Source organism: Dreissena polymorpha, chromosome 8 (genome assembly GCF_020536995.1).
Source record: "Dreissena polymorpha isolate Duluth1 chromosome 8, UMN_Dpol_1.0, whole genome shotgun sequence".
Lineage (NCBI taxonomy): Eukaryota > Metazoa > Mollusca > Bivalvia > Myida > Dreissenidae > Dreissena > Dreissena polymorpha.
Genome location: NC_068362.1, coordinates 63,441,765 through 63,513,853, shown reverse-complemented (window position 1 = coordinate 63,513,853; position 72,089 = coordinate 63,441,765). Strand labels below are relative to the sequence as shown.

Genomic DNA, 72,089 nt, shown 5'->3' with positions numbered 1-72,089 from the left:
TTTTTTATCCGCCAATATGTCTATCCGTCCACAACAAAAAGTGAAATAATTCGAAATGTCAATATAAGAATAATGTAACCTGTAATGTCTTTAAACGTACGGAAGGTACTTTGATGTATCTTAGTATACCTATGTGAGAATATTGCAAAACGTTTCTTTTTTCAACAGTGGCCAAAGATAATGTAATTGATACTTTAAGAATGTTATAATGTACTTTAAGAATGTTATTATGTCAAAACACAAAAACTACCTACTCTATGATCGGGAAAATGAAGTATGCCTTTTTGCATATGTGTAAAGCCATTCATTTGAGCAACAGTGAGTCCCGTTGTGTAATCAAAACTGGAAAAAACTTTAATACAGCATTCGAGGTAATGACCTAAATGTATACATAAACATAACAAATAAACATAATACATGTACAATGTAATAACCATTTCTTAGTACAAGATTTTTTTTTACGAATAAACATATTGACACTTAATTTATACATTACATTCCCCTATATAATATGATGATAGGACATCAATAACACATAGGAAATAATTATATATATATATACGTTCTATACATGAAATTGAAACATGGCGTTTCTCGCTGAGTAATTATTTTATTTCTAATAAAAGTTTTTATCATGTTATAATAACCAAACATTTAGTGAAACTGTTTTTCTTTGATAAAGTCGACTAAAAAGCATTTACATTCAAATTTGCAAAATATTTAATGTTCCTTTCAAATTGGTGAGGCCAGCATTTTTCTGTGTGTATGTGTATTCCGTTATTATAATAACCACCCACGTTCGAATTTTGGGATGCGTGATTGCAGTATGATTTTTCTTAGTGGTTATCTCCCCTAAAAGGTCACACTTCAAAACAATCACAGCTTTTTATGTGTAGAACAAATCAACTTAAAATAATAGTCGATTTATTTTGGTGCAAAAAACTAGTTCATAAATCTGTTCATTTTATGAGAATAATAATAACAATATATAATCGAAATTATCGAAGCAGCACAATTAGAAACGGGTCGGTATATATCCAATAAATAGTACACGGGTGACGTTTGCTATAAATAGTGTTTAAAAGTAATTGGTTTAAATAAAGCAGTCATATATACAAGTAGATTTACATTGATAGTACCACAGGTATTTGTAATTCTATGAGAAGGATTGGTTTGAGTACATCTACTAGAGCTTACCTTGGATTTAAACAATATCTTAACAGAATAAACCAGACCTCAAAATTGAATAAAATCATTCAGACGAAAATCAATTTAAATGGACCAATGTGTATGTCATGATTTTATATCGAAATCCGACGTTTTAAACTTTCTCCAAGTGTATAATAAGTTAAGGTATGCTCTAAACAATTTAAAGCGACTGTCTCAACGTCTTTTTAAAAATCAATTAGCGTTATAAGACGTGGTAGTTTATTATTTCAGTAAAGTTTTGATATCATAAGGTAATCGTATGCTTTCTAGAATGTATTTTCCAGACACAAAGTAGGTTTAAACTTTTGAAAGCAGACTTGGAATGTGAGTTTTACTTCTATCGGCTATCTTCTCTGACAACATTTCGTATACAGTATTTAGTAAAGAAAAGGGATGGCAAACACGTATGGTACCTTGACATACGAAAATCAAAGCGCTGAAGGCACTGGATTTGTTCGCTATTGCATAATTTTAGAAGCAACTCAGTTTTCAAACTTATTTTATAGCTTTTTATATCGCAAGTTTGAAATGAACACAACCCATTCAAATTCTAAAAAGTGTGTCTTAAAGCACAAGTCGAGATGTGTGTGACTGTTTATCCTCATATTTATGTTATAGAGATAACTTTGACAAAATAACAACCATATGTCTGTTTTCACAATTGGTCGCTGCACTGGCAACCATCTTCAGAATTGTGGTTGCCATGCTAAATAATAACAAGCCTATAATCATGTACATGTTGTGATATGTGTATCTAATACTTTATCTATTTTCTTTAAATTATTGAGAAACAATTTGCCCACATGACAGACTTTTAATGCAGCATTAAGCCCCGTTTTCCCTGAAAGCAGCCAATATGTACAAATTTCAATGATAAACTTACCAATATCATCGCACAAGCTGTTTTAAACACAAGACTGGACAATATGTCCCACAAGTTACCATACAATCTACGGTGATATATATATATACTTTTATACTCAGATCACTATTTCAATTATTGTGTGCATTTCCAGTGAACGGAAGTGCGCTTATGTAGATCTCTATTGGAGACAAATCGTTTATTGTTGTTTTCTTCTCATTTTTGTGATTATTTCTGTTTGCTTCTTTTTTTATGGACTATTCAGCTGTTTGTATCCATATTTTTTGTTTTCTTTTTTCGTTTGTATGTTATGATATCTTATGTCTTATACTAGAAACCAACTGGGCATTTTTTTAAATAGGGACCAACTGGACAAGCATACACAAATTATCATTTACTTCACCCTCCACTTCTTTAAATGATTAAGATATGTACTTTAAATGTAAAAGGGCTAAATAATAAAGACAAACGCATAAAAATCTTCAAATGGTTAGACGAAAAAAAAAAAGTATAATCCTATTACAAGAAAGTCACTTGACACATACTTTAAGACAAACCTTAAAAGATGAATGGGACGGAGACATCTATCTTAGTGGTCAACATTCTAATAAACAAGGCGTGGCCTTTCTGATAAAAAATAATATTGGGATCACAGTCGATAATTTTAACGAAATAATAATTGGCAGACAAGCGAGTATAGATATAAAAATACACGAAACACAATTAACATTAATCAACGTTTACGGCCCTAACATAGATGATTCCACTTTTTACGAAACGCTACAATCCTTTATAAATAATAATCAAGATAAAAACATCATAGTCGGTGGTGATTTCAATACTGTTCTTAACCTATTAATAGATAAAAAGAAGGGCAACCTTTATACTCATCCTAAAAATAGAAACATTTTAAATAACATAATTGAAAACTACAATATGATAGACATCTGGCGTACAATATATCCAAACGAAAGAAAATTCACCTGGCACTCAAACACAAAACCAACAATATTTTGTAGATTAGACTATTTTTTAATATCTGAGTCTCTTTGCAACATTATTGACACATGTAACATAAAACCAGGATTTATGACTGACCACTCTCTAGTTGATCTTAAACTGCACAATATACAACCTGAAAGAGGCCCAGGATACTTTAAAATTAACAACAGCATCTTATTAGATACACAATATCAAACACAAATAAAACAGGAAATATTAAATACAGTTCAAAATAATAAAGATGCAAACCCAAATACCTTATGGGAAGTAATTAAAGGAAATATACGCAACACAATAATTAGATACGAATCATTTAAACAAAAAGAAACACACAAACTTGAAACTGAAACCATCAAAACCATTGAAATCCTTGAAAAACAATTGCATCAAACGAACACAAATGATACCACCGACATTGAAAATGAAATAACGGTAAAACAACAAATATTAGATGAAATTTATCATACACATCTCAATGGAATAATACTAAGAGCGCGTGCACAGCATGTTGAACACAATGAAAAAAATACAAAATACTTCGCAAACATTGAAAAACGTAGAAGTGAACAAAAAACTGTACACAAATTAGTAGTCAATGGCAAAGATATAACAAACAGAACTCAAATACTAGAAGAACAACGTTTATTTTTCGAAACCCTCTATAAACGAAAAAATGTTGAAAATAACACCCTTTTTAAAAATACACATCACCCTTTAAATCAAGAAGAAAAACTATTGTGTGACGGATTACTAAATGAATATGAATGTGGATTAGCACTAAAAGAAATGCAAAATAACACAAGTCCAGGATCTGATGGCAACACCATTGAGTTTTATAAAATATTTTGGAATGATATCAAAACACATTTAATTAAATCACTAAACTATTCATATAATAATGAAAACCTAACTACGCTTCAAAAACAAGGTATAATATCACTCATTCCAAAACCTGGAAAAAACTTAGAATCCTTATCGAACTGGCGCCCAATAAGTTTACTAAACAATGATTATAAAATTGAAACTAAAAGTATAGCAAACAGAATAAAAAAAATATTACCATCAATCATTTCAAAATCTCAATCTGGTTTCATAAAAGTACGTTACATTGGTGGAAACGTTCGTCTTATCCAAGAATGCATCAACTATTTCAACATTCAAATGATCCTGGTCTAATATTCTTTGCAGACTTCGAAAAGGCATTCGATTCGCTTGATCATTCATTTATGTTCTCTTGCTTAGAAAATATGAACTTTGGTGAAAGTCTCATTCAATGGGTCAAACTATTCTATACTGATATTAACAGTTTAATCATAAACAATGGCTTCTTTTCAAACAGTTTCAACATCGAACGAGGGGTTCGACAAGGATGTCCACTCTCCTCATCGCTATTTATTATTTGCATCGAGTATCTATCACATCACATCCAATCAAATAAACACATAAAAGGCATATCACTAGAACCTGACGAAGAAATCAAACAGTCCCTATTTGCTGACGATGCAACTTATTTTTAAACGACAATTACGATTCTTTCCATAACCTAATAGAATCGCTAACCCTTTACGAAATGACATCGGGTCTTAAACTAAACAAAAGTAAATGTACTGTGCTACGAGTAGGTAAATTAAAACAAAGTAATGTTCAATATAAAAAAGAAATGAAATTTCATTGGACATCCGATGAAGCCACAACGTTAGGAATTACTTTCACAAATAATGAAAAGGATACAGTTCTTAAAAACATACTACCTAAATTACAGAATTTTAAAAACTGCTTAAAATCATGGCATCACCGTAAACTTACACTAATCGGAAAAAACACAGTATTGAAAACGTTTGCACTTTCTAAACTAATTTATGTATTAACAGTCCTCCCAAATCCACCAAATGATGTTATTAACGATATAAAATCAGCAATATTTAATTTCATATGGGACGGTAAGCCTGACAAAATAAAACGAACTCAGTTAATTCAATCTGTAGAAAATGGAGGTATCCAATTAACGAATATAGACTCATTCTTGAATGCAATCAAATGCAGCTGGGTTAAAAGATACCTAGATAATACCAATACGAGTACATGGAAACTATTCTACCAGAAAATCCTAAAAAAAATATGGTGACTCTTTACTCTTTGAATGTAACATCAACAATACTATCCTACATGAAATTGCAAACGAAAACATATTTCTGTCTGATGTTCTATCAGCATGGAGTGATGTCACTCATAATCTAGAAACCCAAAACAGCAGTAAAACTATTTTATGGAACAATAAAGACATAACTTCAAACAATAAGACGTTTTTCTATAAAGATTGGTTTGAACGAAGCATAAAATATGTCGACCAATTATATGACTACAGAATTAAGGATTTCTACTCTTTTGATAATATATGCTACATATACGGAATACCTTCAAATAATTTTCTGAAATACTACACACTAATCAAAAGCATACCCATACATATTAAATCTGAAATCAATACAAATAATACACCATGTACTCAAACAACATTTGTAGAAAACATACTTGGAAGAAAAAACAAAACAAATAAAATATTTTCCACACTACAAATTAAAAACCCTACAGAAAACTCCAAAATCCAAAATAAATGGCAAGTCCTTTTTGGAGAAAATGAACTTAATTGGAAACACATATTTACCATGCCATATAAAGCAACTATTGAAAGCACACTGAGAAATTTTCAATATAAATACATCCATAGAATTATAGCAACAAATAAATATCTCTTTAAATGCAAATTATCTAACTCAAATCTGTGTGACTTCTGCAGTGAAAACATTGAAACTATAGAACATCTTTTCTGGGAGTGCAAACACATCCAGCCTATTTGGAATCAATTAATATCTTTTCTTGAACAACATCAACTAAACGTTAAACTATCTTTCTTAAATGTAAGTTTCGGAATTAACTCATTGAAATCAATAGACTGTAATAATATTGTGAATTTTATGGTTATATTGATGAAATATTTTATCTTAAACATGAAGTACAAAAAACAAGTACCAAATTTTAATTGTTTTGTCCATAGTCTTAAACTAAAAATCCAGATTGAGAAAGAAATAGCCCTAAGGCATACTGATTTTCAAAATTGCGTCTGCATTATTTGTAAGCGAAGCAGTGCTTATATATGCGACTGTCAAATTTCCCAACACGATAATTTCAACTTTAATTGTTATTGGTGTAAGGCCATCTGACCAAGGGTATTCGTCGTTCTTCATTTGTCTCTGAGAATTTCATCCTTTGTTAAGTACTTCTTCCATTACATGTGATTGTTTATTTAAAGGGTCATTTTCACGTTTTGGTAAATTAACAAAATTAAAAAAAAGAGTAACAGATTCGCTCATTATTTTGTAGTTATACTATTTGTGACGAAACAGTATACTAAATATTTGGCATGCTCTAAAATATCAATTATATGCGTTTTGGACGAATTAAAAACCTCACAATTATAAAGCGTTTCAACGCGAAACGAGTGAATTATTTGAAGAGTTTCGTTGATGTCTTTATAATTTGTGACACTACGATGATTGCTTATATAAAGTATAAAATACATCTTTCTTTGTATACGCCGAGTGGTCTAGGCGATAGATTTTTACTCCGGGGGTCAGTCGTTCGAGCTCAGTTGAGGGTTACTTTTTTTTCTTTCTTTTATTCAAGTCTTTTTTTAACTGGAGCTTTTTAGATCCGATGTTTACATGTATCAATATAAAGCATTTCATAACAAATTTCAATACATGCAAAAATCTGTGAAAAAGTCTCTTTAATGATTGATGTTTATTATTATTTTGTGAATAAGAATAACAATAAAATCAGGAGTGTACTCCACTTTTTTTATAAAATTGTTGCAAAAATGCTGTGTACCCTTTTTTCAAGCAAACACAAATAATTTGTCGTTTTCTATCGTTGTTGTTCATTCCAACTTCTAGATCTTAAAACGTGGCCTTTTAATGTTTCATCGCTATTCTTTTTAATTCAACGTTTAATTTTTTCATTTTTTCTGTGTAACTATTCGTTACTCCCATTGAAATTTTGTTTCTTTTTCTTTGGTTTTCAATATAAGTTTACGTTCATTCGGCGATACTTATTTATTTTTGTAGCTTGAGTTATTATTGGTCTCCATAATTTCGTAATTTCTACCAATAAGATTGCCAGTTTAAATTCACAGTTTATAGTAAAATTATATTCTTGTTGTTTTTTGTATGTATTTAGGTCTGTAATCTTTTGAATACGATACAAGGCATTCCTATGAGAACATACCTATATTCAATTAACAATGTTTATACCGATCTAAAGTACATGTTATGAACAATGGATTTCTTCGATGTGATTCGAAATACTCAGTTCAAAGGTTATCATGTTTTCGACCACAGTATTGCCATTTCAGGCAAAATAGACGTTCGAAACAATACGGGCGCCGCACCAATTGCACGTAGGCGAGAGAAGGACGGTTTTCATTAGTCTTTCTTTAGATTATAAACGTGACTTGTTATCTTAAATGTAATATTTTTATATATAAATACAACACAGAATGCATAGTTTAACCTTAGGTAACATACAGACAGCAATGCAGTTTGTTTTCGAATACATTTAAATTGCCAAGACTGGGTTAATCGAGTCGTGTCAATCTAAAAATAGGATGTTTTCGCAGGAAACGCTTTGCAGTGTTCAGTATATTTCAGTATTTATCCCATCATTAGACCTGCATTGTCGAAATAAACCACTGTGGAATATAATATTATTTTCCTTTATTTCGGCAATGCTGAAATATAGCTTTTACGCGCGGCAGAGGATGGTCATATAACTCGGAATCAACTTTTAAGTAATCATTTTTAGTAAAATCGAAACAGATTCAACAAAGCATACAATTTGATACCAAGATGTAATATATTTTAAACACAAAATGCAACACAAACAGCAAAACAACATTATTTACAAATATTAAGTGCGAATACTCATGGCGTCATTATTAACACGTCTTGAACGACAAAAATCATTTTTCCCCCAAAAAATGCAGTTTTTTAGTGTTTTTTTTCATTATTTCTTTAAAATCGGAGACGTAGAGGTATGATAACAGACAAACAGGTTAGTTCCTGATCTTTTTGAAATAAATTATGCTCGGCACAAATAAAATAATGAAACAAATGTTTGCTTAAAATAACTTTAGGATTTTCCGTGTTATTATATTTTCCTATTCTATTTTTAACGAAATAATTTACGACTAAGAAAATTGATGGGATAAATCGAATACTTGGTCGGTGCCGAATAAAGCGAACTTGTTTTTGCTCGGCCCGAAAATCTGAACTACTCTCCAAGGCTCGTGGTTCAGATTTTCTAAGCCTCGCAAAATAAACTTCGCTTTATTCGGCACCGACCTAAGATTCTCTATATATACATACATATAATCTGACTCGCTTCTTGGTGTATTTCGGTATTAAATACAAAACTAATTCCTGTGTTTTACTTCGAATTGTCTTTTTTCGTATTCAACTGCTGGACAGTCCGGGCAAATCAATGAATTCATTTGTGTACAATTCATTATTGCGGCATGTTTACCTTTGCGTCGTTCTACAAAGAAACTGTGTTAATGTTCTAACTAACTGCATGAAACGACGCATTGTTTACGTTTATGCCGTAATTTGATGGTTGTGGGTTTCATGCGCATTGCATAGCAATCGCTGATTGTTTTAAGTGTCATTTAAACTCGCATTTGAGATCGTGAAGTACAATAAAAATCGTGCGATATAGTTAAACGAAACGCCATCGTCATGTTTCTTTCCTTATGTGTCTGTACGTGTCGAGGATGCCATTTTGAACTCAAATCTTCTGCCTGCAGGAAAATTGCCTCGCCTCAACAATAGAACTGACTGTTCCACAAATGCACATGAAGTAATGTTATTCTGCTTCTAAATGCTTCACTTGTCAAACATTGGTTTCTTTTGTTCACATGCTTCCGATAAAATTGGCCGAGGTCCGGTACTATTTCCGAATCTGTCGGCTCTGGTGTCCAACAAAAAAAATATGTAAACATGTTTTAGTTGTAAATAAAATCGACACTGGGAATATGTAAAACACTTTTTTATGTTAATTTTACTTAGATAAAAAATAAAACAGATTTTACCTACCAGTCGAACTTGCTATCTTTTCTGGTGACGTATCAATATTCAACTGCTATTTTGGAACCTGTCAAGTTTTGCACTATTTTACTAGCGTAACGTGTCGTGTTGGTTTTTTCATTGTCACTTCATAATTTTATCTTGTGAAAACAGAATAAAGACATATAGTGATTGCACTGTCCGCCTGTCTGTCCGTCTCACTTTTATTGAAAAATGCTCATTACTTCTATGTCGCTTCAGATGTAACCTTCATATTTGATATGCATGTGTATATGGACAAGGCCATTCCATACGCACACAAATTTTTATCCCTTTGACCTTGAACTTAATGTCCGCGTTAAGGTTTCTAAATCTGCGTTTAGGTTTCGAAAAATGCTTAACTTCTATGTCGCTTCAGGTGTAACCTTTATATTTGGTATGCATGTGTATATGGACAAGGCCTTTCCATACGCACACAAAGTTTTACCCCTTTCAAATTGACTCTGAACTTAGGGTCCGCGTTTAGGTTTCGAAATCTGCGTTTAGGTTTCGATAAAAATGCCAAGATATCTCTATATCTCTTGAATTATAACTTTCACATTTGGCATGCAAGTGTATATGGAAAAGACCTTTCCAGACACACACAAAGCTTGACACCTGTGGCCATGACCATGAAGTTTGGGTCGGCATTTAGGTTTCGAAAATTTGTTCTATTATTTAGCTGTCTTACATAACTATCAAAACGTTTTTTCGGGGGCATATGTCATCCTATGGAGACAGCTCTTGTTTCATTGACAATTGATATGTGTGCCTTGGGTTAACAGAAAGAAGACTAGTATAACTTGTTGTGATGTGGGGGTTTTATTTTTCATTGTCAATTCATATTTTTATTTTGTGTGAACAGTAAGAGTACTTGTGTTTTCGCTTTTTAAAATTACTCGCAATATATATTTATGTATTTATATAATTAAACTGCAGTGTATTTTCCAGAATATTTAAGTAAGATAGTAATTAATAAACACAAATAAATTAAATCATTCCAAATTATAAGCCTTTTATTAAATCTAGTATAAACCGCGAAAAATTACTATTATCGAATCATATAGCGAACAGTTCAAGTCCATTTTATTTTGTCTAAGGTCGGATAGTATTTGAGTTAGTATCATACTATTCAACAATTTGTCGATTCTGAGATTGCAAATAACGTTTTGGCCTAATTTATATTCACCTTATTATCTACGACGTAGCATCTTAAAACGTATACTTTCTAAATAAACAAACACATCAATTAATTATTTCACTGCGTTATTTCTTAAATGATTTGTATTTGTTCTTCTGTTTTTCAACACATTTTATAAACAAACAACAGGAAGTATACATTGATTGTTGAAATCATAATTTTATAAATGCAAATCACTACAAACAAACAGAAGTTATTAATCAATTAGGCCACACAATTCAAATATTAAGAGAGTAATTCTTAATAATAACCTGAATGGAATAATGGACAAGCAAACGAAAAAGGTCAATACTTTCAGACTCTGATTCGTAATTAGTCATTAAACATATTACTTGCCACCATAAAATTATAACTAGATCTAAATAATAACACAATAATCTGACTAACAGTAAACAAATGAAATTTAGGAAGTATTTTGGAGAACATCTCTTAAGTATAGAGTTTTCAGTATTCTTCGCAACGTTTTAACGTCGACATCGAAATCTGTTCTTACATATAATTCAATTTAAAAGCTTCGTCAGCTTTGAATGAAGCTTCGCAGCTTCAGCCCGCTTCTCGTCGGCATTATTTCTGGCGACTTTCGCTGCTCGCATACATTTAACAGCGCTGCTCAGATTCGTCCCAGCATATGTCCAACCAGCAAGTGTTAATACAAAACTGGCGCCATCTGTTACATAAATTAGTATACTTTATAAACCTTCAGAACATGTGCTGTTAATAGTTTGTTACGATTTCAATAGATATACATGGGTTGTAATGTGTAATACTTTGTAATGATATGTATTCAAATGCACAGATTTGCATTTCTTATTTAGTACTTGTTACTATAGGTATAAAAATAAGATCTTACATGAAACTTGGCTCAGAACAGTGCCTACAACGATTCCTATGCATTCAGCGAAGATTTTTGCAACATTCCAATTGGTTTCCTGTTCAATGGGCTGTGCAATGTCTTCAAAATCGCGTGCTTCTTTCTCCAGCAGAGATCTAGCCTCTCTTTCACAATGCTATAAATAAATTATTCACTTTGAAAACATATTACTTGAGCAAAAGCTTTTAAAAATGATTGTTGATTGTCTATTGCAACAACGAGTACATATATGTATTAATATCTTGAAAAGTTGTAGAAATATGTACGATACCTCAATCTTCCGTTTACAGTCAGCAATTTCTTTATCCTTTGGGTGCATGTTGCACTATTGCATGCCTTAACTTTTAACACAACACTTTCAAAACAAAACTTATTAATGGTAAGGTACAATATTTGTCTAGCTATGTCTATTAAGACCAACATAAATTCTTTAACACACTCCACAAAGATAAACTAAATAGAGGACCCTCGAGTAGTATCGACATGTTTTATTATCGACCATCTTATAAATAAAATGCTTTGCTGATGTAATCACTTAAATACGTCATCATATATATTTTAAATTGTATGATGTCATTGATGACGTAATCTACAACTTGTTTTACTGCCGCTAGGTTTTGTTTACAACAACGGACAGCTTCTCAGCATCAATATTTGTGGGCCCGATTTTTAAACAGCGGTTCAAGTGTACCAAAAGAAAGACGTTGCACCCGCTCGGCAATATTTTTATTATAGTAATCGAGAGCTATTTTGTTTGGAAATTTTACATTGTTGATCTATTATACTTAAAGCACTTAAAACGAGTTATTATTTGTATGCCGTCACGGAGTGGGAGGCATAACCGAATGCACTGATCCGTTAAGTCGTATGTCCCCACCCTTTTGTTTTGAACTGGAATAATAACTGGGTGGATATTACGCTAATTTTCACAGCTGAAAGATCTTTTTATGTAGACGATTGTTAAAAGACAACTTTATCTGTTATTTTGGAAGAATTATGAACCGCCGTCGTACTTTCACAGTTAAATTTGTAGATGCTCTTTATTGGAGAAGTTTTGCCTGCGACCAGTTTATGGCATATTGTCTTATTGTCCACCATAAAATATATTTTAGTGGATTTCTGTGTGTTCAAACATTGCGTTGTGGTTAATTAATAACGAACAAGCTTACGCCATTTGACCTTTCCAAGTTTTGATATTGAATTTACATATTTCCAGTTTTAATAGCTAGATTTTCTATTATAAACTTGTTTGTGGCATGTATATTGTTTTTCCTTAAATTAACCGAGAACAGAAATTATTCTATAAATTGTTACCTAATGATAGATACGCTATTCATTTCATGTGAATTTGGTAGAAACTCAAAGGAGAGGTAACAATGTTAGAAGTTTGGTAGACATAGTACTCAGTTACCTCCCCGTACAAGTTCATTTACAATCGCATCTGTTTAGACCGCGCTCGTTTCGTATTATTCTTTTAACAATTAACACGTTATACAATTAATGCATAATATCGTATTGTTTTAAAATTGTGTACATTTTTATTTCCTATTCAACCAAATGTTATAAAACGGTTTGTAACTCGCAAACGAAATATAATTATTTGCAATTAAAACATATCGCAGGTGTTCATGATCTCCATTAGATTTTCGGGACAAAATAATAAATGTCGTCGGTTTGGCCGCCAAAAGCTCCTAACATCTGTTCCTTTCGTATTCCATTCCAAAAGGTTTTCTCAGCAACTGCTTGCTTATTATTAACTATACTTCGCAAGAAGATGTTATTACCAAAAAAAAAGTTGTGCAATGAACTAGAGTAATCCGCTCAAATGCAGCGTTCACGCACCATGGTCACTGCTTCAAATATGCCATTAAACAGATTATGAAGACGTCAGCTATATCATTCATTGGTCTATTTGTAAAAAAGTTCGATTTTGTTTACAAAGGGTATTATACATTTTGTAAACAAAATCGAATTTTTTTTTACAAATTGACCAATGAATACTTTTTGGGAAATAAATATGCCCCAATGTCAAAAGTTAAAGTCAAGCTTTAACAAGGCTTTGACAATTTTGCTCGCAATACGCTTGCCCTATGGCCCCGTGAAAACTCTACGAATTAAAACCGATTGTGTGGTAAGATGTTTCGCCATGTGTTTGTTACCTCCCGCTTGGTGTGTGTAATTCCATTTTTAATAACAGTCAACTGTTAGTTGACGTGCAGAGATGAATGGTTATCAATAGTTCTCTTATCATTTTTCTGTTCAACCGGTTTTATGCAGACAAAAATGCAATATAAAACCAAATAAATCAACCAAGTTTGATTATCAAATCTAATGTAGTCATACAAGAATTACCATGTTTAGTTGTGTTCAACTTGAAGTTACAACGATCAGACCATCGACCTCTGGTTAAAAGCCTAACGTCTTTCTTAATTGCTTCATGGCCCTATAAGTATGCCATGTTTTGTTCAAAAATAGTCAGCACTCTCTGACAAATTGCAAAGCCCATTGATTACAGGCTCTTTTCTATTTAATTCGTGTTTTTTTAGACGAACAGACAGACATACTTATAACAGAGGTCGGAATAAACAGACATGCATACAGAAAATCTTTAGCTGAATGTGTGTAACTAGTTTCATGGTTTTTTATGCCCTTTTCAAGTTATTACAATTTTGTTTAGATTTGAAGGACAAACCGACGGAGGGAGGGATAAACAGAGGAAGAGATTGAAAGAGAAACAAAATACCTCTAGCCGACCCAAACCAATATTCTTTATTTTCAGTAATGTCAATATTCAAATATTTTCAAACTAATGACTGGGTGTTCGTTCCTCGCCCGATAATCGCAACTTATCCAAAACCTAAAACCGAGATGTTTTTTAACGTTGGTTCGATATTCGAAAAATCAATACCCATCTATTCGTCCTTCGCTCAAAATTCGCTTAAGTTTAAATGCTCTAAACATGATCGGGGCCCGTATTCACCAACCCATTCTCAGACTTAAAAATAAAGAATAGACTTGGAATAAAAAAAAATGCATTCAGTGTTTGAATATATAGATGCCTCCACTGTTTATTATCATTAACACAATGTTCTACATGAAGAATGCCATAGATAAAGATGTTTAATAACGCATTTTACTCAAAATTCAAGCAATGTTCGAATATATCAATTTAAAGAATATTCTTTATTCTTAGACTTAAGTCTAAGAATTGTTTGGTGAATACGGGCCCAGGTTATCGTGATTTGCTCAATACTCGCCTAAGTTCAAACAACCCATATCTAGCAAGGCATTCGACTTTATCTTCGTATTGAATTCCCAATATACATTACCTAGCCAACTTCATCACCTATCACCAAGTTTTCCCGATATCAAGAATATAAGCCCCCCCCCACACACACACACCCTCAGTGGAAAGTGTGGACAATGCTTGTGCGTTTGAAATCAGCAATCCAGTCCGTTTTTATCGTATTTTTTGTTCAAAAACCGACGAAAATCCAGTTTTGTCGGAAAGTATCGTGCCTGATTAGTCTGTGCGAATTGCACAGGCTTATATCTAGTACGGCACTGTCCGCACACTAATTTTAGCCCGTTTTCTCAGAGCGTGTTTCATTGAAATGATTCCACTGTGTCTTGTTCTGATAAAATTGGGCTTAATGCATGCAGTTCGCACAGGCTAATCAGGAACGACACTTTCCGCTTTTATGGTATTTTTCGTTTAAAGGAAGTCCCTTCTTACCGAAAATCTTGTTTAGGCGCAAAGTGTCGTCCCTGATTAGCCTGTGCGGACTGCACAGGCTAATCTGGGACGACACTTTACGCACATGCATTATGCCAAGTTTTATCAGAACGCGACTCCATTGTTCGAAGAAAAGCCAGAAGTAAGATCATTAGCTCTAAATAGTCTGTCAGATGAACCCATGTTTATCATCCAAAGTTACGATGTCTCCATCATCAAATATTTACGCAGGCTGCCATTGTTTTAAAATATCTAGAGAAACCTGATAGCCTCTTTCAAGTTCCGCCCATATGGGCATTTATAAGAAATATACATATCCTACTGGTTTGCAGTGGTCGCTTGATGACGTATGACGAAATAATTAGTGCGTTATTCTGTCATTTGGAGCAAGGACCGACTCGTAATTTGATGTTCACAATGTCAACAGCAAAAAAAAACGGTAGGCGACAATTTTATTTTCGGTCATAAAATAAAGAAGCGAAATGAATCCCAAAAGAAATAACTCTTTGACATGAACATCATTTTCGAAAAGAACCTAACTTGCCTAATTATATTTTATGACAACTCATAGACAATATCTTAGTCTGAATGACCTACGATCAGTTTTGGACACAAATGCAGGACATAAGTTACTGCTTAATCTACGGAAATCAATATATTGAGACTAGTATGGACGAATCAACGCGTCTATTGTCTCCATAATTGTCAACTTTTCACGTGCTACTTATGCTGGCCCGGACTACAAACGGTCTAAGAAGTTAACTTGTTTGTATTATTACGTCTTCTAATCTTTCATTGCACATGCTTGTAAAATAAAATAATCGAGTCTTGATAAACTTAAAACGCTTGTCTTATTTCAAATTTAAGTATTATCTTATACAATTTTTGAATAATATTTTATAATAAAAACACTTTGTAAAAGACCAATGTTGAATTAAACCAATTATTAACAGGTTTGTATTATAAGTATAATGTACACTCTATTGATGTGGCATATTAATACATAGTTTTATGTTCGAATTAAGATTCCTTGTTGAAAAGTTAAGTTTGCATTGTTAGGGCATTCAGAAAGATGGATTGTTAGCCTCGCTCTGGAAAAACAGGGCTTAATTCATGTGCGTAAAGTGTCGTCTAAGATTAGCCTGCACAATCCGCACATGCTTACTGGGCACTCGGAAAAATGACAGACTGTTTCTAAAATTGACATTGTACCAGAGAGTTTCATTGTTACAAACTTTGGTATGCATTCTTGAATACAATGACGTTGGAATAGATTGATAAATTATGCCGTTATTTGTATTGAATAGTTTTGAGGAAATAGTACACTGAACTAAAGACGATGGGCTCCGCTTAAAGTTGTTCTTTGTGTGGCCATGTTAAAATGGTTTTAGATGGTGCGCGTTGTCATAAGGTAGTGAGAACTTATAAGTATAATAAAAATTACTGCGTGTATATATACCCACATTTGAACTTCGGTTTATGTCACATACAAGCTCTACAAAAGCAAGCGAAATCACTCAATAACCCATAGGTTTAAGAGACTTCTAAGTGTTAACCTCACTTTATGACTAGATGCACATCGGCGCAAACACGTTTCAACGAGCGTTGACGCTTTCAATTAATTTTGGTCGAGGGCCACTTACAGTTACCGATACGGGATAATACGCGGGATAATACGGGATAATACGGTGTAAATTGTCGACACATATCGACCGACCTACTCATTCTTTCACTGATAACATGTTTCTTTGCTACTTTTTATAAACAACTGTTAATTATTAAATGCATAAGCAAATTGACTCTTTCTTGTAGCGATTATTAAATTGTCACTCACATTTCGTTTTGTAAATGGCGATGTATGTTTTGTATATTTTAATACAGTGGTTTGAGTAACGTTCCTATTACAATATATTTCTCTTTGGAACTATAAAAATCGTAACACGAGGGCAACCCATCCAGAACACTGAATGAGCAAGTGGTTCACCATTTTACATATTTTTGAAAATTATCGAATAGTCCATATGTTATTTGATGAACTGTAATTTTACCATACATTGAAACGCATAAAAAGTCATCATTGATTCATACATTCATACATATGCGAAATGTTCAATGTTTAGTTGTCATCAGCCGTCAAAATTACGTCTTAAACTTAAAAGGGCCCTGACCAGGAGATAGTATCGCCCCATTGGTGCAAAAAGCTACCACGTGCCTTCTCATTTCAATTTCACATGGTACGGTTTTGCAAAATAGGGCGATATGAGCCTCGTTATGGAAAACTGGCTTTGATGCATGTGCGTTAAGTGTGGTCCCAGATCAGCCTATGCAATCCGAACTTACCTATCAAGAACAAACGACACTTTCCGCTTTTATTGAATTTTTCGTTTAAAGGATTCTCTTCGAACGATATTCCAGTTTAGGCGGAAAGTGTTGTCCCTGATTAGCTAAGCGGACTGAGGCACTTTGCGCACGTGCATTACGCCAAAAACGCTCGTATCGATTATCGGATATTGGGCAAACACCAACATCATCACCAAATGAATGTGGCTGCAGACCTTGAGATCACGTCGCTGCCAATGCATTAGTATGTATTTTATTAAGAACCTGAATGTCACAAAATAATTCTTACATTTTGATATATTATTTCACAGGAAAGTATATTATTCCAGTGCGCGCAAAAGCAAACATGCGCGACCTTGTGTTTGATATGTAATTTGTTACTAACATAGATACGATAGATAAAACAACAAACACACGTTTAAAATGTTAAGAGTAATACCCGTTTATTTCATAGGTTCATCCCAAGCAGAGATCGTCAAACTGGACTGTCGTATATTGAAAATATGGTATATGGTACGTCTGCATCGGCTTCTGAATCGTATATGGATCGACACTTGCCTTTGGATTGGCAATATTAGACACTGTTGCTGTGCCTATGGTACTAATCACGCTGGCAGCTCTATATTTATGGCGTCAACGCCGTGACTCAGTTCAACAAAAAGGCATTTCAATAGAGCCTATTTTTGGCAAGCGATTTACATAAAATTAAACATTTGTAAGAAAGAACGATGAATTTACGGAAAACTTTTAAACAACTGTTTGACAAGAGTCGATAAAAGCCATTCAAATATAATTGTATTCATGCTGGTACGTTATCAGTTCCAATAGAGGAAATATTATATGTTAATAATCAAAGCTCTTGGAAATAATTTAAATGTAAACTTTACAGTATTCTTGGTAAAAAACGTAGTGCAATTTACATTAAATCCATAGATATCACATTCTAACAAAAGTTTATGAACCATGCAATTACTCCTCACCAAAGCTTATGTTAAAATCATTATATATGTTTGATGAACACTCAAGCCTCCGATAGGTGCTGCTGCTAGAAACAACAGTTAACGTGTGTAGACTAACTAATATCGCATTGCAAAGTATGTCAAGTGAAATATGATGATTTGTGGATTGTTTATTGTCTTTTGTAACAGCCGTTAAGTAGAGGAAGTCCGGGTGTTCTAGCAAGCTGTTGTGCTTCTAGAAGGGTGCAACAAAATGTAGCAATAATACAGACCCTATTTAAATTATTCTCCTGGTCATAGTGCTCTTGGTAAATATGTGTGCGAAGGAAAATGCAATAAACAATACATGTTCAAGTATCAAAGACTTGCCTAACTGTATTAATTATTGACATGTCGCGAACAGACAAAAGTTAGAGTAGAATAGGGAAAGCAGTACGTCCCCCGAGAATCATTATGGGACATGATTCAATTGGTCTTTTATTTTGGAAATGTGTTTCTTTAAAATCAAAATATAACATGTCAGATGATATTGCAACTTTTGACTTTTTCATTGAACGTATTGTGCCGACTGCAAACCTAACAATTAACTTGTAGGACACTGCTTACACACTTTGTTCAAAATAATAATGAATGCATTATACTGTTTTACGTCTATTTATGTCAAATGAATACTACTATTCAATAAAAAGAGCTCAATAAAAATAAACAATATCATCATCTCTTGACGAACGCTTGGTTTTCAGCAGTGTTATTTACGTGAATGCTGAAATTATTTTGTAATAAATTAAACACTTGAGCATATCAACTACATGTACTTTATTCCAACACCTCCTTATTGCGAATAATATACTTTGGCCGGATTAAAATAATTTAATGCTTAGATTTTTGAGTTTTATAGCATAACTAAGCGTAATGCTTTAAGCCCATGTTATTATCAAAGGTTTTAACGGTATAACTCGAACCTAAAAAGTATCCTGTCTGTTGGATATGGCGACAAATAGCGAGTGTGGTTGCCAGCCTGTTGGTGGAAACTTGAGTACTTAATTATTTATTACTATGAAAAATAAAAATCTGTACGTCAACATAAAACAATTACGTCGACCATGATATATTGTTAGTTTGAACCCTTTTACATTACTTTTTTGTCGGCTATATACAAATAAAGTAAATTACATGCATGCACAATATATTTAATTGTGCATGTTTGTTTGACGTTTTTTAATCGAATTAAAGTGTTACATGCAGAGAATGAATTGAGTATTTGTTTATCAGCATGTTTTGCTAAATATGTATGTATGTTATCTCACTGTGCGTGTCTTACATCTTTTAGTTGCCTGAACATACAAGGGAGGCAACTCTTGATGTCACAAATCGGCAGTAAACAAAAAGTCGTAATTTATTATCTCGCTTTACCTGGGTACAAAAACCGTTTAAATGATCTTTTCTGATTTGATTATACAGTCCGAAATCATTCAATCAAGAAAGTCGAGATATTAATCTTTCAGAACTTTCATTGCAAGCTATTTGGAAACTAAAAATCGTAACCCAGACAGTTCGTATTATTTTATTTCGCGGTTAAAGACAGTGTTCCGGGCTGAAATCAATGAAATATTACTGGTAAATCAATCATATATTATAATTCAAACAGACAGTGGTAGAACATTTGTGGAAACTTAAGAAATTTGATTCAAACTTATGTCTGCTACAATTTTACGATTGGTTACAGAAATTACCGATTGTACAAATGTATTGACGAACATTTGCCTAAAGACAGAATAGCCTACATGTTTCAAGTTTATCAGCATTGAAATCCCCAATTTATAAATTGCAAATCAAAATCATTCATTTATCAACCTGTAATAGTCAGTAACTAGTAAAAGAATTGTTCCGAAACAAGCGTAAGATCGTAATGCCATTTACTTAAAAGCTATGCGCGCAGCATATTGGTCAAATAGCATTCACGCGTGCAGAAATATATTACGGATTATCATTTTACATGAACGTTAAATGAAAAAACAAATATATTAATTTAAGTACCTGTCGCATTCTCCGGAGCCTGAATTTCACAAATTGAGTTATAACCTTTTTATTTTAGCTCGATTGCAAGTAAAGCCTTCGGTCTATTTGAAATGCTTTTGAGTCCGTTTCCTGCAAATCTACAGAAAGGTCCCGCAGTGGGGATCGAACCCGTTACCTCCCTAGGCGGACACCATATCCATTACGCCACGGCGCCCTTAAATTGCACAAAAGATGTGGACTTGTATGATGATGAAACAATTCCAAAACCAATTTAAATTTAGGAGAAAAACAACAACATTGTTCTTGAATTACGTATTGAAATCTGCATGCACAAAACCAGACATTTAACACATGTCGATTGTTTGTTTTGCGGATAACAGCAGGAAATATAATTCGTTAAATTATCATGTTAGAAACATTCAGCATAATGCTATTTTATCCAACACAAACTTGTAAGAGTCTATTGAATAATAAACCAGATGATAGCGACTAAGGCTTACCAATAACACAACTACTGACAAGGATTAAATGATTATTTCAGCACTACAGAATGTTTACTGTCCTGATTATTTTTCAACTTGTTTACAAGTTATTTGATAAATTTATTATACAACTTACATGTGTTTTTCAACGTGTCTATGCGTTTTAAAAGTGGAACACAAGTGGCAATCAAATGTGCCCATATTGAATGCCTATTCAAGCTATTGTTTCGACATACTGCGACATACTGTTCAGTTCTAGTGTTATCGCCTTTGAACATGAATGTATTATCTTATGTAACCACATTACTTTAATTGTCCCTGTTTGCTCTTACATCTACAGTAAAATTATTTTGAGCTGTCTGTTATCTCAGTTCATTTAGTACACGCGCTTCTAATCTAGTGTACTGGGGATAATTCCATAAACTTGTGAGTTTGGTTTATGGCCACCATACTGGACATGTTGTGTTTCCTCTGGGTACTCCGACTACCACCCAAAATCACAAGACCAAACCAAAATTGAAATTTGTTTTGGAAAATAAAGCACTTGTATTCAAATTCAACCCAACTTGTGTAATTCTAGTGAGTTAATTAGATTCGTGAAGCAGCTTGTGCAGCGTCGTTTGTATTCACATAGGCAATAAACGCATGCGTTCTTTCATTATCCATTCAATATTTCATCGTTTACCATTTACACGCACTTATAATTGAACACATTACCTCTCAGGACCGAGTTCATAAACGAAAGCTAAACGAATGCAAAATAAGAGAAAAAATGTTTATTCCTTTCATGAATACATTTCGTTATTTATCTCCGAAGGTTTCTCTGTTATCTGGAAAAAAAAGAGAAATGATGAATATGAGTGCTTATTTGTAGACCGTAGACAGATTATCATAAAATATGAATATTTGCAATAAAACACGCATTTTATTTAGAATATAAAAATTCGTAAATAGAAAATATGTAGCATTCCACTTTGGTCGACATGCGAATAGTTGTCATGTCGTTCCATTCCAACGATTTATATTGCCTTTTGATTAGTATTGTCATATTATCTAATTCGTTGTTTTTATTTGTTTCCGAACAAGATCTTTAAAACTAATAGTTCAAATGTAAGGGACGTTTTTATGCTCTTTTGTCTTTGAGTGGACGGACACATTTTTCCAATCGATCTGCTGAGTGTATTTTTCTGGGATTATTAACCATTGAAAAAAAATTCTTTCCGCGTTTATTAACGGATCGAATGATCCGAATCTTATGACTCTTCATTGTCAGCATCCGTATTGGGTTGACATGCATATCTCATAAGGTTGTTCCGCTCCAATAATTTTTCGGGGAGTTATTGCCCCCTAAAGGACAATAATTTATACCTCCCCAACAATACCACATATATTATTTGGTGATGAAAGTCTTGACTTGGAGAAAAACTCGATTATCTTCGATGCAGTTCATTTGTACATTAAATGTAGTAAACGTTTTGATACCTAGCTGTCTGTCATGTTCCTTGTCTCTTTTTTTCTCTTTTTCTTTCTTTAAACAGTTTCGCTTTGTCTTTTTTTCTGTCTGCTGTATCTTCACGTCTATTTCATCAACCTTGATGAACCTACTCTTTCTTTCTAGATAACGTACATTTACGTCATTTGTTTTTTTTTATTATTATCTTGTATAATTTGTACTGTCCAAATACATGTCTGCTACCTCAAAAAAATGTTACACACTTGCTTGCAACTACTGCGTATGGAGAAGAACTTTTTAAGATCTCGATCTTTCGTTCTAATCCTTTTTTTTGAACAACGTGACTTATTTGTAACTGTATATTCTATGCAAATGTATACCATGTTTGTTCGTAAAATAAAATATGTTTAAACTAAAGGACAATAATTTGACATTTTCTAATGAGTTAAACGTTTGTGCGTCAGATCAAAGAAATTAATGATCCGAATGTGATGAAAATGTATGTGCAGTATTCCCACACGATACATATGAACATATTTACTCGTCGTTTCCCTGTAGTGACTTTTCAGGGAATTATTTCCCATTTAATAATAACAATTAACCTATAAATTGACATGGGGTATCATCGGGGAGAATCCATCAGTGCCACCGATATTCTTGTTATTTATTATCAAGGACAAAAGGAAAGTAGATTAAAAGTATTGTCGAACAATTGATTGAAAAGTTGAATTTTCAGCAACGTTAATTTGTTTAACTAAAAGTAAATGCTTTTAATTACGTGTAAGAAAAACGATTAAACGATTGCATATACGCGATTATATTAAAATATACATAGGAATAGGTGTATGGGTTTAATAATCAGAAGTACGAGATATATAAAGGAGATATACCCAAATAAACTCCCGTCGTTGCAGTAGCAAACTCCGTTAGTGCAGTGACCGCCAGGATGATTCAAAAGGCCGCACAGAGCGTTACAACCCGTGGTTCCACAATCACGCCTCGCTGCTGTGAAATGTTAAAAGAGAAAAACCAATTACCAAAGATTATTCTGAAACAATTACTGTATCAATGCAATTTTAAATATAAGTATCAATAAGTTATAAGAACATACTTGCTTTGTATGATAGTATTGTGTAATAAAACACTTACGTGCAGCCGAAATGGTTGCCAGTGCCGTTAATAGCAACAGGCATACAATAAGTTTGGATGTCATTGTGGCGAATAGCAGGACAACTGCGGGATGAAAATGCTATCGCAAACATAGTCTTTTTATATGAGAATTCAAGGCCGCATCGGCGTTCAATGCCTTAACATTGTAACGTTCAGTGATGTTCTAAATACTATATGCGGAATTCTTATCAGAAAAAAAAACAGCGCAATCGTGTTGTTTCATGTTTCAAAATGTCATTATGGTCTTCATTTAAGCTAAATTAAACAGCGACAATAACAGTAAAAACTTAATAATAAATTAGAACAGCGTAAAATAATGAATCCATTCTTGTCAAGGCTACATAACTTATTAGAAATATAACTTCGCATGTACACAAATTTATTAAGAAATGTAAACATAAATCATTTTAAAACTTCATCTGACAACTATATTTTAATCCTAAATGTATGAAAATCATTTGAGTTACAGTTTAAATCGATATATACATACGCATTCAATTATATTAGAGGAACATATTATTTTCAAAAACATTCTACAGTAAACAAAACGAGTTGTTAAAGGGGTGCATATTACTTTTTGTTTGCGTTAAATGAAACACTACGGTTTACTAAAGTCAAGATCAGTTTTGATCTTTAGTGTGTCCTAGTTAATGTGAGAAAAATATGCACGAACAATTTTTAAAATTAAATATTTTGGCAAGTTATTCACGTATATGGCGTGTCAAACGTTGCAAAATTCAATGTTTTCATATGCATGTGGTATATTTGTACAGTCTACTCTCGTTATCTCGACATCGGATATTCTCGATATGTCGAAGTCAGCTCAATGTCCCAACAGTTTTCCTTTTTTATCTATATTAATATACATCGCATATCTCGATTTTCGTTATGTCGAATAATTCGATATCTCGATATAAAAATGTGTCCCTAGTCCCGATTTTACATGTATTTGATGTGGTTTATCTCGAAGTGCGACTAACTGTCCCAGTGTCGGCAAAGGTGACAATTTTTTTCTTTGATACTTCACCGTCCCGCTTCGCCCGGCTGCTTAATAGCATGTGTAATGTCGTTAGCCATTAACACTTGTGTAAGGCCTGTCACTTTAACTGTCAATTTAACTGCAATTAATTGCAATTAATACACAGCCTTCCGAAAGGACGAACGACTAATTGTTTTTACAAACAACATTCCAAAATGCATAGAGTTATATTTTTGCGTATCTAAACCATCCCAAATTTGCAGAATGTTGTTCTATCCTTGAACTTGACTCAGAATGGCTTTTCATTTTTATTTTATCCAGTACTAATAGTCGATTGAACTATGCATTTTAAACTATAAAATGTAAGTGTACAGTTAAGTATTCCGGAACGTGATTCACGCATGCTTTGTTGGAAAACACTCGTCTTGATTGGACGTCAATTGCACCATGATTAACTTTAAATAGCAAAATTGTTTACTCGACAGTTTAGAAAAATGAATTTATAAAAAAACAACGTACGTGTTCATGCAATTATGTAACGCCTAAAACGTCATTTTAAGCATTTAAATAGCAAATTTAATTGTGCCTCGTAAAAACGCGTATATATCAGGTAATGTATAAGGTAGTAGAGAGTATTATGCCACAAGGTGACGGCTTTAGTAAGACCACATACATTTTCGTCTCATTTTTACTTTGAAAACGCCTAATCGGATATGAAAATATCGAACATAAATATGAAATTATACAACATATATTTATTATGCAATACATATATCGGATTTTACCATATATATACAGGAATTTATACAACATACATATGCAACAATAACACACAAAAATAGAAATATAGAACATATATATTCCAATATACCACTTACTAGTAAGTGTGGAAAAATTGAATTTTGCAACGTTTGACACGCCATACACGTAGCTGTACCTGATGCCTATTCTCCAATTTATAGCCGGCCTGTTTGGTTGAAGTAAATGGGTTCTTAACCAGTTAAATGTGATCCCATTGGCTGCAAGCTATCATATATTTGATTACAATCGTTTATAACAAAAAGATTGACACACGGCTTGCTTTATTAATTCAAATCGGCGACATTTTTCATGTAGTTTTTTAGTTAGTGAAGAACACAGTTTGTTCTATTTTGAATAAAAACAGATAGTGAAATATACCAAATGTTATAACAACAATTATTGTTTTACTAACCTATCAATGTGTATTCAAATATTGTATATGTAATTATGAGTGGTAATATGTACCACTCATGACCGAAATTTGGGGAATAAACACCAAATGCGTGGTTGCAGTATGATTTTTCTTAATGGTTACCTCCCCTTTAAAGTCACAGTTCAAAACTATGGAAGGGAAAGGCCGCAAATATTATTATCACCAGAAATGTGGCACGTGTTGTATTCAGCTGATATGTTCCATGTTGCAATTATAGATTATACATACATGTCAAATAATATCCTTTAAAATAAGCCAAGTTTGATATTTTATGTTTCAATTTTGAACAATGCTAATTTTTAAGGTAAATACATCTCAAATGTTCATCTTGTGCATTGTCCAATTTAAACTGTTCATGCATAAAACCTTAAATGTTCAAAATGTAAAATATACATTTACTTGTATTTGTAAATCGCATACAAAACGCATAGAACTTTGTCACAACTCTAACGCTTCTTTACAAAGGTGAATGCTAAAGTATACAAATTTGCAACAGTAACTTTAACGAATTGCCAAGTTCCATTGTGAGCATGTAAACACGTCTAGATTGGTCAACGCGTATATTTACACCTTGCAATATTACAAGTTTACATTTGCACAGTTGCAAAGTCGGTTTGACAACCATCCATACGCGGTGGAAGCAACAAAATTGATTTTCGTCTTATTCAGGAACCAATGCTACACTTACAGGCCGGGAACCATTGTTACACGAAATTGGTTAGTGTTTTGTGCAGACGTGCACAACAGATTTAATTTGTAATACAGATTTACAGTGCAGATTGTGAACTACGTAATGAACAATGCGAGGTGTAATTCTGCGGCTCTATAAGAAAGGATTAAGAATGTTATGAAGTCCTATTCGTCTGCGTCAACAATTTGATGTGTTAGATGCAGACATGCACGCCACATGGAGTTCTGAATACAGATTAATAGTACAGATCCTGATAAAAAAAATTGGGCTAGTATCTTTACAGTGTCCAATTTCTGATAATCTATATTGGACATGATTTTTAATTTGTACAATATGTAACCTATCTTATTCAAGCAACTGTTAAGTATGTCGGCGTTAATTATTCAACCAAATGACAAAATCGTGTTTAATGGCACTGTCATCTGCCACCCAGTGTGGTTTATGACATCATGTTGTTAGTTAAGTCACAGACTCTAGACGTGGTTAAGCCTGGGCAATATCTGATCAAGACGAGATAATCGGTTTATGCAGAGCAAAGGGGGAATTAAACACCGAAATACAAAGGCTTACACGATTCTAAGATTGATGCAAAAAAAAAAAAATGAAAAATATTGCATTTAAATTAGTAAATGTTTATTTAAGGTATCAACGTGTTTGTTTACCCAGACAAATACCATTATGGTTAATTTTTATATGTTGTATATTTGCAATTGATCTATTTATTGCTTGTTTTCAATCTTATTTGTTTCAGTAAAGTAGACCAACTTGTTGGTATGTTAAGAAATAAAATCTTAATATAATCGTTTAAATATAAACGACCACGCTTTATTTCTCAATGCAAACAAAATGGCGGCATCGCTATTGTTTTCACCGTCGTCAAAGGGCACGTAACTCTAACAGACGCAAGTGCTCGGATGTTGCGATATTATGAATTTACCTGTGTCTTTGCGTCTCTTCGCAAGTTTTTGTACGGGTGCTATAGCGTTGGTGAAGTAATGAGCACATAAAAATCTGCATCCAGATAAAGATCGCATCGTGCTCATAATGTTAAACTCGGGTTTATAAGTTATTGGTGCAGTTTACATTGACATGCGCTTATACGTTCATTAGCCTATAGTTGAACCCTATTAATCTGCGCGAACAAATTGAGAACACTTATACGCTATTTATGCATGGATAACTCGTGGACTTCTATTTATGTACAATTTGCGTGAATACGGCTGTTAAAGCGTTTGGGAACTAATAAGCGCCACTAAACCCCCCCCCCCCCCCCTCAACAAACAACAGCTTCCAAACAACGTCTGCATCGTTCTTATACGGTTGTATTTGGGTTTGATTAGTGATGGATCCCTATTTATCTGCGCCCAGTTAACATTCACATGCAATTATATGGTTTTAATTGCATTATGAGCTTATGTAACCCAATCAATGGGGATCGAGTGAATTTATTGTGGTTGTTGATACAATATCAATTGCATCAACTAACTAAAAAACTTCTGTGTAACTGTGTCCATAGAATATTCTCATCTTCTTTTACGGTTTTAATAGCGTTAGGGAACACATCAACCCCTCTTGGTATGCGTCTAGACAACGATCACATCGTGCTTATAAATCGGGTTTTATAAATGAAGGACCCCTTTAAAGCAGCGACCAACTAACAATCTCATGTGCTTATACGGTCTTTATTTCATTATAGAAGTTCTGTACCATTAACATGAATGGCGCTATAGTGTTATATCAGGGTTTATTAACGACAACACTGTACTCGCGCTCATGAAGCCAAAAACAAAGTGCATACAAATGCAAGTCATCAACACTCACTTAATAACATTCTGTTTATGCACTCACGGTACATTTGATCCTGTATAAATAGTACTTCCTTTAAAGGAAAAAAAACAGCAACCTCGGGGACGGAATTCAACTTCGTATTGAAGACAGAGAGGCCAGCAACCCGCTATAAGACGTCATTCCCTATTCCAAACATTCTCGCAAAGACGTTTAATTCGTTGCATAACAAAATTAATGCTGTCACTATAGAATGAGCAGCCAGGGCCCATCTTGTATTCAATTACGAATCAATTTATGACCTTATCGATCATTAGAATCTTAGGCCGAAAGTAGTATATGCAAATATAATAACACCATTTTCATATTCATATTTGATAATGAATAATGATTATTAGATTACTTTATACGTATGTTACAATTGTGCATGCTAACTTGTCATAGGTATTTCATTATTAGGTAAACCATGTTTTGGTTAAAAAACTGCACAATTATATTGTTTGGCATAGATAATGAATCATAATCTGTGGCTTACCTTGTAAATATGTTTATACTTGCATTTTGATATTTAAAAATTTTGAAATTATAATGTATAGCAGTATTTGTTCTAGAAAAGTGCATGTGTGTGTTGCATCATATGACTTTGTATTATTTAACTACTCAGTTTATTTTATATAATAATGCAATTATACTGTCTGTATTATGGGCTGGTGGCCTTTGACTGCAAATAAATATTCGTATTCGTATTTGCTTAGGCTTTATTATTTTTCTGTCTATTCACACTATATAAAAGTTAAGATATGCCCTGCGAAGGTTGTCGAAACGCATGTATTATTATACTTTATAGTTAGAGTTCTCCGTCGCAATCAAACCAATATAGCAGCCTGAGAAATGCAATGTGAAGGTTATCGGACGCGTGCGGGAACCTGTTCAAACCTTTTGGACGCAGATGATTAGGGTTCACTACGTATCGAATACAATACAGATCGGATAAGCACCTTAAGTGTTAACTCGACGAAGATTGGCATGGGGTACATTACTTATTTCATGCAATTACGATGTAATAAGCACATGTAAATCTAAGCTGCGGAATAAAACAAATAAAAAACTGTCAAGGCTCTCGGAACAAATGCAGATTAATAAGGTATTAGGATTTTTTGTCAAAATTAACCCCATTTAAGAACCTTCTTAGCGTGTTTAGACGTAGATGATTCGGTTTTAATATCGCATTTAATGCAATATAGCCCTTATAAGCACTTTCTATGTGTTCACGCAACGCAGATCGAAAGGGGTGCATTAGATAGACTATATCTTTTTATAATGCACAATATCGCGTAAGCATATGCCAATGTCAACTAGATAGAAATTTATAGGGCTTCATAAGTTCTCAGTCGCAATTTAAAAACATAATAATATTGTACGGATAAAGATTGATATAGTTTATTTAATAAGAAATCATACAATTAGCAGGCGAATGATGTTTATGGCATTTGATTGTTTATATAGTGATCGATTTCTAGTATTATTTTGTGAATAATAATAACATTAAAATCAAGAGAGTGCTCCAATTTTATATAAAATTGTTGCAAAATGCTGTGTACATGTACTTTTTTTCCAAGCAACCACAAAAAAATTGTCGTTTGTTTTTTGTTGTTGTTCATTTCATCTTCTAGACCTAAAACGTGTTCTTTTAATGTTGCATCGCTATTCTTTTTAATTCAACGTTTAATTCTTTCATTTTTTCTGTGTTACTCTTTGTTACTACCATTGAAATTTGGTTACTTTATCTTTGATCTTCAATACAAGTTTACGTTCATTCGGCGATAATAATTAATTTTTGTAGCTTGAGTTATTAATAGTCTCCATGATTTCTTTCAAAACAATTGCCAGTACAAGTTCATAATTTATAGCAAAATATATTGTTGTTGTTAATTGTATGTATTGAGGCTTGTAATTTGTTGAATACGATACCAGGCACTCCTATGAGAACATACCTTTATTCAATTTTTTTTTATACCGATCTAAAGTACATGTAATGAACACTGAATTTGTTCGTTGTGATTCAAATACTCAGATCAAAGGTTATCATGTTTTCGACCACAATATTGCATTATCATTCGACGTGACGTTCGAAACCATACGAATGCCGCACCTATTGCACGTAGGCGAGATAAGGACGGTTTTCATTAGTCTTTCTTTAGATTATAAAAGTGACCCATACATGGACTTGTTATCTTTGTCATCATGCATTTTTATAAATACAACACAGACTGACAGAATTTTACCTTAAGTTATAGTTAAGTTAAGATAGCAATGCTGTTTGTTTGCTGGTACATTTGAAGTGCTTGAAATTGCCAATATGTTTATCGAGTCACGCTGCAATGTGTTAAGTTAATAGGGTGTTTTCGTAGGAAACGTTTTGCAGTGTTCGGTATATTTCAGCTGATATACACACATATAATTTGACTCTCTTCTTGGTGTATTTTCGAATAAAATACAAAAGTAATTCCTGTATTTTACTCTGAATTGTCTTTTTTCGTACTCAATTGCTGTACAGTCCGGACAATTCAATGACTTCATTAATGTACAATTATTGCGGCATGTTTATCTTTGCTTCGTTCTACAATGAAACTGTGCTAATGTTCTAAATAAATGCCTGAAACGATGCAATGTTTACGTTTATGCCGTAGTTTGATGGTTCTGGTTTTCATGCGCATTGCATTGAAATCGCTGATTATTTTAAGTGTCATTTAAACTCGCACTTATGATCGTGAATTACAATAAAACTCGTGCGATATAGTTAAACGAAAAGCCACCGTCACGTTTTTTTCCTTATGTGGTCTGTAGGTGTCGAGGATGTCATCTTAAACTCTTATCTTCTGCCTACAGTTAAATTGCTACGCCTCAACATTAAAGCTTACTGTTCTACAAATGCACATGAAGTAATTTTATTCTGCTGCTAAATGCTCCACTTGTCAAACATTGGTTTCTTTTGTTCACATGCGTCCGATAAAATTGGCCGAGGTCCGGTACTATTTCCGAATCTGTCGGCCCTGGTTTCCAACGAAAAAAATATGTAAACATGTTTTAGTTGTAATAAAATCGACACTGGCAATATGTAAAACACTTTTTTATGTTAATTTTACTTAGATAAAAAATAAAACAGATTTTACCTACCAGTCGAACTTGCTATCTTTTCTGGTGACGTAACAATATTCAACTGCTTTTTTGGAACCCGTCAAGTTTTGCACTATTTAACTAGTGTAACGTGTCGTGTTGGTTTTTTCATTGTCACTTCATAATTTAATCTTGTGAAAACAGAAAAAAGACATATAGTGATTGCACTGTCCGCCTTCTGCCCGTCACACTTTTATTGAAAAATGCTCATAACTTCTATGTCGCTTCAGATGTAACCTTCATATTTGGTATGCATGTGTATATGGACAAGGCCTTTCCATACGCACACACATTTTACCCCTTTGACCTTGAGCTATGGGTCCGCGTTAAGGTTCCGAAATCTGCGTTTAGGTTTCGAAAAATGCTTATAACTTCTATGTCGCTTCAGATGTAACCTTCATATTTGGTATGCATGTGTATATGGACATGGCCTTTCCATACGCACACAAAGTTTTACCCCTTTCAAACTGACTCTGAACTTAGGGTCTGCGTTTAGGTTTCGAAATCTGCGTTTAGGTTTCGAAAAATGCAAAGATATCTCTATATTTCTTGAATTATAACTTTCACATTTGGCATGCAAGTGTTTATGGAAAAGACCTTTCCAAACACACACAAATCTTGACCCCTGTGGCCATGACCATGAAGTTTGGGTCGGCATTTAGGTTTCGAAAATTTGTTCTATTATTTAGCTGTCTTACATAACTATCAAAACGTTTTTCGGGGGCATATGTCATCCTATGGAAAAGGCTCTTGTTTCATTGACAATTGATATGTGTGCCTTGAGTAAACAGAAAGAAGACTAGTATAACTTGTTGTGATGTGGGGGTTTTATTTTTCATTGTCAATTCATATTTTTATTTTGTGTGAACAGTAAAAGTACTTGTGTTTTTGCTTTTTATAATTACTCGCAATATATTTTTATGTATTTATATGATTAAACTGCAATGTATTTTCCAGAATATTTAAGTAAGATAGTAATAAATAAACACAAATAAATTAAATCATTCCAAATCATAAGCCTTTTATTAAATCTAGTATAAACGGCGAAAAATTACTATTATCGAATCATACAGCGAACAGTTCAAGTCCATTTTATTTTGTCTGAGGTCGGATAGTATTTGAGTTAGTATTATACTATTCAACAATTTGTCGATTCTGAGATTGCAAATAACGTTTTGGCCTAATTTATATTCACCTTACCATCAAGCATCTTAAAACGTATACTTTCTAAATAAACAAACAAATCAATTGATTATTTCATTGCGTTATTTCTTAAATGATTAGTATTTGTTCGTCTGTTTGTTAACTCATTTTATAAACAAACAACAGGAAGTATGCATTGATTGTTCAAATCATAATTTTATCAATGCAAATCACTACAAACAAACAGAAGTTATTAATCAATTAGGCCACACAATTTAAATATTATGAGAGTAATTCTAAATTATAACATGAATGGAATAATGGACAAGCAAACGAAAACGGTCAATACTTTCAGACTCTGATTCGTAATTAGTCATTAAACATATTACTTGCCACCATAAAATTATAACTAGATCTAAATAATAACACAAGAATATGACTAACAGTAAACAAATGAAATTTAGGAAGTATTTTGGAGAACATCTCTTAAGTATAGAGTTTTCAGTATTCTTCGCAACGTTTTAACGTCGACATCGAAATCTGTTCTTACATATTATTCAATTTAAAAGCTTCGTCAGCCTTGAATGAAGCTTCGCAGCTTCGGCCCGCTTCTCGTCGGCATTATTTCTCGCGACTTTCGCTGCTCGCATACATTTAACAGCGCTGCTCAGATTCGTCCCAGCATATGTCCAACCAGCAAGTGTTAATACAAAACTGGCGCCATCTGTTACATAAAGTAGTATACTTTATAAACCTTCAGAACATGTGCTGTTAATAGTTTGTTACGATTTCAATAGATCTACATGGGTTGTAATGTGTAATACTTTTGAATGATATGTATTCAAATGCACAGATTTGCATTTCTTATTTAGTACTTGTTACTGTAGGTATAAAAATAAGATCTTACATGAAACTTGGCTCAGAACAGTGCCTACAACGATCCCTATACATCCAGCGAAAATTTTTGCAACATTCCAATTGGTTTCCTGTTCAATGGAGTGTAATGTCTTCAAAATCGCGTGCTTCTTTCTCCAGCAGAGATCTAGCCTCTCTTTCACAATGCTATAAATAAATAATTCACTTTGAAAACATATTACTTGAGTAAAAGCTTTAAAAAATTATTGTTTATTGTCTATTGCAACAACGAGTACATATAAGTATTAATATCTTTAAAATTGTGGAAATATTTACGATACCTCAATCTTCCTTTTACAGTCAGCAATTTCTTGATCCTTTTGGTGCATGTTGCACTATCGCATGCCTTAACACAACACATTCAAAACAAAACTTATTAATGGTAAGGTACAATATTTGTCTAGCTATGTCTATTAAGACCAACATAAATTCTTTAACACACTCCACAAAGATAAACTAAATAGAGGACCGTCGAGTATTATCGACATGTTTTATAATCGACCATTTTATAAATAAAATGCTAAACTGATGTAATCACTCAAATACGTCATCATGTATATTTTAAATTATATGATGTCATTGATGACGTAATCTACAACTTGTTTTACTGCCGCTAGGTTTTGTTTACAACAACGGACAGATTCTCAGCATCGATATTTGTGGGTCCGATTTTTTAAACAGCGGTTCAAGTGTACCAAAACAAAGACGTTGCACCCGCTTAGCAATATTTTTATTATAGTAATCGAGAGCTATTTTTTTGGAAATTTTACATTGTAGATCTATTATACTTAAAGCACTTTAAACGAGTTATTATTTGTATGACGTCACGGAGTGGGAGGTATAACCGAATGCACTGATCCGTTAAGTCGTATGTCCCCCACCCTTTTGTTTTGAACTGGAATAATAACTGGGTGGATATTACGCTAATTTTCACAGCTGAAAGATCTTTATATGTAGACGATTGTTATAAGACAACTTTATCTGTTATTTTGGCAGAATTATGAACCGCCGTCGTACTTTCACAATTAAATTTGTAGATGCTCTTTATTGGAGAAGTTTTGCCAGCGACCAGTTTTTGGCATATTGTCTTATTGTCCACCATAAAATATATTTTAGTGGATTTCTTTGTGCTCAAACATTGCGTTGTGGTTAATTAATAACGAACAAGTTTACGCCATTTTACCTTTCCAAGTATTGATATTGAATTTACATACTTCCAGTTTTAATAACTATTATAAACTTGTTTGTGGCATGTATTTTGTTTTTCCTTAAATTAAACGAGAACAGAAATTATTCTATAAATTGTTACATAATGATAGATACGCTATTCATTTCATGTAAATTTGGTAGAAAAAAAATTGTATGAGCATCAACATAAACTTTTTACATTGAATCCTTCGTCATTTTAAATAAACAATAGCTACATTAAATCATTAAAACCAAAGGAGATGTAACACTATAAGAAGTTTGGTAGACATAGTACTCAGTTACCTCCCCGTAAAAGTTCATATACAATCGCATCCGTTTAGACCGCGCCCGTTTCGTATTATTCTTTTAACAATTAACACGTTATACAATTAGTGCATAATATCGTATTGTTTTTAAATGTTGTACATTTTTATTTCTTATTCAACCAAATGTTATGAAACGGTTTGTAAATCGCAAACGAAATATAATTATTTGCAATTAAAACATATCGCAGGTGTTCATGACCCCCATTAGATTTTCGGGACAAAATAATAAATGTCGTCGGTTTGGCCGTCAAAAGCTCCTAACATCTGTTCCTATCGTATTCCATTCCAAAAGGTTTTCTCAGCAACTGCTTGCCTATTATTAACTATACTTCGCAAGAAGATGTTATCACCCAAAAAAGTTGTGCAGTGAACTAGGGCAATCCGCTCAAATGCAACGTTCACGCACCATGGTCACTGCTACAAATATGCCATTAAACAGATTATGAAGACGTCAGCTATATCATTCATTTGTCTATTTGTAAAAAAATTTCGATTTTGTTTACAAAGTGTATTATACATTTTGTAAACAAAATCGATTTTTTTTTACAAATTGACCAATTAATACTATTTGGGAAAGAAATATGCCCCAATGTCAAAAGTTAAAGTCAAGCTTTAACAAGGCTTTGACAATTTTGCTCGCAATACGCTTGCCCTATGGCCCCGTGAAAACTCTACGAATTAAAATCGATCTAGCGGTAAGATGTTTCGCTATGTGTTTGTTTCCTCCCGCTTGGTGTGCGTAATTCCATTTTTAATAACAGTCAACTGTTAGTTGACGTGCAGAGATGAATGGTTATCAATAGTTCTCTTATCATTTTTCATCTGTTCAACCGGTTTTATGCAGACAAAAATGCAACATAAAACCAAATAAATCAACCAAGTTTGATTATCAAGTGTAATGTAGTCGTAAAGGAATTACTATGTTTAGTTGTGTTCAACTTTAAGTTACAACGATCAGACCATCGACATCTGGTTAAGTCTAACGTCTTTCTTAATTGCTTCATGGCCATATAAGTATATCATGTTTTGTTCAAAAATAGTCATCACTCTCTGACAAATTGCAAAGCCCATTGATTACATGCTCTTTTCTATTTAATTCGTGTTTTTTTAGACGAACAGACAAACAAACTTATAACAGAGGTCGGAATAAACAGACATGCGTACAGAAAATCTTTAGCTGAATGTGTGTATCTAGTTTCATGGTTTCTTATGTCCTTTTCAAGTTATTACAATTTTGTTTAGATTTGAAGAACAAACCGACGGAGGAAGAGATTGAAAGAGAAACAAAATACCTTTAGCCGACCAAAACCAATATTCTTTATTTTCAGTAATGTCAATATTCAAATATTTTCAAAATAATGACTTGGTGTTCGTTCCTCGCCCGATAATCGCAACTTTTCCAAAACCTAAAACCGAGATGTTTTTAACGTTGGTTCGATATTCGCTCAAGTTCGAAAAATCAATACCCATCTATTCTACCTTCGCTCAAAATTCGCTTAAGTTTAAATACTCTAAACATGATCGGGGCCCGTATTCACCAACCCATTCTTAGACTTAAAAATATAGAATAGACTTGGAACAAAAAAATGCATTCAGTGTTTGAATATATAGATGCCTCCACTGTTTATTATGTCATTAACACAATGTTTTACACGAAGAATGCCATAGATATAGATGTTAAATAACAAATTTTACTCAAAATTCAAGCAATATTTGAATATATCAATTTATAGAATATTCTTTATTCTTAGACTTAAGTCTAAGAATTGTTTGGTGAATACGGGCCCAGGTAATCGTGATTTGCTCAATACTCGCCTAAGTTCAAACCACCCATATCTAGCAAGGCATTCGACTTTATCTTCGTATTGAATTCCCAATATACATTACCTAGCCAACTTCATGACCTATCACCAAGTCTTCCCGATATCAAGCCCCCCCCCCCCACCCTCAGTGGAAAGTGTGGTCAATTCTTGTGCGTCCCAGATCAGCAATGCAGTCCGTCTTTATCGTATTTTTTTGTTCAAAAACAACGAAAATCCAGTTTAGTCGGAAAGTATCGTGCCTGATTAGTCCGTGCGAATTGTACATGCTTATATCTAGTAAGGCACTGTCCGCACACTAACTTTAGCCCGTTTTCTCATAGCGTGATTCATTTAAAAGATTCCATTGTGTCTTGGTCTGATAAAATTGGGCTTAATGCATGTGCGTAACGTTTCGTCCCAGATTAGCCTGTGCAATCCGCACAGGCCAATCAGGAACGACACTTTACGCTTTTATGGTATTTTTTGTTTAAAGGAAGTCCCTTCTTACCGAAAATCTTGTTTAGGCTGAAAGTGTCGTACCTGATTAGCCTGTGCGAACTGCACAGGCTAATCAGGGACGACACTTTACGCACATGAATTATGCCTAGTTTTTTCAGAGCGTGATTCCATTGTTTGAAGAAAAGCCAGAATAAGATCATCGGCTCTAAATAGTCTGTCAAATGAACCCATGTTATCATCCAAATTTACGATGTCTCCATCATTAAATATTTACGCAGGCTGCCTTTGTTTCAAAATGATTAAAGAAACCTGGTAGCCTCTTCCAAGTTCCGCCCATATGGACATTTATAAGAAAGATACATATCATACTGGTTTGTAGTGGTCGCTTGATGGCGTATGACGAAACAATTAGTGCGTTATTCTGTCATTTGGAGCAAGGACGGACTCGCAAGTTGAGGTTCACAATGTCAACAGCAAAAAAACGATAGGCGACAATTGTATTACCGGTCATAAAATTAAGAAGCGAAATGTATCCCAAAAGAAATAACTCTTTGACATGAACATCATTTTCGAAAAGAACCTAACTTACCTTATTATATTTTATGACAACTCATGGACAATATCTTAGTCTAAATGACCTACGATCAGTTTTGGACACTAATGCAGGACATAAGTTACTGCTTAATCTACGGAAATCACTATATTGAGACTAGTATGGAAGAATCAACGCGTCTATTGTCTCTATAATTGTCAACTTTTCACGTGCTACTGTAAAGTATTCGAAAATTAGCTCTCCCTTTTACGTCTCGACGTCCCTGGGACTAGTTTTTATCTTGTTAATATCAATAACAATTACTTATGTTGGCCCGTACTTCAATTTGTCAAAGAAGTTAACTTGGCTGTATTATTAAATCTTCGAATCTTTAATTGCACATTGCATGTTAAATAAAATAATCAAGTCTTGATAAACTTAAAACGCTGATCTTCTTTCGAATTTATGTATAATCTTAGTAAAAAAAATATTTTATAATAAAAACACATTACTTACGTGAAAGACCACTGCATAATTAAACCAATTATTAACAGGGTGGTTTTATAAGTTTAATGTACACTCAATTGATGTCATATTAATACATAGTTTTATGTTCGAGTTAAGATTCATTGTTGAAAAGTTAAGTTGGCATTGTTTGAGAATAGAAAAGGCTGGATTGTGAGCCTCGTTCTAAGAAACACTGGGCTTAATGCATAAGCGTAAAGTGTCGTCCAGGCTTAATGCATAAGCGTAAAGTGTCGTCCAGGCTTAATGCATAAGCGTAAAGTGTCGTCCAGGCTTAATGCATAAGCGTAAAGTGTCGTCCAGGCTTAATGCATAAGCGTAAAGTGTCGTCCAGGCTTAATGCATAAGCGTAAAGTGTCGTCTAGGCTTAATGCATAAGCGTAAAGTGTCGTCCAGGCTTAATGCATAAGCGTAAAGTGTCGTCCACGATTAGCCTGCACAGGCTTATCAGGGTCAACACTTCCCGCTGGTATGAATTCTTATCAGGGTCAACACTTCCCGCTGGTATGAATTCTTTCGTTGAAACAAGTCTTAGCAAAACGAAAATCAAGTTGAGGCGGAAAGTGGCGTTCCTGATTAGCCTTATCGGACCGCACAGGCTAATCTTAAACGACACTTCGCGCCAATGCATTAGGCTGAGTTCTGCCAAATCTAGGCACTTATTACACACTCATTTAGTTCAACCTTGTTCGCTTAACGTTCATCACATGTAAGTAAATGCCAAGCAAATAACTCAGTTCCAACATCTGCATTTTAATTGATTCGTCAATCATTTCACATTACCATTTGCTATAAAATAAGCAAATAAAGTTTTTGTCTCGAGCAGGATACAACCTTTGATAACTTCATTGTTCAAACATGAATATGTTTTGAGTTATATGCATGCATTGTCTCATTTTAACACGATTTAAAACTTACTGAGCACACGTAAAATGACAAACCAGTTCTTAAAGTGAAACACCAGAGAGTTTCAATGTAACAAACTGGGGAATGCATTCTTGAACACAATGACGTTTGCACGACAAAAAAGGGTTTTATTTGGTGCGCGTTTTCATAAGGCAGTGAGTGATTATGTTATTTCAAGTACTGCGTGTATATATAGCCACATTTGAACTTCGAAATATTTGATATAAGAGTTCTACAAAAGCAAGCGAAATCACACAATAAACCATAGGTTAAGGAGACTTTTAAGTTTTAACCTCACTTTGTGACCAGATGCACATTGGCGCAAACACGTTTCAACCAGCGTTGACGCTTTCCATTAATTTTGGTCGAGGGCCACTTACAGTTACCGATATGGGATAATACGAGATAATACGGTGTAAATTGTCGACACATATCGACCGACCTACGCATTCTTTCACTGATAACATGTTTCATTGCTACTTTTTATGTCAAACGTAATAAACGTGTACATATATACAACTGTTAATTATTAAATGCATAAGCACATTGACTCTTTCTTATAGCGATTATTAAATTGTCACTCACATTTCGTTTTGTATATGTTATGTATATTTTAATACAGTGGTTTGAGTAATGTTCCTATTACAATATATTTCTCTTTGGAACTATAAGAATCGTTACCCGAGGGCAACCCATCCAGTGCACTGCACGAGCAGGTGGTTCACCATTTTACATATTTTTAAAAATTATCAAATAGTCCATGTGTTATTTGATGAACTGTAATTTTACCATACAATCAAACCCATAAAAAAGTCATCATTGATTCATACATAATGTGAAATGTTCAATGTTACGTTATAAGTTATCATCAGCTGTCAAAATTACGTCTTAAACTTCAAGGGCGCTGTCAAGGAGATGGTATCGCCCATTGGTGCAAAAAGCTACCATGTGCCTTCTAATTTCAATGTCACATGGTACGTTTTTGCACCGATGGGGCGATATGAGCCTAGTTATGGATAAAAATGGGTTTAATGCACGTGCGTTTAGTGTCGTCCTAGATCAATCCGCACTTGCTTATCAAGGACAAACGACACTTTCCGCTTTTATTGAATTTTTCATTTAAAGGATTCTCTTCGAACGATCTTCCAGTTTAGGCGGAGAGTGTTGTCCCTGATTAGCTAAGCGGACTGCGACACTTTGCGCACGTGCATTACGCCAAAAACGAGGCTCTTATCGACTATCGGATATTGGGCCAACATCAACATCATCACCAAATGAATGTGGCTGCAGACCTTGAGGTCCCGTTGCTGCCAATGCATTAGTCTGTATTTTATTAAGAACCTGAATGTCACAAAATAATAATTACATTTTGATATATTATTTCACAGGAAAGTATAATATTCGAGTGCTCGCAAAAGCAAACATGCGCGACCTTGTGTTTGATATGTTATTTTTTACTAACATAGATACGAAAGATAAAACAACAAACACATGTTTCATATGTTAAGAGTAATACCCGTTTATTTCATAGGTTCATCCCAAGCAGAGATCGTCAAATACAATATATAACCATACAATATACATGTATAACCATACAATTTACATATATAACCATACCATTTACATAATCGGGCAAAATTCTTATATTGGAATTACACCACCGTGTACATAGGCATTGTTTTTATCAATGGATTTTCTTTTCTGCGAATGGACTGCTTCTCTCAGGAAAATATGTCAAACACAAATCTAGAATTCTTAAAAAAAATATAAAAATGGAACTCAATTGTATCAATAACAACATGACTACCTTTGTTTAACAAATAGAAATATAGTTTTGTCTTTGTAAGAAAACTAATAAGTAACAATACATTTAAACGAAAGGTAGGTTAACATTGTCAACCGAAATCCATTTCAACGACATAACGTTATACGTCTTTCAGTGTAGCACATTACAGACGTGTTATATATGAGCCGTGCTCTGTGAAAAGGGGGTTTCATGCATGTGCGTGAAGTGTTGCCTAAGATTAGCCTGTGCAGTCCGCACAGGCTAATCAGGGACGACACTTTCCACTTTTATGATATTTTTCGTTTGAAGAAAGTCTCTTCTTAGCAATAATCCAGTTTAGGCGAGAAGTGTCTGCACAGGCTTATCTGGGACGAAACTTTTCGCACATGCATTGAACCCCATTTTCACAGAGCGCGGCTCATATTAATTTATAATTAAAACTCGCCCTGGGTAAACGGGCCGCCGCCAGCACTGGCTTATCAGGGACGACACTTTCCGCTTTTACTTAATTTTCGTTTGTACGAGACTTCCTTTATACGAAAATTTCCATAAATGCTGAAAGTATCGTACAGTCTTATCTGGGACAATACTTCACGCGCATGCATTAAACCCGATTTTCTCAGAGCGAGACACAATGATTCAAAATGCATAACATTACAAGTAAGACTACATCAATAAAGGAAAATATAAGAATTTATACTGACATGTGCACATTCCAACCAAGACAATAGATTTAACAAATCGCAGCTTTGATAAATTCATTTCGTGTATTCAAGCAAGTGTAACTGCTTTTATTTTCTTCATTGAAAAAGGCTGTGTATACATTAAACAAATATAGTAACATAGTGTTATTTCGTATCGATTTACTTGTATTGCATATAAGTGAGTTACTGTTTACAAAATAATACAACTGCTTACGTGCACAAAAGTACAATCTCTTACAGTCCCAGTACACCTCAAATAGGTTGAATGATTTTAAAGTGAAACTAATTTCTAATGAAATCATACGGCGCTAATTTCACAGATTTTTTTTTAAATTGAATATAAAGCGATATGATGCGAATGGAATAAATATCTTTCTGTTTACCTGGTACGAACATAAAATACTTATTCGCTGACTTTTTGATGCGTAAAACATGTATACTTTAAATACTTATCCAATAGTTGTTATTTAAGTACGATGCGTTTATGTTTGATTTCGTTCGATAAGATGACCATGAGAAACGATTTCTGCAAAATGAATTTAAATATTATTGGATAGGGTCTTCAAAACATATATAATGTTTTATGGTTATTCGTACTATAATGTCGTTCTTATGCATTTGTATCCTGCACGAATTCGAACAAAAATAATCTGGTTTTCCAAACCCTTATGCACAAAAAATGTATGTGGTGCGTTTTGATCAAAACAATAGTAGGCAGAGAAGTGGGTATTGTTTGTGATGGGAAATGAGCATGCATTTAGTGTATTTAATGACCCATTGATACAGCATCGTGCCTCCATTCAAACGTCAAACTGCATGTAAATAGTTCATCAACGCAAACTATACATCTATTGCATTGGTCTTTTTTCCTAGTTATGATTGCAGACGAATTTGCAAAGAGCGGTAAAAAATTAGCTTAAGGTCAAAGTTGTTTTTAAACATTATCTTGCTTTACTTGTTGTAAATGCATGTCTCAATGCATCACGCGTTTGTTATTTTGCACGTCCGTACCTTCATAACATCAGTCCATGAAAATCAAACAATACAGTTAGTTTCACATACACAAATTCAATTAACATTGATATTGACTGATAGTCAATGATAAATACTTGACGAAGACTCTTTTTGTATTAAAAACTGCATATCAATACAATACAAATGTTAAAATTTCATAGCAAACAGTACTGATCGGTCAGACATGTTGGGATTTGTGTCCATTACAAACAAAAATACCAAGCAAACAACTCCGTTAACAAAGGACACATCTTCACCGGATACTGTTTATGGCATCTCGTCAACGTAAATATTATTGTGATAAAACAACAACGTTTAATTGTTTGTTAACTCGAACTTCTCTGGGTTTCATCCACCCACGGTTGCAGATTCTGTAGAGCGTGAAGTGAGGAATTACTCATTCATAACGGGTCTCGGATGTCGTAAACCGTCTTACTGGCTTCCGCCTGTAGCGACATCATTAGGCGGTTTGCGGCCTGCCGTTCCGCTTCCCGCTCTTCTGCCGTCTGTCGTCTGCAAATACAAGGACACAATCGTGTATTTTTAATAAACAACTGCATTGTTTCTTGGGATTGGTATAATTTCAAGTATTAGTTCAATATATTGAAAGAACATTGGCGATGACAAGTTCAGTAGAAGAAGCAACCGCAAGTGTATACAATAAATTACAAATCGTTTCGACCGACTTTCAATTTCGTAACACAAATTTAAAAAAACGTATCGATGAGATAAATCCTTATATAGCTCAAAGCGATTTTTAAATAGAATATCGCAAGGAACAGCATAACGTTTTGTGTTCATTCTCAAAAAGCGGTTAAGTAGATTATTTTTATTAAATTGGTGAATAAGAAAGAACATGCAAACATATAACGGCTTTGGAAAAAGACAGACCAGAATAGAAAATAAATCGTGATAGCTTTGGCGGTGATAACGCTTATATCATCGCTAGAAATGGCGGCAACACCAAAAAATCGCCAACCCTTCAAATGATGTTAAAATGCATGACCATACAAAGCCACAACAACTCATACCAATTACCTCCATTTAGTTCTGCGGTTCTGGAACTACGTCTTAACCTGGGCGTCCGTCATCTTGAGAGTCTTGGCGAGGGCGCTGCGCTCCGCCGACGCCAGGTACTTCTGGCGGTGGAAGCGCTTCTCAAGCTCGAGGATCTGGAGGCGGGAAAATGACGTGCGCGGTTTCTTGCGCTTCGGTGGCGTTCGGTTCTGGTACGGATGGCCTATTCGTCGAACAACTGCAACGGGAAAAGTGGCTTTACTCTGTATTAGTGTGATCAAATTATAAATGGAACATTTATTTTTGGTTTTCAATACTCACAACGGTATGTGTCGATTGTATAAACATCGGCGCGCAATAGCAGGATTGAAATTTACGGATATTTAGTTTTTTAAATGCAAGGATTATGATTAGCTAATCAACCTAACGCTTTCATAATTATGTACTGTAAATAACGCATGATAAAGGTTACACTGAAGAGAGAACATATCAAATGTAAAACAAACAACATATTTGAAAAGACTATACATGACAAACGAACAACTTATAAGCTGCCTTATATGCATTACTTAACGCGATCCATTGAACTGAACTCTTTTAAAAACTAGGCACATTTTACAGACCCTATACAACATGCTTAGAAATAAATTTGTTCAAAATAATTAATGCGTGGTTAATTGCAGTTTACGGTGTCTTAGATTAATAATGTTAAAATTATGTTAAATGTCCGAAAGCAAATGTACACATGAAGCGAAGGATGAAGCATGCTATTTTTAATATTCGACTTTATTTATTTATTTTTGCTATCGCCATTTCATTTTGCAAATAAATGATCCAAGGAAATGTTTGCGACTGACACAAGCATTGTTTTGTAATAAATTTAATTTTACTAGAAAGGACCAAAGCAACTTTGCCGAGCGCTGTATTTCATTAAAAAAAATCAAAATGAGCCGCGCTCTGTGAAAAGTTTTTTTATTCATATGCATAAAGTGTCGTCCCAGATTAGCCAGTGCATTGCGCACAGGCTAATCAGAGACGACACTTTCCTCTTTTAGGATATTTTTCGTTTAAAAAAAAATTCCTCTTAGCAAAAGTCAAGTTTAGGCCAAAGTGTCGTCCCTGATAAAATTTAAATGGATTTTATACAGTTCAATGCAGAGAAGACTATTGCTTTTGAAGATGCTGTTTTTGTAACGAAGCCGGGCTTACAAGAAAATATCCATTGTGTTGTGTTTGTCCTTGATGCATCAAGCCTACAAAAGCTTGACACTAAAATGATTGACAAAATCAAAAGTTTTCGAACGGTAGCCACGCGGTTTGGTATGAATTTAGCAGCTTTAATTGCTTTCAGTTATTGTGCACTTCAGAAACCTTTAAAATGTATGGGCACTTGTATTTTTTATTTGCTTTCTATTTCAGTGAATAAAAAAAGGAAATACGAAAGAGCTTAATATAAAAAATACATGTTTGATCATGCAATCATGCACGCATTGTGATCATTCTTACTTGTTTTTTCTATTTACATAGAAATACCACAGGCACTCCTCCTGACAAAAATTGACATCGAAGACAAAGCAGTGTGTCAAAAATTAGAGTCGGTATACTCGAGCTCATCTATTGAGAAAACGGTCCTGCACGTTTCCAATATGTTCGGCTTTCCAAAAAACCACGTGTTTCCAGTAAAGAACTACGGAAATGAAATGATGTTGGATGATGGTGTAAACATCCTTGCACTTCTGGCATTGAGACAGATCATCTGCTTTGCTGAGGACTACCTGGAAAATCAAAGCTCTGACAACGAAGATTGTCCCGTCAAAGACCAGAAACACGATTTTGAAGCTGGTTCAGAGTCTATTTAATTTGAAATAAGAAAACAATTCAAAAAGACATGAAGTTAAATGCTTTGACATAAACCTTGTATTGGGTAGTGTAACACGTTGTTGTGTGAATATCATTTCGTATTATTTTATGATTGTTTTTAGCCTTTGATTTTTCTACATTTCGTTATGACATACGCTTATTTTATGTGTATATGCAAACGTCTATTTCCTCAAAATTTTATCATTGTCAAATTCGGCGAATATGAAATTTATGTTTTTATAAACTGTATGTTTGCTTTCAATTGCACTTAATCGCAGTTGCGATGTCAAGAGAATCAATATGTACTGCTATTATATGCAGTGATTTCGTTATGTGTGTTAACATTACCGCTATTTTTATAAATATCCGATTCATTTGAAATGTTTACTTTTGTTGATAAAAATTATTTATCAAAAATCATAGAAAAAGGCAAACATCGAAAATATATGTAAACGTTGATAATGTTCTATAAATGATAAAGTTGTTAATGTTTAAGACCGAAATTGATCATAATATTTAATTTATATATCCAAAACTTCACTTTGATTGAACGGTCTATTCTATATTCAACCACATTAATATGTACACAAGAGAAATCTGATAACACGCAATCATTGACGGCAAATCAAAACTGTGTAGTAACATGTAAAACAGGAAAGAGAAAAACAGGAAAAATGGCCTTTTTCCGCGTATGACATCGTCTTATAAAATTAATTAGCTTAAGATGTATTTCGTTTTACGAGAAGATTACACTTGAAAGAATAGTATACAGAAATGAATACACATAATCAAAACCATCTTTATGAAAATGCTGCACATTCTTAAACTCGCCCGTGGAAAGAGTTTTTAAGTTACACTGATAGTTAAGACACATGGACACGTACGTTGATTCACGTTACACGTTTGGCAGCGATGGTCTATTAACTGGTACGAAAGTCTTTAATTTAAAAATATTGTTTGTGAATATTCCATACATACAACTAAGATATGCTGCTAGGCATTCTTAACAAATAGTAACAACAGCTTGCTTCATAATATGTATGACAACATGTGCATGTCTTTTTATTAATTTTGGAGTAAGGTTATGACAAACTGACAATAAAATCTTTCTGAAAACGCTGCACATTCATTAACTCGACCCTGACCATATTTTAAAGTTTCACTGGTATTTACGAAACATGTAATATAATAAATAACTTTTGACAAACTGTGCATGCCTTCTGATTAATTTAGAAGTGAGTTTGATGTTATAATAACGACCAAACCAGTGAATTTAAACTAACAATACAAACCATATTAATATATATTGTCAAATTGAGCTGCGTAAAATAAATATAACCAACATACTTCGTCTACGTGTTATAAAGTGTCTTACTAAAACTGGATAATGGGACGATAAGATGCAGTCATCTTTAAAACAGACAACATTTATCCTGTTTTACTGATGACTATAGCTAATTACTTCAATGATTTTTCACATGAAAGATAACAACCACATCCGTGGTTTACACATACTACGATAATTAAACTTTCCTCTTGTAGCAAAGGGGCGACATTGCAGGGGGATATACAAATATTACTTTCCATAGTATATGTAAAGAAATAAACAAATGAAGTACAAGGAAACGCGTAATAACAATGGAAACAAATGCATGCTTTTAAAACGCTTTCAAGTTCTTTTTATCTGTGTACACTTATTAGAAATGTATGATCAGCCTTTGTGCAAATCTAACATTAATAATTTCATTTAACCTGTTGAGTCTAAAGTCGTTCGTTAACCTGTAACAAAAAATACCTATCGGATATCAAACAAGCCTTACAACGACATTGAAACAGTGACTTAATAAGATGACGATTTAAGATTTTAACAAGCATCCAATAAGACGCGAAACGCTATGTCACATCTTTGTAAAGTTATTAACCGCCTAATAAATAATTCTCGTTTTCTGTTGGCGTGCGAATGTTTCAGTCCTGTAATACACAAGATGTTTCAAATGAAGTCTTTGTGTAATGTTGTACGTAGGTTGATACATTCAGATGTTTCTTCTGTCCTTGTTCGCATTATTAGTATTGTTCACATGAAACTGTGTGTTGATTAAAATTAAATTAATTACTTAGTCGTAGATGTATATAGTTTTAATATATTTTTATCAAATCATAACTGCTTATTGAAATCAATATCCTGACGACCTATGTTTAGTATTCCCATAAACCGTTTCAAACTTTGTCGCAAGTTAATATAGTTACGTCAGCTTAATTAGTTGCTGGGATGTTGGATTGCGGCAAAACCCTAATCTCAGACAAGGATTTAGTAATTGCTTATCGCCGTATTGTTAAGCATGGTTCTTGAGAACACTATAACAACAAGTAGTTAACCACGATTACATAAGCATGAGAGAATCGTTTTACAAACCAGTTATATATTATTTAATATATGTGACCACTTCCCTACTCCATACAATTTCGTTACAACGTTAGAAATTAACAACTATAACTTGCAATTTAAAAACAGTTAAAATAAGTCGTTTAAATATAGTAATGTATTTATGATGGGAAAATGTTTTTCATTTTGGTATAAACAGGCCTTGTTTTGTGGGTCGTGTGTGTTTTCCCTGTAAATATTTGAGTTTGTTCGTAGCAATTGTGACGATGATCATACATGTACATGTTCTATCTTAAAAAGCAGATAAGCCGTGTTGTTGAAATCCCTTTCTTCTGTCAGTAAATCAGATGACCACGTCGTGAGTTTGATAACCGCTGATATTATAGGGTGCATTCAAAAAAACTTTGTTTTTGTACTGTCAATTTTCCCTTGAATTTCATATGGGTCGATTGCATTTATAGCAGTGTTTGCCGTTAACTGCCTGGATTCGGTTACCGCCGAGAGTTCGATAGCCTATACCGCCATTCAAATGGGCTGGGTTTTTTCTGTTCAACTGGTGGAGATGGACAGGTTTAATACGTAATGCAATGTAAACACGTTTATCAGAATAGCTGATGTTACTACCATATAAGGAAACAGTCGTATATATTTTAAGCCTTGTTGTTATGTAGCTGTTGGCTGGAAGATAATGCATTCTTGCAGATATGATAACACTCTTTGCAGAAGATATTTATTCCTTATTACATGACTATTGTAAACGACTATTTAACATTCAAAATTAAACTCTTTATCGCTGTGATATGTCATATTTCACATGATTCTATAAATTGAATTTAAGGGCTACATATAACATATATAATCAGTATAAAAAAACTCAATTAAAAATGTGTTATAAATGATAAATGTTTCATAAAAATTGTCTGAATACGTCGTGTTGAGAAAAACACACTCACCATTTGAAGTATGGCTCCTTTCGTATGTATTTCATATATCTACGATAGGCTGTAAAAAAACTAATAATGTTTGCCGCGACCTCATATGGAGATACTGAGTTGTTATTACCAAAAGGAATGCATATTGAAAACATCCCGGTCTTTGCAAATACAATCCGTTTACAGCTAAAATATTAGGTGAGGAACGCCATTACAATCAGTTTGATTCATATATAGATGTAATATTGAACGAGTATGTAATTAGGTAATCGACGAATCCATCTCCCCCAAGTCTCCACAATATGTCATTTATTTATCTGAAAATAACATTAACTTCGTAACTTATCGATAACTCGTACCCGTTACAATATTTATGCTATAGTTTAAACATAATAAAGTGAGGAAAGCACGGTTTGTTTTATTTTTCGTTTTCCGTGTTCTTCTTTCCCTAATAATGTATAGTTTTATAGCGCAACGGGTCCGTCAGTTGTCGATATCAGCTGACAAGTTGTCATTCCATGTTATTAATGTCTTGGTCGCATCATGAGTAGTGTACAGTTCAAAATTCACATACAAATTATGTTTAATGTTCCTAAAGTAAACCATATCTGGTCAATATTGGTAAATTATTTGTGATCATCGCTGAAATCAAATTGTCTTAGCTGATTAAGCAATTGTGTTTAGTTTAATTTATATTTTTCCATCCAACACTGAAAGAAAGTTATTGTAAGTCCAAAGCGGTATATTATTTGTTTCTTTTGCTACTGCAGTGATAAAAACAAAAACTGAAACAAATTAAAAATGAAAGTTTATTGCTGATTAAAGTGTTTCATTTTGTGTTTATTCCATATCCAGTGATAAACGTTCGGCTTTTATTACCATAGTAAGAAAAGCAAATGCAATGTTTGTTTTAATTTTGAAAACATTCAATAACAGCTTTTAACCTTTATTCGCTCAAGAACATGAAAAGCAGCGTACACCGGTCGTAATACGCAAACTTGCATGACACACTGGGATGCTGTTATTCATGGTGAATTTATTGATATTTAAATAACGAAGAAGGGTAATGAAAAACGAAAAAGGATTTTAGCCGGTTCGATATTAGTAAGAGGTTGTTGAGACCAAATACTACCATTATTGCGATTCGGAATGTCTAAAGCCATTTGGAATACCTGACGCTTGCTTAAAAGATGCATATCAGTGGATGTTTATTTTTATATTGCAAACTTGAATATTAAATGTACATTTTCACAGATTTTGGTATGTAGTGAAGTATGTCATTAAATGCTTTAAAGCTGATAAATGTAAACATTGAAACTAAATAGCTCCAGTGAAAAAAAGAGAATAAAATTAAAGTGAGAAAAAAAGGCATCCTCATCTGGGATCGAACACCTATGTTTAGAATAGCATTATTTTAATTATACAGTAAGTAACGTGATTAAGAAAACCCTTATATTGCACCACATAACATGCTATACAACTATAATATTGAAGTACACATATGCACTTTATTAAAGATGGTTTGTTATTCCTTGTCAACTTCTTTAACATTGAAAAACTATGTTTGTCATTTGGAAGTCAGGTCTCAAAATGTGCGTTAAAATAAGTCAGTTCAAAAAGGGGGTTTAAACAATGTTTTTGGCAATAAATTAATTATCAGAGAAGGAAATGGCGTCGGGGAAATGAAATAATCGTGATTGTTCATTGAAGACGTCGGTCAATACTGTGTATTATAAGATAACATGATTTTACATCCAATTTCTCAAACGTTATGTAAGTAGACAACAAATTTGTGGGCGGTTTTCCTTCAATTACTTTTTTATCCAAACGTCTACGATCTTTAAACATAAACCGTGGGATGCACTTACACCGTAAAGCTGAAAGGGCGTTTTCATTTAAAATAAATACAAAGTGGCTATCCGGGGCACAATATCTGCTACTCCTTCACGAAAAACACAAAAACGACGCCATCTTGGAAGTAAGTTCCAACTAACCTCACTTAAAACCGGTAAGCTCTCGTATGCGCATGCTCCCTGCAATCGGGAAGGTACGAAGTTTTCTGTTTAACAAAATAATTTAGAATAACCAACGTGTATCTTCACATTAATTACCCTTGAACATTCTAGTATATCGAACACACCGCAGACAAATGATATTATGTTACCACTAGCTATTGCATGCAACTCAACGCGTGTGGGTCGCTTTCTTCATATTTCAGTTCAAACTTGAACTGTGAACGTTGCAGTGTCTTTTAATATTGGAGAATTTTGTTATTATCGTTTTCATGCCTGCATATCACGAATTATTGTATATACATTTCAGGATATGCTATTTAAAAAAGATAAAGTGTGTATACCTGTGTATGCAAGAGACGGCGAATCCGTAAAATTGCTATAAAAGCTGATGAATTCAGTATATTATTGTTCTAAGTGATACAGTAACGATAAGTAGACATCATACTTGTATCTGATATTAAAGCACGATGTGACGCTCGTTATGGTGAAAACTACACTTAAAAGTAACTGTTAAAAGTTGCAAGATACATCTTAACCCTTTATATCAGAAGATTAAATACAGTAGAATTAGTAATTGGCTATGTGTTTTTTTCTATACAAAATGAGTTATATATCAAAACCTCACACCAATTTAGTAAAAATAAAACTTATTTCGCCGAAAATCCAGTGGCATATCTTCTGAATTTAATTTGAAGTTTGTTTTTATCAGCGTTTTATAAGTTTTTGCAACACAGTACGACCTATGCACCAATTTCAATTAGCAAATTAAATTAAATTAAACAGAACACTGCTAAAGAAAGACGGAAAAAATATGTTCGCTTTCCATTTTGAAACATAGAAGTGATATTAACTGTTGCGCCATGTCTTTACATTTACTACCTTATATGAAAGGTATCGCGATACAAGACTAAAACCTATAATTTTAGTTATATGTGCACATTTGTTTGCATTAAAAGTCATAATTTGTTTTTAATAACCGCATTCCGATACATCTTTAAACGCGCATCAAATCACCGTAAAACATAAATATACATTGTTTGAAAGTCTATGGAATGTCAAACGTTTACTTATTTTTAAATCATTGAAAATATGTGAAATACGTTTTGATTTTGAAATTTATTTGTAAACAAAACACATGTGCTAAATATAGTCCACTGCAATCGCAAATAACGAAAAATATATATGACTAACATATAGGAGTTAGAATTTCAGTCCGAAGATATATGTTTTCCATATGTATATTTTCACACATATTACATGTTGGTCTAGATTAAAATAATCCGACATATGCTTATTTAAAGCACGTTTAACTACGTAAGACACAAATAATGTTTAATTTTTACACTGAATTGTATGGAAAATTGTTGCGTATATATGCATAATATTATGCTTTGACACAAAAACTCCAACGAGGCTACATTTTGTTTTTGTTTTGCCCTCCGACTGACAGGTCGGTTGAAAGATTCAGATAAGACGCAAATAGAACAGCGGATCGGTCCGGGACAAAAAGTTTACCATGCTATACAGTGCGACAAAGAATGGTTGTACAGCACAGAAGATCAACGAGCAATGTGACTACAAGGGCTCCACAGGACAGCCCCGTGGTGTACAATGAGCAGGGATCCGTGTTTGGTGGCTACACTTCTGCAAGCTTGGTGGCTGGCTTTGGTGCTACACGAGATGGCAAGGCCTTCTTGTTCCAACTGAAGTACTCCGATAAAGATACATTCCAGAAATGTCCTGTTTCAAATGCCACACTCAGTATATATTCATATACAAGTTATGGACCCGCGTTTGGTGGAAGTAGCGGATGTGATATGAACTTATTTACTGGTACCATAAATAGCAGGGGTGGGTTATTTCAATTGAAGTGTTTACTTTGGTACCAACTACACGATGTGTGAAGTATCAAACTGGAACGATATTCATAAAAGGAACCTGACTATTATGTAACTTGAAATATGCAGTGCATCCGGGAATGGAAAAAGAGTTTGTGTTTAATAATGCTTTGTTTTAATTTCCCTTAACATTTAGAATTATGTGGCAGTATAAGTACATCCACTTTTTAAGTGCATGTTATATGTTAAATATATTATTGTCGCTTTGTACCTACCTACCTACCTAATACCTACATATCTATTAAGGACATATTACGCAAATTCCGACTATGGTACGCACCTTTCGCGGAAGTAACGCCATTTCTGGTGATATTGTAACAACCCAGTGCATAGTACATTATTTAAGTGTTCATCAAAATTTACATTGAAACTAGTTACCTAAATTTCCTTGTCAAAAGCATAATTGTTTTCATTGTTCATTCATTCATGTTGCTTTTCCTAGCCTGGTCATATAATTAATAGTGCTGACCAATTTTATATGTTACAGACCAGCCACTAATATCACATGTTTAGGCTAGAATTAGTTTTCCTTCATTCTTACGATTTTTACTCCATTGCTATTGTCAAAATGTTCCTACTTCCGGTTTGAAGATAGACATTTGTCTCTTAAAGTAAATGTCATTATTTAAGAATTCATATAAAATAAGTAGCAGCTATCAAATTTTAGTCCTATTGAGCACATTTCTGCAAATTTTTGACAGTAAGAATTGTTTAAATCCATTGCTTTTTTATTTTAAACTCTCACACTTGTTTCTTAGAAATATACGGCAGCCATCTTGATTTTTGCCGTGCCCGTTGCTAAGCAACTTCTGTCAAACCGACTTTTAAAGTCCTTGAACTCATTTTGTGTTTAATTAATTGTTAAAGTGCTGAAATGAATCACATTTATGGCAGAAAAAGTTCCTTTGAGGTATTATTATGTTGTTATATGTTTTTGCATATTTTAAAGTTGCTATTACATTACAAATAGTCCATACTTAAGAACATTCTATTTGAGCACCTGTTAAGAGGGCACATAAAATACTGTGTCAGGCACAGTTTTTGTTGTTGCAGACACACTGTGTCATGTGTATGACACACTGTGTCACGTGCATGACACAGGGCACAGTGTGTCACTGGAAGAGTATATATACCTAAGATTTTCTGTGCCCAAAACAACCTTCCATTAATAGTAAAACTACATTCTGAATTTTTGTTAAGAACTCTGGTGCCAAGTTTAATATTTTAACACATTGTAAGTCAAATTTGCTCAGTACTTCTTTTCAGTAAATAATAAAGAATATATTTCATCTTATATTATACTCCTTAAGTTCCTTGCTAGACAATAAATTAAATTGAATAACTTAAGTCTGGGTTGACTTATTTTCATGGACAAAAATAACCATTATATTTTAAAGCCACACTGCCATAACCGTTTACTGAAAGTGAGCTACTAATTATACCTGATATAAGACTTGCGCATACCTGATATAAGACTTGCGCCTGAAGCGGGGCACAACAATATTTAACCGATTCAGGTGACGTTAAGCTACTCCCTGAAACGTCCGATAATTATTCGCCCCTTCAGCAGGATGATACGCTTCTTTCAAAGGTTTTAAGCTCTTCCGGTTTTGTCAAACCCCTCTCTGAACTATTACACTTTTTCCGCCGATATTATGCCATTTTTGGTGCTGGTACGCCCCTTTCGGCGATGATACACTACTTTCGGTGATATAGTGCTCCTACGTTTCACTTTTTCCGGTGACAGTACGCCTCTTCCGAGGATGAAACAACTTTGCTGGTCAATCCTTTCAGAGGATGTTTAGCTGTCATGTATGAACCAATCTCTGATGATGACGACGTGTTGAAGCAATCGTGATTTAAAACGCATTCATATGTAATACACTAGACTGGCGGGAAACAACTTCACCAAAGGCTCTGGAACGTAGACAAGCAATTATTCCACTTTGAACACATATGTTTTCAAACGTTAGTTAACTCTACAATTAAATATCTTAAACAGATTTCTCAAACATTCTTTATGTGGGTTTTCAAAACGCTGGATTAAGAGAATATTTCATTGAGTTGTTTTACGACATCAAAATTGATGATCGTGTAATTAAATTTTGTCTTTGTATCGTTCATTTTTCATCTTGTTTTTATTTAAAGCTTGACATATTTTTACTTTTACATGTTTCGTCAATAATTTGAAAAAAAAATAACTTAAGTTAATACTAATAATTAGTCTGACTAATTCAATAGACTATGGTATATTGAAGAATTTGGGGCATGTACTTCATACGGATAGGAACATGCTATAATGGCATGATTAAATTGTAAAACTGTATACAAATAAGTTAAAATTGTATGACTTGTGTTTGGAAGCCTTGCAGAATCCCTTTTGTGCACTGCCTCCTCATTTCCTCCGAAACCTCCTGACTGTTTCGTACTTATAGTTATTTAAATAAATACATGCAATTAAAGCGGGTACACATATTGAAAACTACAGAATATAAATAATGTAAATATATGATTATACAAATTTAAAGACCTTAAATAATTTTGAAGCTATAATTACAGTTTAGTACATGTTCGTTAATCGTAAATCCGTAACTATTAAGAAGTGTTTTAAACTGACCATAAACGTATGGGTACGTTTTTTAACTCAAATGATGAACTGCTGTATATATTGACGTTGGAGAATACCTCAATGAAGAGGTATTGCATCGCAATCAGGAGATTGCCGAGGAAATAAGGAGGCAATGAGGACAATAATAAAAAGAAAAAAGGAAGGAGGATGCAAAGGAAATGAGATACTTATATTTTTTGCTTACTTTTCACAGAAAGATTTGCTTCGACTGTAGTCAAAAGTGGAAAATTGAAAACATATCAACTAGCTTAACATCCCCGGAAGGGGCGTAAGATCACCGGAATTGCGTTACGTCCTGGAAAAAAGTTGCATCATCCTTTGCATGAGGCGTTAAATATCCAGAAGTTACGTAACATGCTCGGATCTTCATTTTTTATATAATAAAGGCGATGAAAAAAATCCAGAAAATGTATACGTTTTAATAAGTTTCACCTACAATATTATACTCGTGAATTTGCTGATAGTTTTGTCAAGTCCAGTATTAAATCCACAACCCCATATGCAGTTGAACAATATGAGCAAACCTATCAGGGATGGCTGAAAGTACCGGAATGGAAGAGGATGTGTGCGTTCACTAAATAGCTGAAAAGTAAAACCATTATTGATTGTCGGAGATACATATACTTACAAATAACGCATTAAATGATCAAATTATTGCTAACACTTATTTCAAAAACTTGTCTAACGAAACAGTTGGGCAGGGAGCTCATGCTAGAGTTTCAATCGATCAAACCTAAGCATTGTTTGATATAAGATAATCGCATCGTCCTGATTTGCCCAGTCGGGTCAGAGAATTCCAGGTTCTGCAACACAGTCGATTCTGTGCTCAAGTGTTGAATCAAACAGATGACTCTTTGTGGGGAATCTAAACATAGCCTTACCAAAACGATGTCTTAATAAAAGGCTTTAATAGTCCGATGAAGGTCAAACAAATATCAATAGTAAAACTCGCTACTTAATATTAAATAAATAAAAACATATGTATGCCGTTGTTAAAATACCGATTTGTTTCGCATAACTACTTTTCTGTCTTTAATAATCCGATGAAGGCCAAACTGATATCGTTCTTGTAAACATCGCTATTAAATATAAATTATAGGGAATAGGTATAGTTCTTAACCAGCCATACGTTTTCAAATCAACACGAGACAAAGTTCTTCATGTGACAGGAGGGAGCCTGAACCTGATTTCGATATTGACACCATGGATTGTTTTTGATGGTCATATTTAAGAACAATACAAGGTTTAATAATAACAATATGTTATGGAAGAAAACTCGTTACTGTTTTCCTTGAATTGCTACGGCAAGCGCCTTTTTTATTTACATTGTTTTACATTATTTCATCCGATAACGGAACAGTAATTTTTATATTGGTATTGAATTATATCTTTCGACCTTAAATAGCATATTTAAAAAAAAGTAAAATCATAAGTTTCTAATACAGGAGGAAATAGGGGAATAGTAAAGAACATTTGAAATGGACTTTTAACACGCGGTTACTTTAAAACGGTCAAAAACATCTCGACACATATTTTTGTTTAGATCATGCATGTGGGGTCATATCTTGTCATTCCCCAAGTGTCAATTGAGTCATATAGACTGATGTTGCTTGCTTGCGTAAACACATATTTTTTGAAACCACTAGTCAAGGAGCTTTGATACTGTGTGTGTACATTTAAATAGGTGTCTTGAACTTATCCCTGCCTTGTGGTAAATCGAGTCAGACATATTAAACATTTTTTTCTAAATAAGAATAATGTAAAGAGGTTTGTATGGAAAATTACATCTTATAGCGGTCATCTACCAAGTGTGTTCCAATCTTGTCCTTTGGGTGTGGGGATGGAGACTTCTAATTTTACTTTTGAAGAATACTAAACTAGAAGAACTTCTCGGAACCAACTAAGCACATATATTTATAAACTATTTGGTTTGTGTCACCATATTGTAGCCCTCTATAACAAGTATTCAAATCAAGCTCCTGGGTTCGAAACAAGCCATGCGTTAGAAGACATGTGAGCGATCCAAAGATATCTTCAAAGACCTTTTTGTCTCCAGCTTGAAAATATCAAAAGTATCTTGCGTTATCATTCACATAATGATGATGCATGTAAACACATTTAAAAAGAAGTTTTGATTATAAATATTGATCTTACAAAGCGGAGATTACCAGTTATATTCGTTTATTTTTAAGCGTTTATTTTGATTTTCAAGTGCAATTTTACTTATCTTTATAAAGGCATAAAACACTATCCATGTTGTAAAAATACTTATTTATATGAAAAACATCATCACGGGCCTGTTAATGTAAATCCTATTGCGAACTAACGTTTATAAATGCTGATACATTTAGGTGCATGGTTATTATTTTGCTCTTTTCGGGGAAAAGCCATCTTTGTTATTTATTTGCAGATAAAAAACACACCGTTAAAAGTCTATTAAGCATCGCTTCATTGAATACATCAGGATATGTAATCTTTTTTCTCTGATATGTAATTTAAAACAGGAAAACACAATGACATAATTTAATTGTTTTGACGCTCAAATTAGGTAACGAACTGACGCGATAATGAACACAAACACATTGGCATAAAACATTTTAATACGTATGATTATTATACCGCAAAGCATTATTGCCACTTTACGAAAAATACTCAATATACTATAATTATATCTGTAAGAGATACAACTGTCCAATTTAGTAAGGAGCTGTCCACAATTACTAAAAAACAATTTTAAATGCCTTGGCTGTTGTTATACAATTTTGTGTAATCTTACTTTTGTGTAAGAATGTTTTGCTATTGTTTATACCATGGTGTGTTTCCCTTGTGTATATGAATATATTATAGGGTACTTCTTTAAAAAGAGCACGTTGGTTATGGAAGCAAAACAAGAGAAAGTGTATATTTATAGAGTGAAATTGTTGGGTGTGTACTTATAGCTTAGTTGACTGTTTTATTCGCTTCGCCGATGGTCATTTTTTTGTCTAAATAACTGTCAAATAACGCTTTATTCCACTGTGGTTGACTGGATAATTTTGACAATTATATTCGTCAAAGCACTCTCCTATGTCAAAGGTGATTGATAAGCATTAATTCCATGTTCATTCCTTGCCACATACTTCGTCGGTTGCAATGTCCAAGTGCTTTGAATAGAAAGCAGTTTGCTTTTCATCGAATGGTTTTGTTTCGCAACGGAACAGAAATATGTTTCAAACATTTAATAATAATTAAATATTATAAACTAATGAATATTTCTCATCATGCTTATAATGTAAAAAGAGTAGCTCTACAGCAGCGGATACGACCGAAGTAAATTAAAATAACGGTTACGTTTGTAGTAATATTTAATATTGGTAAATCTTACACATACAGAAAAGTAAAAAAAACCATACCATATAATTACAAAAAAATAAAGTTGTATAGAAAAGACAAACAAAAACAATAATATTCAATTATTCCATTAAACAAGTTGTAATGTTTGTACTTGGTACTTGAACCTGCGACAGTTTTGTTAGTGTGACGAGCGTATTACCACTCGTTGTTCGCCGTGCAGTAACAGGCAGGAAAATAATACTGATTGTAGGAAACACTGCTTACATAGCATACATTACACGATGAATGTTTCACCAGATAAACTAAATTCGTCATAAAAAATGACAGTTGAGAAGAAAACGGGCTATATATGACTTTAAAGTTTATAGCTTGTTGTAGCTGACTCGACCATTTATAGTGTCGGATAGCTTGCTAAGTTTCTCAGCCCACAGGTGTCGCCCTTATCCTTGGCCATGTAGACGTATCCCTTGTCACCCCACTTGGTTCCCCAACTGAAATGAATTCAGAAGACTTTTGTCGTCACATGGCAGGTATCAATTTATTATTCCATTTATTGTTCATATATAAATATGTATTCAGCCTACATCCCAAGACTACACGTATGTGCAAATCAGCTACACGTTTCATACTATTAATAAATTTCGAAATACAAATATCTCGTAATTTACACATATGTAAAACTTAATACAATTGAATATACTATGGAAAAGCATTTGTTTTCGAGGTCGATGAACATTTTCATACATATGTGCAATAATAAAGGATATCTTCAAAAACTCTATTTGGAGGCTCAATGGAAAAAAAACAATTATTATCATTATTTATCTACCAAGTTGTAGAGGTGACTGAAAATAGGAATTATGCGAAGAAGGCGGGTACCATGAATCTAAACGAACAATCAATGCTTTCATCCAGCAACACTACTTAAAATCATTTAATATATAAAGATGAATCATTTTAATAAATTGGTCACTAACAAAATTACCTATACTTGCATATAAGACGATCATTGAAAATATGCAAAATTAAGTTATCGCTGAGCTAGCGAGAAGATCGGAATAACATATAATTCCTTATTATCTGTACGTACCTGTTTTTAATGATCCAGTAGTTTCCAGCTGAGCTGTTTATGTACCCAACAGCGACCATGGCATGATTAAGATGGTTCGCTTGGCAGTTCGGGTTGTAATAAATCCCTTTTCTAAATAACCTGCAGACGGATGTATTGCTGATGTTTTATAAATTATCTTAAATATTAGAATCAAGGTCATCTGAGGCCAAATCATCACGATAACAACCTTTAGGAACACAACACCACACAACCCCGATTACTGACAACATACGATTTTTGGAACGCAATATTATGGCCAATACGAGACTAGCATTTTGCCAGGCTTAGCCAATTGAAAAATATAGAGGGAACAGGCAAGCATGTTACAGACGTTTTCTAAATACAGTATTGAACAGTTTTAATGCTGATATGATGCTCACGTGAAGCCTCGATCGCTGCAGTCAGCGGCCACTGCGATTGGTCCTACACGGGATAAGGAGCTGGCCAGGGAATGTTCAGACTTGCCAACGTTCCGGTACCCTCGAATTGAGGCACCAATGCATCTTCGGGATCTACATGTGCCGTCCTAAACAATGAAAAATAATTATATTAACTTAGGACTTATTTCTTTCCCAAAAATCAGGTGTTAAACTTAATGCATACAATTTAGATTAAATATTATTTATTGGCCATTACATTCATTATTAATTTTGTCAATCGGCTTGAATCAATACAATCCATAAAGCTCTTATGAAATAAACCACACTAAATATGGCATACATATAGGGGACACAAATTGTGCGTGGGTCAGTTCTGACTGATGTACGCTTACACTTTAGTATCAAAAACGGGATTCTTGCGGATAAAAGTGTGAGAAAAATTGCTTTGAAATATTCCCCAGTGGTGTAAACAGTATCATACTATAACATCAAAACATTAAATATTTTATAATTTAACTTAAAACTTGTATTGCACGTGTTGTGTTTGGGTAAACAATCGATGTGGTACGCATATAGTTTCAGTGGCTACTTTATTATCATTCAACGATAGAAGAAATTAATGCCTAACAACAAACTAACCAAGATCAGATGTCAACATGCAGTTATATAAAACATGGGGTCGGACTGTTGCTACGCTAGGCGTGGTGAAGAGAGGTTATCTAAATACACAACAGTAAGAAAGATTAGAAAATGATTAAATATAAAGATTGAAACGATTATTACGCAAACCATGACAGGTTTTGCAAGGATGGCAACCTTAATTCTGATCGCTCTCGGTCTGCATAGGCAAATGCAGAACCTATAACTTTACTTTGTTCACATTTCATGCACCATTGTCCTTGATCGATTGCTTAAAATGAGACGACCATGTTTATATGTTTTTATTCTATCATATATATCCTCTATTTACTTTGTTTCCGCGGACAATTTATTGCTTTTTAAATTACTCGAATAATCGAAATGTATCCTCTTTGTTTTGAATGTGAAAATAACGTTTATTAGACAGGGTTATGAATTAAAATCATACACAATTCTAAACATCCATCAATAAATGTATGTAAACTGTGTATGCCCTTTCACCAAAAATTTAATCTAAATTGTATTTATGTGCTTTTGTTAAAACATTTTTTATATATAAACATTACCTTCGCACACGCGACATTGGTCTTGTGATCAATAGAGGATTTCTTTCCAACAAGAATACTCAGCACACAATTTGATATGATATTAGGTTGATGCGTTCTTAAGATATTGCAAGGAAACTGTTACACGACCATGTGGCCTTGATATATGTACTTACCTCAAACATTAGAAGACAGCATACGAACTCGGAATGTTCGTATGTGGAAAACGTTTTCTCCATTTTCAAACACAATACACTCTGATAATGAACTATGAAATCAGTGTTCATGTTATTCGACTCTGTAGCCCCAGTGTACCAACTTAAATGCGTTTTCATATATGGTGCGTTGGCTTAAAGATAGACCGATCATTTGACTGACAAACACGTACATAACAACGTTCAAAATGGCGATGTCATTAAATATTCAACAATTGAAAAGAAAATATGGTTGCAAGTTTTAACTGGCTAATCCTACCAAATATTAGGTTTTATTTGCTTCGTAAAGTATTTTCAGCAAGACCTAGTGCTGATCTCTGACATTCTAAATACAAAAACATGCTGTCTAAAATAACTCAGCAAGTATTGGAACCGTGTAATGGTCGGAACAATGAATTATTAAAAACATCCCAAACACGTACTTGACCAGAATACGGATAGCATTTCTCGGTACTAACTCCTCTAGCATTGCGGATGTACTTGAATGCGTTGGTCATCCAGCCTCCCCCGCAGCCGTAGTTGCCTAGTATGAAGATATAAACACGAAACGTAACACCACATGTTAATCACTTCACACTTAGTTGGCTTAACTGACTCTGACTTTGCACAATGATCTTTAATGTTGACAAATCAATAGTATCCAATTGCATTTGCAAATTATCTAACAAATTAGAATGTTAATATAATCTTAAACAAAATCAAAGCCGAAGGTTTGAGGCAACATTTCAAGTAAATGAGATTTATGCTCTTAAGTTATAAATAATTTATTGACGATTTGTTTAATTTGTACAACGAAAAAAGAAAACGAAAGATGTTAACATTTAACCTATAAAAATGGCATTTGACAACAAGGTAGCCATCCTTACGGACAAACTGATTCTTACTGATTTATACGTTCCTTTGCCATACAATTTGGTAGGGTGGGTATTAGTTTGTTCACGTTCAATATGTTATAACGTCATCGTAAATAAGCATTCGGGGGTCGATGAAATCCCGTAGGGTTATATTAATCCATTTCTGCTATACAAAGGGTTTTTAAACCTGTCATTCAGGCCTTCTATATAGTACCGTATCTTCCCTTTGTACAGTCCACGAGCTCCTGCTCGGACAGATCGGTTGTCCTCCCACGGTTCTTAACCATAATCGCCTCCAGTGAACCGAGGGCGGAGAATGCCCAGCATGAGCCACAAGAGCCCTGCAATAACACCATCGTAGACTTGAAAGTACGACATACAGATCATTAATACATCTTTATAGAACCTAAAAAACATATGTACATAAACAATGAAGGACGGAAGAACATGGTAAGGCAACATAAAATGATTGAGGACTTCACTTACAACACAATAACTACAATTTGATTAATTGTGGTAACAACTAGTTATACATTTGCGACAGATAGTAAAGAAATATTTCTGGTATACTCCTGAAATGACAATTCTGAAATAAAAACGTAATGGTCGGATTTTATGGCATATATCTGACATGAAAAGCAATTACCAGTCGGATCAAACGGTACAATTATAGAATAACAACGGAGCAGAATAAAAAGTAAATATTGAAATTCACATTTCGAAAGTCACACTAGTTATTCCGAAAAAAGCGGTAATAAATAAAACATATATATCAATTCCTTGTTGGTTTGCTAGGGAAGGAAACATTATTGTCTTATTTAGCGTATCTCTTTTTTCAAACGTTGATACAAAATCTTAAAAAAGTACAATACATCTATATTTGTAAACTTGTTGACTTTCAATGCATTTTGTGCTAGCCTCTGACAAAAATATTTTTCTAGTACATTATCATGCAACTGAAATGGAGATTATACATGCATGTGCATTTGTGCAACAAAACATTAGTTTCTGATCAATCAGCATCGAAGATGAATACTAATGCATAACTATACATAAGAACTACAAAATAGCACTCCTGTGTCTTTAAAAACTAGTTTGTTCCATTTCGTTTTGGAAAGCCAGTTATATCATTATACTCTGATAACAATAGTGGTTGTCATATTTTAAGAACCAAATCATCATAACGACATATGCTTATCCACACATAGACACTAACATAACAAGTAGGTTATTGTTATGGATCAATCCATAATTGGTCATTTGAACGATACCTGATTTTTTACAGATGTCACCACCCCTCGCTGTCTCCAATCGATTTCTAGAGAGGCGTAAGGGTCTGGCTCTGTCAGAGCTTCCGGGTAGACTTCCGCTCCTTCCTCGGGAACGATGAGACCCCGGAGCATTGTCTTCTCGAACTCGTCTTCCGCCTGGCGGGGGCGGCCGGAAATAAGACTGGTGTTCAAGTAACTGTTTGTAAGGTATGTCTATTTTCTCTTATAGAGAAAATCAGCTTTCATCCACACATGACTTAAATCATTATTTCTTATATAAGTAAAAAGCTTCCGTAAATCATCAGTGTTGGTCTGTCATAACCAAATTGAAAATAGTTAATACTTGTCCTTAGCTGAGTGATTCTGCTCGACCCAGATTTGCTATTTATACCAGTCTGTTAGAACACCACTATCTAGTACAAATAATAACAATAATAACAATTATAACAACAACAACAATAATAATAATAATAATAATACAGCTTTTATTTATACTACTACTACTACTACTACTACTACTACTACTACTACTACTACTACTACTACTACTACTACTACTACTATGTAGGATACTGCAATTCGTGTGAGATATTGCGATATATGTAGAAATTTACACTCGTATATTTGAATCGAAATAGGAAAATATTTGATAAGGGAGAAGTGTACATGCTGTCTACCGTCTACCCGCTAGGGGCGGTAATCACTGCAACAGGAGTTTGGAAATTTAAACATACAAAGTAAGTCGAAAACGGCGGGTACCCATAATCGAATGTAAAGTCAAATTTTGAAAACAAGTTTTGGTAGACAATCGTTAAAGGCATACAACAAAAATGAATATCTAGAGTAGTTCTCTGTAGTTTAATGCATATCCCACTTAAATATTTATATTATCCTACCATGTCTGCGAACTGATTCTCTCCGACTGTGTACGTCACCTCTCCCCTGTCATTGCGCAGGTTGTGTTCTCGAATGAATCGCAAAGTGTCCTCCCAATAAAGCCGTCTATTGAGTAAAATAACAAACCTATAAACTAAATTGGAAGAATGTGGGATTGCCCAAATCATGAAAAATGGAGACAATTAAAAACATTCTCACAACTGATCAAATGCATAAGTTCGCATATTTTCGCTTGCCTGTTCATGTTTGTTCTTGTTTTTTTTTTCCAAACCCTATTATATTATATAAGTATTATAACCAAACTTTACTATGTACCTATCATCATACTTGAATATTATTTAGTTTGAATAATCAATTGAATGTTCCATCGACAAACGCTTAACTATGCAACGGTTTTATTGAAATATACGGATAGTTTTAAAACATACATCGAGCGACTTACTAAACATGAAATAACTACAATATAGTATCCGCGGGTATAACACGAAAACATTCCGGACAAACACATCATAACCTATATCATTTTAAAAATAAAAACATATCATGGATAAGTTTCATCGTTTGGGTATGTACTCATACGTGAAATGAAAAGTAACATGTAAACACGTGCTCGAAAGTTGACTGTCACACTGTTTTGATTTAAACAAAGACACAAATATTTAAGCAGTTTCAGAACAAATTATGTTATTATTTCAGAACACTGTGCGGTTACCAAAATGTTTTAATTATAAATTTAAGTAAAAGGTTATTTTGAAAACAATGTTTACCTGACCATTTCCTCCTTAACGCCATCGTATGTCTTGTTGTGCACCTTCTTGTATTCTATCCATTCCAAATCCATCTCAACAGTCACATGACTCATGACGTCATCGGAAATTTCCTAAGACATCATGGCACAAGCGCCAGCCAGACATATCGAGGAGACAATAAAAGCTTTCATCACCTACGTTAGAGAAAGTAAATGTTTCACTTTAGACTTGTTCATGCTACAATATTGTAGTAGTAATTTTATTGAGCTATTTGGATCCTCATAACTGCATTGTTATTAAAGTATTTAATGTTTATATAATCATCTAACTCATTCGCAACTAACTTTTTGCATAGTACTTACGTTCATTATGCGCGATGATATGTATCCGTAATACATTGGTATTACGTTGTCTCAGAGTTTTATTCACAAGCAGATCCGGGTGTGTATCTCTTTAATTGAAAACCATCTTCAGATTAAAATAAATTCAAAGTGGATGTGCGTCACAAAGTTATTATCAATCATTACAGTGAACAAAGAGCTCATTGAAGTAGCGAATAGAACAATAGCAATTATCATGCCCATTCGAAGATTTTACTGTCGTAATTAAATCGAGTGTGTTGGCTGCAGTGTTGCTTTCGTGAGTCTTGGATGTATAATTACTTTATCAAATGACAATTTATAAAAGCAATTCAGTATTGAACAAAACGGCGTTTGTTCACATTGTACTTAAATTTATTTTGAAATGAGTAAACAAAAGGTGCCCAATATTAACATACTTTGTACAAATATTACTGCATGCGGATGTTTAGTGATTTGTGTTTTTTAAGCAATGTTTGCCTTATCCCGTATGTGTCTAATTAATTTATATATAAAATATTTCGATTAAATAGCATCAATAAATTGCCTGTATTTCAAATCTCAATTTAAATTATAAGAAGCTATGAGTTACATTTAGCCCGGAAACATCAACATTATTTAATACATCCAATTGACATATAACAGAAAGAGAGGCTGACAAAATTTGACAACGACAACACATTTTATATATCGTTATACCGATGTTCCAATGTCATGTTAATCTCAACAAGATATCCTACAGAAATCTGTTGCTCTCAACATTCGTGGGAAATACATTGTTACCGACATATTGAGTTCCCACATGTTTTATTATTGATTATCGACCTTTCCGTGAATTTATCAGGAATTTCGTTCTCCTATAGAATTATTATGGGTTTTAAACTAATCTTTTTTAGGTTGATGGAATCGAAAGTCTCGAGCATATTGAAACCATTTATCCCCCGTTCCCTGTGTAGAATCAGTACTTGGTGTATGTTTGGGGATCTAAAGAACGCGTCCACAGTGGGACCGACCTCGTGACCCCGGTCGCTAGGAGGACAACATATTTACTACGATCCGGCGAGCTAAACAACATCATCAGAGTGCAAACACGCAATAAACTTGTCATCAATGTCTTTAGAGGCTTTCTTTGGTAGAGTTACGTCTTTGTGTGCTGTTACGTCTTTGCCATTTTGCCATTGGTGCATTGACATGAATAAAGGAGCACATGTAAACATAAATTGACTTATTGACTTGTCAAGTTTCTCATAAGCATTACATTACCGAGTCAAAACATTGCCAACACGTTTTAATCTAACTTCAATATTGAGCAAACATACGTCTACTTATCGTTTTTATTATTGTTTTTTGTAATAGTAATTTGAAAGATAAACACATTTTACCATGCACAATTCATTTCTTATTATTATACTGCGTTACCTGTCTACAATTTCCCAGGCGATGATTTTGACAGAAGCCCAATTCATGATTTCTGCAATCGGATGTAGACACTTTTTATGTCGTCCAGTCTATACTGGGGGACATATTGTTTTTGCCCTGTCTGTTGGTTTGTTGGTTTGTTGATTTGTTTGTTGGTTTGTGGTTTTCGTCAAACTTTAACATTGGCCATAACTTTTGCAATATTGAAGATAGCAACTTGATATTTGGCATGCATGTGTATCACATGGAGCTGCACATTTTGAGTGGTGAAAGGTCAATTTCAAGGTCATCCTTCAAGGTCAAATATATGGGAGGGGGAACATAGTGTTTCACAAACACATCTTGTTTTATCTTAGATCATTTATATAGAGAATACATGGTGCCGAGATGGAAAAGGTTTATCCGGTGAGGCTTAGAAAAAGAAAATAGGGCGAGCTTTAGCCAGCCCTATTTTTCTTTTTCGGGCCGAACCGGATAAACTTCCTCCAACTCGGCACCAACCATATATTCTATTTATCCTGCTTCATGACGTTGACACAATTAAACAAAGACAAATGATATATTGGCATAACAATAAAATTATTCTTGTCGAGCCTCCTACATGTACACAACATTCCAGACAACTGAATAACTACCGATTGTGTTCCGTAATAAATAGTTCCACTTTAAACTGTTCCTTTTAATATTTTACTATTGAAAACATGAGAAGAAATAAGAACGAATCGAGAATGTGATATGTTTCTTAGTAAAAAAAAAATAAAAAATGCAGCAGCAAAACAAAAACTAAATTTTATTTACCTTAATGACAACTATAATCCATTGCTCTTATAGTGTAACGTAATGTACATATACTATATATAATATTAAGAATTTATCTCATTGTACATTATGGTATTGTTATTGTCGTGTGATTGTTGTATAAACTAATTTAGGAAATAGAACTTTGAAATTTAGAAATTGATTATGTAGATGTGTAATGTAATGGGTTATAATGAATATATCATTATTATTAACAAACTAATTTAGGAAATAGAACTTTGAAATTTAGAAATTGATTATGTAGATGTGTAATGTAATGGGTTATAATGAATATATCATTATTATTAACAAACTAATTTAGGAAATAGAACCTAGAAATTTAGAAATTGATTATGTAGATGTATAATATAATTAATATATTATTCTTATGAGTTTATATTTCAGTAATATGTATATGAAAAGTTAAGATGAATGTATACATGCAATGTTAAGATAAAGTCTGAACAATTAATAATACAACTTGGGAGATATTTACAAAACTGACCTGGTTAAGATTTATTTAAAGTAAGAAAGCAAACACACTCAGGGTGGGGTATAATTGGAATCAATAACATAGAAAGTCAGACCTGATTAAATCCAAACAAGAATACATTGAGTCCAGAGTCAGCATATAGATACGAGATTATAAGTAACAATCATGGTCAATAAACAGCACAGATGAAAAGGCCTGCTATTGTCTGGAGTACAAAAGTCATAGTACTGACGAAAGTAACAGAATTACTCTATACCAATAAAAATTGATTAGTACCAATATACATTGATTAAATTTTAGTATATCCGCCAAGCAAGTGAATACATGAAAAAAGTGTTCCTTCTAGAATATTCTGACGAATCAACCAATGAATAATAACCATACTAGCTGAGGACCAATCAAAAGTTTAAAAGAAAAATATGCAAATTAAATTGGGGACAAAATGGGGATGTTTGGAAGGAGAGCGGCACTCTGCGCTTGGGTTAGGAAAATACAACAGATAGACTTAGAAAATAATGTTTAAACTATAACTACAATTTTGATGTTAGAGAATAGAGTAAAATAAAGAAATAATTTAGACATCAGAGACTTGTTTTATCTTCATTACGTGACAATAGCAATAAATTTACAACGATATACACATCCATTTTCTATTATTCCATCCCTTTGTTGAAATCCATTTTCTGTGTTTCTATCCCTACTATCGAAATGTATTTTAAACCGCGCTACATTTTGATAGCGTTTGTATTGAATGCTAATCACTCTGACCCAAAACCCGATTTACGATATCGTAATCTACGTAGACACAATCGGAAATACATTTATAATTCGTTTGATGCTTTAAAAACATTTTAAAAAATACTGTTAAAACCACCATGTCAAAATTGGTGTAATCAAGAAAATGAAAATGACAAATACGGAAAGATAGTTCGGAAATTTATTTAAAAAAGAAAAAAAAATGGTGATATATAATATAACGATAACATTCATGATGCGTCCCAATAAATTTCAAAGGTAAAATATTAGAACATGTTAATCGTCACAGCGTGCGTAGGAATACACTACTCCTGTTGACCGGAGATAGGAAAATTTATTCGACCCGCTGCGGCTTTATTAGGTCAATGTTTGCAACGGAGGCAGGATAAATATATATGAGTCGTGTTCTGGGAAAACTGGGCATAATGCATGTGCGTAAAGTGTCGTCCCAGATTAGCCTGTGCAGTCCGCACAGGCTAATCAGGGACGACACTTTCTGCTTTTATGCTGTTTTTTGTTTCAAGGAAGTCCCTCCTTACCGAAAATCAAGTTAAGGCGGAAAGTGTCTCCCTGATTAGCCTGTGCGGACTGCACAGCCTAATCTGGGGTGACACTTTACGCACATGCATTAAGCCCAGTTTCCTCAGAACACGACTCATATATACATATTTTCCTGGTTAGCACTCGGAAAGGATCGTCATTAGTTTGATTTTTATCAACTTAATTAATAAATAAGATATTCCTCCGGTTAACATATTGACATCTTCACTGGTCATAAATGGTTACAAACCGACAAAATCTCGTCAATTCCAAATACTATTCATTTTATAACCTTCTTGTCCATTTTAAATAAATATTTTGCAACGTTATTAGCAAACCAAAGAAAACAATTATTAGCCAGCATACTTTTGAACAATTTTGGACAATTGAGAAATAACGGAGAGTATATATGTTCTACTTACGGATAATTTAATTGTACCTACATATTATCGGGTGCTCCCTATGGTTATGTTAAACATAATTTATATCTGTTATAATCGGAAACAACATATATAGGTAGGGACAGAACTGTATTATCCAGTTTGTACCTGTTAATACTAGCATTTGCGAACGACAAAGCATTATTGACTTCAGAAAATGTATGTAAAATGTTCACCACTGTTTTCTTTTTTTTTTCAAGACAACAGATATTTGAATTACACAAATCACATGCTATACAAGCACAACACTTTTCAGGTAGCTCCATAAATTTAGAATATGCGTTATTGAAATATATATATATATATATATATATATATATATATATTTATTTATTTATTTAATTATTTTTTTTATATTTTTTTTAAGCAATTTGTCATAAATTTTGATTTTTATCAACTTAATTAATAAATAAGATATTCCTCCGGCTAACATATTGACATCTTCACTGGTCATAAATGGTTACAAACCGACAAAATCTCGTCAATTCCAAATACTATTCATTTTATATCCTTCTTGTCCATTTTAAATAAATATTTTGCAACGTTATTAGCAAACCAAAGAAAACAATTATTAGCCAGCATACTACCTCTGCTATAAATAGTGAACATGCACAAACATTTATAAAATCTTACACGATGTGCGTTTTGCCTTTTATAAAGAAGCACGAAACGCCAGCGGAAGCATTCTGTTATAGTCTAGATGTGAACATGTCACATTACTGTATTTAATCTAACATTAATTGTCTTTTCACAACAAGCAAGGAACTAAGTTTAGATATTCAATCCAACAAAGCGGAATGTTTTGGAACAAATCAATGCAATTGCAAAAACATGTGATAACAATTAACGTGTAAGTTAAAAGTAAGATGCAACACATGTTTTATATACACAATATCGTGTTTGCATGATGAAGTTCAATCAAGCACTATTATTTCTTCAAGAATTATACTAACACGCACATATACATTCGTATTAAAACAGATTATTCGTTTTCTAAATAGCGGAAAGGGCTGGGAATTGATGTTGTATACATTATTTAGTTCCGATGATCGATGTTTATTCTCAAACATTTGGCATCTTAATCATACTTCAGCCCATGCACAAACTGTTCGTTTTTATCATAATGACTTATATTTGACTAACATTATATAAGACAAAAAGAACTCATTTAAGGCATTTTGGTTCAGCGTTTATATTTGTGAGTACATTTATTGTATCAAATAAACAAAACGTCATCAAATGTTGATCGCTCCTATACCATCGTCCCAAGTTCTTTGTTCTCCAGTCAAGATACTCTGTGTGGCATGTATTGTGCGCAATTCAACGGACCCGGATTCGGCAATGATTTACATCAGCGTTAAATCAGAATGACATAAGTTTGAAGCTTAGTTTAGGGACATGTTCAGATTGTATCAAGCGCAGACCCTCTGCATTGAGCATCTCTTCACCGATTTATTCGCTCAATTTCCTTGTCAATTTCCTCAAGCTAAGTATCAGCGGCTCCACATCCGCGTTACGTTTGCGTACGGTGTTAAAGCTGTTCAGTGTCCTCGTAATTATGTATAACCTCCTTTATATCAGGATATATTTATGCATGGAGGAGCAACACAATATGGAAAATAAACAGTTATGAGGATAGTACTTTAAAAATGTATCCTGCATGTTACATCGGCATAATTAAGCCATGTACTTGCTTTGAAATGAAATTCAATTAGAGCCGCAAATGAAAGGGAACAATTTCAGACACTCTTCAAACATTTATGTTTTCTGTTAAAATGTGATATGTGTGTCTACATGCGTTTAAATATCTTTTAATGTTCGTTCAGTGCAATCTTAGACTATTCCTCTGTATGTTCAAGTCACATATGCTGTTAATGTTGTCTTTAGTTTAATGCAATTGAAAATTACACCAGTTCCTGTATCAAGTC

At 33.6% G+C, this 72,089-nt stretch overlaps 2 protein-coding genes and 2 long non-coding RNA genes across 4 annotated transcripts; all 4 read right to left on the bottom strand.

The window, feature by feature from the left end:
- Positions 1–22,053: 22,053 nt before the first annotated feature.
- On the bottom strand, positions 22,054–23,609 carry LOC127841931 (uncharacterized). The gene is made up of 3 exons (XR_008031437.1): positions 23,442–23,609; positions 22,706–23,297; positions 22,054–22,186 (listed from the first exon to the last, which is right to left on the bottom strand). It is a non-coding gene; the product is annotated as an uncharacterized LOC127841931 (long non-coding RNA).
- Positions 23,610–32,332: 8,723 nt separating this feature from the next.
- LOC127841932 (uncharacterized) lies at positions 32,333–33,932 on the bottom strand. Its single transcript, XR_008031438.1, has 3 exons — positions 33,668–33,932; positions 33,379–33,533; positions 32,333–33,195 (listed from the first exon to the last, which is right to left on the bottom strand). It is a non-coding gene; the product is annotated as an uncharacterized LOC127841932 (long non-coding RNA).
- Positions 33,933–43,029: 9,097 nt separating this feature from the next.
- On the bottom strand, positions 43,030–44,893 carry LOC127840582 (T-cell leukemia homeobox protein 3-like). Its single transcript, XM_052368992.1, has 3 exons — positions 44,855–44,893; positions 43,697–43,908; positions 43,030–43,141 (listed from the first exon to the last, which is right to left on the bottom strand). Exons 1-3 carry the CDS (start codon positions 44,891–44,893, stop codon positions 43,030–43,032), a joined length of 363 nt encoding a protein of 120 aa, XP_052224952.1.
- A 13,828-nt stretch (positions 44,894–58,721) lies between these two features.
- LOC127840581 (procathepsin L-like) lies at positions 58,722–67,638 on the bottom strand. Its single transcript, XM_052368991.1, has 9 exons — positions 67,606–67,638; positions 65,375–65,487; positions 64,607–64,712; positions 63,711–63,866; positions 62,654–62,780; positions 62,008–62,108; positions 60,187–60,332; positions 59,786–59,905; positions 58,722–59,186 (listed from the first exon to the last, which is right to left on the bottom strand). Exons 1-9 carry the CDS (start codon positions 67,636–67,638, stop codon positions 59,087–59,089), a joined length of 1,002 nt encoding a protein of 333 aa, XP_052224951.1. The 3' UTR covers positions 58,722–59,086.
- Between the last annotated feature and the right edge of the window lie 4,451 nt (positions 67,639–72,089).

Coding starts and splice junctions, on each gene's coding strand:
- LOC127840581 (XM_052368991.1), bottom strand. CDS start 67,638: ATGGTTGGTGCCGAGTTGGAGGAAGTTTATCCG. Junction 65,488..67,605: donor AGTTGGAGGAAGTTTATCCG/GTTCGGCCCGAA, acceptor ATGATGTCTTAG/GAAATTTCCGATGACGTCAT. Junction 62,781..63,710: donor TGACATCTGTAAAAAATCAG/GTATCGTTCAAA, acceptor GTGTTATTGCAG/GGCTCTTGTGGCTCATGCTG.
- LOC127840582 (XM_052368992.1), bottom strand. CDS start 44,893: ATGCATCAAGGACAAACACAACACAATGGATATTTTCTT. Junction 43,909..44,854: donor AACACAATGGATATTTTCTT/GTAAGCCCGGCT, acceptor ACACTAATACAG/AGTAAAGCCACTTTTCCCGT. Junction 43,142..43,696: donor ACGGACGCCCAGGTTAAGAC/GTAGTTCCAGAA, acceptor TTGTATTTGCAG/ACGACAGACGGCAGAAGAGC.